Source organism: Schistocerca nitens, chromosome 9 (genome assembly GCF_023898315.1).
Source record: "Schistocerca nitens isolate TAMUIC-IGC-003100 chromosome 9, iqSchNite1.1, whole genome shotgun sequence".
Classification (NCBI taxonomy): Eukaryota; Metazoa; Arthropoda; class Insecta; order Orthoptera; family Acrididae; genus Schistocerca; species Schistocerca nitens.
Window position 1 is genome coordinate 250,276,615 of NC_064622.1, and position 72,089 is coordinate 250,348,703.

Consider the following 72,089-nt stretch of genomic DNA (forward strand, 5'->3'; position numbering starts at 1 on the left):
TGTTAGAGCTATAACATCGTTTTCTGACCATTTAATTGCTCAAACAACTCACATTAAACAATGAAGCTAGTTTTAGTATGATAAACAAAACGTTGCTGAATGACAGGTGAGCACATCCAATGTGAACAAAACATGAGCAACCATTTGCACCTGAGAGAATGTTCACCTGCTTTTCGAACCAATATGTGATGGCGGAATCTCTGTCTCACTACCAAGTAATTTAACTGGTATATTCCCATGCCTCTGGGCGTTTTGCAAGTCTACCTCCCCCTCTTACGATTTTAGAACAGGATATTCGCTATTACTATCTGATGTTTACTGTAGAACTCAGTCTTTCTCGTTTCTCATTTCTACTATCAAGCCCTTGAAAGAGGACACATTACTCTCTCACCTATTTTTCGTATACAGAAAATTAAAGATTTTGTTACAACCTGTCGCACCTTGAGCAAGACTCTAGAAAGTTAACGGCCTGAGCAGGCGTTGATGGAGCCTGGTAGGTCGCTAGAAGCATGAGGTATTTTTATGGTTCTTAGTTTGTAAAAACGGCTTGTTTGGAGTTGGAAGCAATTGGCAGAGAGCCCATCCCTCAGTAAATCTTGACGGACATGCCCACAGCCATACAGAGCAGACAGAGCAGCTCTTCCTCGAGACAGGTCTCCAGCAGAACAATGCCACGATACCTGCATTGCCGCCAGCTTAATGCTGGGCTGGGGGCGATGGACTGAAGGGGTGTGTCTACACAGTGGAGTTGTAAATCGAGGATTGTGTGCAGAGCCACATCTAATAAAAATTCACAAGTTTTTGTGTTCGCTGATACTGCAAATAGGCCTGTACCCCACCTCCATCTGCAGCCTCAGTTCTATAAGAAACTTTGGCGTCTGAGAAACGTTTGGAGACCTTTATTAAACCTCATAATGAGGACTAACAAGCTCCAAGTCATAGGCGATTTAGATAAAGATCTTTAGGATTGTACCTGTTGACTTGTTAGCATGGGAAGTGACATGACTTTGAAGAAAATCATCTTCCCCTCTGCGAAAACTTAAAAAAGCCAGTAATTGGTGGTTTCTTTTTTTTCCAAAAACGCAGGTTTCTTAAATCTTACGCTGGTTCGACATGAGTTTGTGCTGTCGTATAGGGGGGTAGATTTAGCGCCTCTAGAGACCTGTGATTGGCTCAAGAGCGGCTGAAGGCGGTGTCGTTCGTGCACTTTGTGGGAAAATGGATTTTTTTTTTCTGAGGAGGTGCGAAACACTCAGGTCCTGGACTTTGGTCTAGTAAGGAGACATCTGGTCGAGGCTCTGGCGTGTGTGTGGTTGGTGCTTGAGACCTGTCCTGAGTCTGACTTCACTTGCGAGTAGTTTGGATTGGGGAGCCTGTGGTGAAGTACTTACTTTACCAACAGCGTGACTTCAAACGTCTCGGACTACTCGTTTGCTGAGGACATACTTATTCGTTTTTGGTTTACCAGTCTTGATGTTTGGTATCCTTGTGCACTCTGTCGTAGAAGTGAGCCAAATTGGTCCTTGGTATGACCAGCGAATGGGTGTATCACACACTGAAATCTACTGTGATTTCAGGACTCTGGTAGAGAGTAAACTGTGATCCATCTGCCTGATCGCTAGACTCTGAGATTTTTGCATTTCTTTCGTGGATGCAATCGATTCGCAGGTGCCACCTCACGTCACGCCTGTGCCAAACACATCTCGCCAGCAGCAAGTTACATCGCTGCACGAGCCAAACAGGGTAACGTACTGCCGCTGCGGCCTTGTCAGAGTGTACAGATGTCAATCGTCACTTGCTCTCAGCTGCATCTATACAGAGAAACTTCTGCAGATTTGAGCAATCAAAGTCTGCTCAGAGTCAGATCAGTTCAGATTGCGTTATCCACATTTTTAGGGCCAGAGTACTTGTCTCACTCCTGCCACCCATCCTTGTCCATTTTGGTCTTAAACCACCTGATAGTTGTTTACAGTATTCAATCAATAACTTGTTTAGCATAATTTATGTCTATTATTTTTTGAAAAATAAATGTTGTTAGAGCTCTAGTAAATTTTGCTTCCTTCGCAATCATTAATACAGGCCCACAGGTTTAACTTTCACCCTTATTCTCTCATAATACCGTCTTCAGTTCCTTCATTTTCCATAGCGTTCCGTATTACTCTAAGCTTCATTACATACCGGTATTAAATCATTAGGCTAGGGTTATATTTGGAACATATATCCTCCGTCAACACCAGTATGAAGTGTGACCTCCACGGGCAGGAATATACTTTCGTATCCGTTGTGCGAGGGCAGCAACAAGCAGTTGAGACAAGAAGGGTGTAGATAGAATGTTTTGAAATGAATTGCTTCATGAACAGAAAATTGATTGGTGGATCGGATAATTACTAAGGAGGTATTGAATCGAATTGTGAAAATAAATGTATTACACAACTTAAGTAAAAGATGAGTGTAGTTCACAGGATACGTACCAGAGCATCAAGGAATCGTCAGTAATCGAAATAAATATGGTGTGTGTGTGTGTGTGTGTGTGTATGTGTTTGTGGGGAAGGGGGGATGGGGGGATGGGAAATGGCGATGAACACTGGCGACATTCGGATTGATTTGTGTCGGGGCCGGTTAAAAATTGTAAATAGTGACGAAGGCTTGAATACAGCAGGTTCAACAGGATATAGGCTGCAGTAGTTATGTGAGGAATGTAAATAGTGAAAAGTTTAAAGTCTTCGGCATGAGTACTAAAAGGAACTAATTTCGGTTACATGATAAATCACACAAACAGAAAGGAAGTATCACAAGCTGCGACACTGTCGCGAAAAAAACAGTGACTCGAATATAGCATAAATTTCCTTTACTTTACGTAACACTAAGCAGAAAGTTGAGCAATGAAGAGACCACAGTAGGAGTAGATGAAAGGTGGCACAGGTTTGAAAAAGCCATTAAGGATGCTGCAGAGGAAATAATAGGCATAAGAAGGAACAGAAGAACACAGGAGTGGTTTGATGAAGATTGCAGGTCAGCAATAGAGGAAAAGAACAGGGCAAGAACAAAAGTGCTACAGAGAGAAACCAGAAATAATGTGGAACAATATAGAGAATTAAGGAGAAGGGCTAACAGACTGTGCAAGAGAAAGAAAAGAGAGTGGAATAAGAAGAAATTTCAAGAACTAGAAGAACTAAAGGAACAAAATGAAGAATAGATTCCAACCAAAAACAACGGCCTGTTCCAGTAAAGATGGGAAAATGATAAGGGAGGAAGAACAGATAGTGGGAAGATGGGCAGAGTATTTCAAAGGTACACTAAGCACCAGCCTAGAAGATGAAGAGACAGCTGCACAGGCGGGAAGAGTGGAGCTGGAAGTAGACAATGAAACCAATGAGGCAAGAACGCCAACACTACAAGAGGTCTCCCAGGCTGTGCACAAGTCAAAAAACAATCGAGCCCCTGGGGAAGACAGCATAAATGCTGAATTAATAAAAACTGGTGGTGAGGCTGTAATAAAGGAACTGTACACATTAATATCAGATATATGGGAAACAGAAACTATGCCGGATAATTGGAAAATTGGAATAATAGTCCCCATTTATAAGAAAGGGGACAGAACAGCATGCGAAAACTATGGAGGTGTAACACTCCTAAGTACAGCTTATAAGATCTTCACAAGTATATTAAACGAAACGATACAGAAGTGTGCAGAAGGCATACTAGGGGAATATCAGTGTGGCTTTCGACCAGGCAGAGGAACAACGGATCAAATATTTGTGATAAGGCAAATGATGGAAAAGTTCTATGAATATGATATAGATCTGCATTTCTTATTCATCGATTTCAAACAAGCCTTTGACAGCATAAATCGGCAAGAACTATACAGAGTACTGAAAGAAGTTGGTATATGTGCTAAATTAATAAGACTAATCAGAATGACAATGACAGAGACAAGAGCAAAAGTAAAGGTCCTTAGCAGAACAAGTGATAGCTTTGACTTTAATAAAGGTGTGAAACAAGGGGATAGTCTCTCCACTGTCCTATTCAACATAGCCCTGCATAGTGCAGTAAATAAAATCAACAAAAGAGGCACCATATTTATGAAAACTAGCCAGATATGTGCATACGCTGATGACATTGCTATAGTAGGAAGAAATACCAATACACTCCTAGAAACATACCGGGCAATGGAAACAGAAGCCTTAAAAATTGGCCTCATAGTAAACGAAAACAAAACAAAATATATGGTAATGTCACAATCTGAGGCCAGAAGAACCCCTAAAAACCTAAACATCAATGGGAAATGCTTCAATGGAGTGTCCTCTTTTAACTACTTGGGAGCCCTAATAACAAATGATAACAGTATTGGAAAGGCTATAAGGGAAAGAATACAAGCAGGAAACAGAGCTTACTTTGCAAATGCGCAGCTTTTCAAAAATAGCCTTGTTACTAGAAAAACTAAACTGCTAATATAAAATTCCCTAGTTCGCCCAGTTATCACATACGGCTCATAGGTATGGACGTTGACAGAACACGATAAAAATGCTCTAAGAAGCATCGAGCGGAAAATACTACGCAAAATCTATGGGCCAATAAGGGAGGAAGAAGGCTGGAGAATACGCTACAATTCCGAATTACAAGAGTTAATACAAGGCGGGGACATAGTAAAATTTGTGAAATCTCAGCGAATACGATGGCTAGGACACTTGGAGAGAATGGCAGAGGATAGAATTCCAAAGAAAATGATGAAAGGTATGATCCATTCAGTTAGGCGAAAAGGGAGACCTAGAAGAAGATGGATCGATGAGGTAATAATGGATATCAGCAATATGGGAGTCCGGGGGTGGAAAAGAGCAGCAAATAACCGAGAAGTGTGGAGGAAGATTGTTGAAGAAGCCAAGGCTCACCAAGGGCTGTAGAGCTACTGAAGAAGAAGAAGAAGAAGTTATGTGAGGAATGTAAATAGTGAAAAGTTTAAAGTCTTCGGCATGAGTACTAAAAGGAACTAATTTCGGTTACATGATAAATCACACAAACAGAAAGGAAGTATCACAAGCTGCGACACTGTCGCGAAAAAAACAGTGACTCGAATATAGCATAAATTTCCTTTACTTTACGTCTACGGTCACAAATTTTTAGTCATCAGATACCGGTTATCTGCATTATAAAAACATGTGCTAAGATACTGGACCCGTAGTGGAATTGTCACTATGACCACTATGGCTCCAGTATGTATATATATTAATGGAACTGTCACTAGGGCCACTATGGCTCCAGTATGTATATATATTAATGGAACTGTCACTAGGGCCACTATGGCTCCAGTATATTACGATATGCTTTTATAAAATAGATCTGAAGATGGCCATTATAGACCGAAACCGGTAGTCTGATGAAAAAAAAATTGTGACCATAGAGGTAAAGTACAGGAAATTTAGAAAGGAGGTCTCTCGTTAGTTGTTTTACTCATTGCTGAGTGTCGTGACGTCATTTCCTCATTCATTCTTTCGTAGTTGAAACTTCAGACAGATGTCTCCCTCCACAGCTATCTTCGGCCTTTCTTAATATGATGTGAAGAGACAGGTTCGTAATCTTCTTCGCTTGATCCATCTGCTACTCTCCCACGTGGACTACTGCCCTCAGTTTTTCCCTGGACGATGGTCTTCTCTAAATTATCGCCTTTCCTTATTAATATGTGCCTAAGGAACTGAAGATATCTTTGGTTGACACGAGAAGATAACCTTCTTGTGATTTTAAGTTCTTCTACTGTTGAAACATTTGTTCCTTTTTGCGCCCAAGGTACACGTAGCATTCTCCGCCAACACCACATCTCGAAGGCACCAATGCGGCTCTTAAAGCAAGTAAAGGAAATAAATTCAGCTAAATACTTAGGGTTTATAGGTACGAATAACTTTAATTGGAACCATCGAATAGATAATGTTGTGTGGAGAACTAACCAAAGACTACGTTTTATTGGCACTACACTTGTCCGTCCTCTCTGGTGTACTGCTGCGTGCTGTGGGATCCTCCTCAGATAGGATTGACAGAGGGCTTCGAAGAGTTTCAAAGAAGGGCAGCTCGTTTTGTACGATGGCTAAACAGGGGAGAGAGTGCCACGGTAGGGAAAAATGATCATTATAATGAAATAAGAAATATCTGAACTCGCACAGGAAGATTTAACTGTTCGTTATTCCCGCGCCCTGTTAGAGAGTGGAACGGTAGAGAAATAGCTTGAAGGTGGTTCAATGAATCCTCTGCCAGGCATTCATTTGTGAATTGCAGAATAGGTCATGTCGATGTAGATGTAGATGAAGATGCCTACACAGGATGGATTAGCATGGAGAGCTGAATCAAACTAGTCGCCGGAATGGAGACCACAACAGTAACAACAATCAACACTTGTTCAGAGTGCAGAACTTACCTTATTGACATATATTTGATGAAACTGCAGTAATCGTAAACTGCATCCTATATCTATGCTAAACGCCAAAGACGGTACATTATGGAAAACACCTTGGTCAATACAATAGAAATAAAGAAAATAGAAAAGCGCTGGAAGTACTATTTTCAGAAAAATACTTTATCACCAATGAACTGTCACATAAAATTCTCCTTCTAAAATAATGACATCATGACAAATGAAGAAACCTGCTTTTGGTAAGTCCTAATTGTTCTTATTTAGATGGTCCTACAGGATATGTAGTCCACCTCCGCATTTGAGTCGTCAAAGAGGATGGCTGCGTTGCGAAGGGTCTGGGTTCGATTACCGATACCGACGAAGGATTTTTCTTTGGAAGGAGGGCCTGGTACGAGGTACACTCAGCCTCATGGTACCAACTGAGGAGCTACATGTATGATAAGTAGGGCTCCACGGTCTGGCAAGTCGGCAAAACGGCCGGGAGAGCGGTGTGTTAACCACATTCCCCTTCATACCGCATCTGCATGACGCCGCAAGGCAAAGGATGAGTCGGCACTCGGTAGACATCTCTTTGGCCTTCAAGGCCTGGACGAGGATCTCGTTAAGGATATGTGAGACTCCTTAAGTGCGTGGACCGCAGTCTGAAACATTAAATCGACTTTTATACAATGGCTGAACAGAAATCGAAGGATTACTTTGCCTCAGTATTTTCATGCATTTTTGATCTTGAGAAGGCAGAAAGGCCAGAATGGAAGGTCCAGTTTATGACGTCATTAGACACTCAGCACAAGCTCGGTTTCGGAAACGACGGATTCGGTAGATGTGATGTTCCGTATATTTCGGCAGTATAAAAAGAGGTACTCTATACGCCAAATAAACAATAGTATGAAAATTATATAAATTAAACCGTAATAAAAGAAAATAAATCACTCACCAGCGGATTTAAAACGCTGCAAAATCCTCACAATCATCATCTAAGGAAAGAAGCAGTTCAAGTACATCCTCACTTTCGTTGATGAGCCGGCTGGGGTGGCCGTGCGGTTCTAGGCGCTACAGTCTGGAACCGCGTGACCGCTACGGTCGCAGGTTCGAATCCTGCCTCGGGCATGGATGTGTGTGATGTCCTTAGGTTAGTTAGGTTTAAATAGTTCTAAATTCTAGGGGACTGATGACCTTAGAAGTTAAGTCCCATAGTCCTCAGAGCCATTTTTCGTTGTTGAGAAGCCCGCCATAAGGGTCCCATTCTGCAGCTTGTGAATCGATTTCCGCTTCGTCAGCAGTATCCAATAAGAAATCGTCCTCATTGCCATCCATAGCACTGGAAATCCCACACTTCGTGAAGGATTTGAACACTGTTTCCGAAAATTTTTCGCCGCTCATCATCCAACTGTTCACGCATATGGTCTTTGTATGCTTTATTCAGAGAGACGTCTAAAGGTTGTAGCACTGAAGTCAAACCACTCTGTATGACAGCAAGCTTTGTATTGTTTCGTACTGTGTGATTTTTGGTATTCTCAGTTATGTGACTGCGAAACATATCCCACACCAACAAACTTGGTGGATTTCGAAGAGTTGCCTCGGTCACACACTTTTCATCTACATTATACTTAGTTCTCGTCCATTCACCACTTTTTGTGAAAATGCACAAAAATGCCTGGTGGAAATTTTATTCTAGGAATGGTTTTCCGCTTGAAAATGACCATAGCTTATAACATTGTTCCATCTGCAACGCATGTTAATACTACTGTAAACGTAGTCTTTTCGTAGCCTGTTCTTCTGACTTGAACAGTTTTTACGCCTTTTGTTTACACAGTTTCATTGCTTATCATATCGAAGTCCATTGGTGTTCCATCCATATTTGCAACATGAAATAATGAAAAGTGGTATATTTGCCTCATGCGAATAAAACACTTGAGAGAACTCGTTACTTTGAGGTCAAGACCTTTTGTAACTTCTGAGCAATTTTTGTTTTCTGCGGTATTACCAGAGTTTTTCTGCTCATCTAACGACTACACCAAACTACTGTTACTTTAAATTCTTTGGCGTGCTCTGGCTTGGCTCGTGCCCACTTCGCTGCTTAAGTCCTAATCATATTTCTTGTTACAACACAACAATTCTGACTCTGTTCTTATACTCATTCTTCAACGCTATTTACTAAATCTGGCAAGAAAGCTATTCCCCTCTTCATAAAACACTTTTTCATCGGCATTTTTAGTAGCATCTTCATTCTTTCGCCAATCTATTCTCTGTTATATCAAAACCCCTTGTTGAAACTCGGTTGTCCGCTTCTTCAGCCTGTTTTTTGACCTTTAATTTGAATTTTTGTTCATATTTGCGTCTTTTTGCTGGTTTCATCATTAGGTACATACGTTACAAATTTTGCGCCGATTACACGTACAGTACTAACTGTTTGAACACGCAACATAATAGTGAAAAGTGGTATTTTTGCCTCATGCCTCATATTAGTTTGTTATTCGGCACGAGCTTCTACGGGCGACATTATAACATTGCTGAAGATTGCTTTTGCTTTTTAAGACGTGAGCAACCGTACCAGTTATTTAATGGCACAGAGCGGGTATGTCCGCAAAACTAAACAGCCTATCTACATCTACATTTATACTCCGCAAGCCACCCAACGGTGTGTGGCGGAGGGCACTTTACGTGCCACTGTCATTACCTCCCTTTCCTGTTCCAGTCGCGTATGGTTCGCGGGAAGAACGACTGTCTGAAAGCCTCCGTGCGCGCTCTAATCTCTCTAATTTTACATTCGTGATCCCCTCGGGAGGTACAAGTAAGGGGAAGCAATATATTCGATACCTCATCCAGAAACGCACCCTCTCGAAACCTGGCGAGCAAGCTACAGCGCGATGCAGAGCGCCTCTCTTGCAGAGTCTGCCACTTGAGTTTATTAAACATCTCCGTAACGCTATCACGGTTACCAAATAACCCTGTGATGAAACGCGCCGCTCTTCTTTGGATCTTCTCTATCTCCTCCGTCAACCCGATCTGGTACGGATCCCACACTGATGAGCAATACTCAAGTATTGGTCGAACGAGTGTTTTGTAAGCCACCTCCTTTGTTGATGGACTACATTTTCTAAGCACTCTCCCAATGAATCTCAACCTGGTACCCGCCTTACCAACAATTAATTTTATATGATCATTCCACTTCAAATCGTTCCGCACGCATACTCCCAGATATTTTACAGAAGTAACTGCTACCAGTGTTTGTTCCGCTATCATATAATCATACAATAAAGGATCCTTCTTTCTATGTATTCGCAATACATTACATTTGTCTATGTTAAGGGACAGTTGCCACTCCCTGCACCAAGTGCCTATCCGCTGCAGATCTTCCTGCATTTCGCTACAATTTTCTAATGCTGTAACTTCTCTGTATACTACAGCATCATCCGCGAAAAGCAGCATGGAACTTCCGACACTATCTACTAGGTCATTTATATATATTGTGAAAAGCAATGGTCCCATAACACTCCCCTGTGGCACGCCAGAGGTTACTTTAACGTCTGTAGACGTCTCTCCATTGATAACAACATGCTGTGTTCTGTTTGCTAAGAACTCTTCAATCCAGCCACACAGTTGGTCTGATATTCCGTAGGCTCTTACTTTGTTTATCAGGCGACAGTGCGGAACTGTATCGAACGCCTTCCGGAAGTCAAGAAAAATAGCATCTACCTGGGAGCCTGTATCTAATATTTTCTGGGTCTCATGAACAAATAACGCGAGTTGGGTCTCACACGATCGCTGTTTCCGGAATCCATGTTGATTCCTACATAGCAGATTCTGGGTTTCCAAAAACGACATGATACTCGAGCAAAAAACATGTTCTAAAATTCTACTATACGACGCTTATATAAATACTCAAGGTCATTACCCGAATCTGTGCACGTATTATTAACAAGGTGATCACTGTTCTAAACTAAATTTGCACGCCGTTGATGGGGAACGTCTTATGGTACGGGCATATGGTAAAACTATACATCTCTGATGAAAATTTATACTTCGTCTTATCTGAAGGTCGTCTTATCCACCGAAATATATGGTAGTTGTACTGAAAGACAAATGATAACAATTTCAGAAGAAATGGAGCATTTATTCAAGAGAAAAAGCTTCACAGATTGAACAAATCGATAACGCCTTGGTCCAACTTTTCCCCTTATGCAAGCGATTATACTGCTTGGCATAGAAGGACACAGTTGGTGGATGTCCTCCTGAGGAATATTGAGCCAAATTCTGTCCAATTAGCGCGTTAGATCGTCAAAATCTGGAGCTGGTTTGAGGGCCTGCCCATAGTACCCCCAAACTTTCTCAACTGGGGATAGATCCGGCACACTGCTGGCCAAGGTCGGGTGATAAGCACAAAGACAAGCACTACGAAGTCTCGACACGTGTGAGCGGCCAGTATCTTGCTGAAATGCAAGGCCAGGATCACTTCTACATCTACATACAGGGCATGAAGAGCAAAATTGGTTCAAATGGCTCTGAGCGCTATCGGACTTAATTGCTGAGGTCATCAGTCCACTAGAACTTAGAACTACTTAAACCTAACTAACCTAAGGACATCACACACATCCATGCCCGAGGCAGGATTCGAACCTGCGACCGTAGCGGTCGCGCGGCTCCAGACTGTAGCGCCTAGAACCGCTCGGCCACTCCGGTCGGCCACGAAGAGCAACAAAACTGGGCGTAGAACATCGTCGACGTACAGCTGTGCTGTAGGGGTGATGCCGATTACGATCAATGTGATGATAATGTTTAGTATGTGGAGCGCTCAACTGCGTGGTCATCAGCGACGGTACAAAGTCTCAGTTTTTACACAGTCCGATTTTTAACGCAGACCAATCTAGCCACTGTCACACATGATGATGATGATGACGAAATGATGAGGACAACACAAACACCCAGTTCCCGGGCAGAGAAAATCCCCAATCGGGCTGGGAATCGAACCCGTGACTCCGTGATCTAGAGGCAGCAACGCTAGGCACTAGACCACGAGCTGCGGACGACAATCAATGTGGTCCTGCTATGAAAATGTATGGCAGCCCAGGTTTTCACACTACTGGCCATTAAAATTGCTACACCACGAAGGTGCCGTGATACAGATGCGAAGTTTAACCGACAGGAAGAAGATGCTGTGATATGCAAATGATTAGCTTTTCAGAGCATTCACACAAGGTTGGCGCTGGTGGCGACACCTACAACGTGCTGACATGAGGAAAGTTTCCAACCGATTTCTCATACACAAACAGCAGTTGACCGGCGTTGCCGAGTGAAACATTGTTGTGATGCCTCGTGTTAAGGAGGAGAAATGCGTACCGTTTCCGACTTTGATAAAGGTCGGATTGTAGCCTATAGCGATTGCGGTTTATCGTATCGCGACATTGCTGCTCGCGTTGGTCGAGATCCAATGACTGTTAGCAGAATCGGTGGGTTCAGGAGGGTAATACGGAAACGCCGTGCTGCATCCCAACGGCCTCGTATCACTACCAGTCAAGATGACAGGCATATTATCCGCATGGCTGTAACGGATCGTGCAGCCACGTCTCGATCCCTGAGTCAACACATGGGGACGTCTGCAAGACAACAACCATCTGCACGAACAGTTCGACGACGTTTGCAGCAGCATGGTCTATCAGCTCGGAGACCATGGCTGCGGTTACCCTTGACGCTGCATCACAGACAGGTGCTCCTGCGATGGTGTACTCAACGACGAGCCTGGGTGCACGAATGACAAAACGTCATTTTTTCGGATGAATCCAGGTTATGTTTACAGCATCATGATGGTCTCATCCGTGATTGGCGACATCGCGGTGAACGCACATTGGAAGCGTGTATTCGTCATTGCAATACTGGAGTATCACCCGGCTTGATGGTATGGGGTGCCATTGGTTACACGTCTCGGTTACCTCTTGTTCGCATTGACGGCACTTTGAACAGTGGACGTTACATTTCTGATGTGTTACGGCCCGTGGCTCTACCCTTCATTCGATCCCTGCGGAACCCTACATTTCAGCTGGATAATGCACGACCATATGTTGCAGGTCCAGTACGGGACTTTCTGGATACAGAAAATGTTCGACTGCTACCCTGGCCAGCACATTCTACAGATCTCTCACCAATTGAAAACGTCTGGTCAATGGTGGCCGAGCAACGGGTTCGTCACAATACGCCAGTCACTACCCTTGATGAACTGTGGTATAGTGTTGAAACTGCATGGGCAGATATACCTGTACACCCCATCCAAGCTCTGTTTGACTCAATGCCCAGGCGTATCAAGGCTGTTGTTACGCCCAAAGGTGATTGTTATGGGTACTGATTTCTCAGGATCTATGCACCCAAATTGCGTGAAAATGTAATCACATGTCAGTTCTAGTACAACATATTTGTCCAATGAATACCCGTTTATCATTTGCATTTCCTGTTGGTGTAGCAATTGTAATGGCCAGTAGTGTAGTCCTGGTTGTCGTGTGGTTTGGCGGGAGAGATTAGATAGGTACTCCATCGCTTTTATAGGCTGTCTCTAGACACGTTGTCGCTGGACATCGGGGCTCAGTTCGAAGCGAGACTCATCACTGAAGGCAATTCTACTTCAGCCAATGAGATCCCAGGCCGAAACGTCCCGTCACTAGAACACAAGTCTGATACCGCGTTGATATACTAATAGATCGGGAGAATTCATGGTGTGCCCTTGCGCACGTTCCAACAGTATAGCTCCTCTGCTGTTATTGTCACGCCTCGATGTCGACCACACTTATTGCGCTGGTTCCATACAAACGACTTGCGAATACTCGCCGCCTCACTACCGTGACGAAGTCAGCGGTGAAGAGACTAGTGACCGGCCGGTAACACCTATACACCATCTACAAAGCTGTAAAGCGACTAGTGTGCTCGTTTAAAGGGGGTAACTAACACGACTGCCTGATAAAAAAAACTGAAGCACTCAGAAGACATAAACGGATGTCAGTGTAATATCACACACGTACGCAGTTTTGGCCGGTATGTAAACGATTAGAGTTGCAGTTCTCTGTGCCAGGTGCAACGGCCATCAGAGTGCACTAGTTTCGTTCGTGTTTAGTGTTGTTAGCAGGTCTGGTGGGATATGTAAGGGAGGTGAATAACGTTGTATGTCGAGTGACCATTATGCCACGTACTAGTGTGAGACAGCGTTATGAACGAATGATAGTAAGAGCTGTCACTGGGTGTCTCTATTGGGCAGACTGGACGAATCGTGCAATATCCAGATTTGTGGGGCATTCTGATGCGAGAGTGTCGCAAATGCTGGACTACACGGGAAGGTGACAGCAGTCATACTCGTTGCCAAGATTCCGGGCAACCAGGTCTGTGCACCACCAGGAACAATCGCTGCATTGTGTACCAAACACACAGCTGTGGCAGCCAACCGAAAGCAATTACGACGGCGTGCCGAAAAGTCATGTCTCCGACTTCTTATGTGATAACTCTTAAGGCTTTTTAAAGACAACGCACATTATTAATATTCTACATCTTTATTCTTCATGTCTACACATTTACTTCTCAGCATAGTCACCCTGCGACGAACACTTCTCTCCTAGCGAGAGACCAGTTTGTTGATAACGCCACTGTAGAATGTTTGATTTTGTTGACGGAGCCACAACTTCAACTCTGCTTGCATCACTTCATCACTATTGATGTGAAGTTCTCGAAGGTGTTCTACAAGTTTTGAAAACGGGTGGAAACCGGATGGGCACTGTATGGACGATAATCGATGATAGTGAACCCAAGGCGTCAGATTGTTTCAGATGTCGCACAATACTGATGTCGATACAATCGTCGCAGTACACAGCTTTCATTCCCGTATGGATTTCAATGGAAGGCAGGTTATCTGGGGTTAAAAGCTCGATTACAGCACCCTGTTTCCCACACACGGACATAGTTACGTGACACAGCGCCATGTTACACCCTACAATTCGGAGCCATCTAGCGGCAGAGGGTTGAAACTTGGATCTGCGAAACTGGAAAGTCGTCATGTGCACGGCTTGTAATGCGCCAACCGATAACGGGAAAAGAATAAAAACTTGACATGCGCATGACATGTAAAACTCTTCTCTCCTCCCGAACAGGCCATGAAGGCCCAACTGTACTGACCGGCCGCCGTGTCATTCTCAGCCCATAGATGACACTGGATGCGGGTATGGTGGGCCATGTAGTCAGCACACCCCTCTCTCGGCCGTATGTCAGTTTCAGAGACCAGACCCGCTACTTCTCAATCAAGTAGCTGCTCAGTTTGCCTCACACCGCTTGCCAACAGCGCTCGGCAGACCGGACGGTCACCCATCCAAGTGCTAGCCCATCTCGACAGCGCTTAACTTCAGTGATCTGACGGGAACCGGTGTTACCTCTGCTGCAAGGCCGTTCGCATGACATGTAATGCGCCAACTGATGATGAGAAAAGAATAAAAAATTGGGAGGCATCACTTTTCATTATAGCCCCATGGTAGGCTCAATGCAACATTCCTTGTCATCCCGCACGACAGGTCAGAGATTTGCAGTATTGGGACTATGGAATTAGCGCCCCACGCATAGGGTGTCGTCAACACCATGGTGTGTTGCCGTGAGCGGGAAACATCGACCACTGATGAATAGTTTTGCACTGCGTTTTGCAATGATCCACTTTTCTTGCACTATCCTAGATGATTACCTTTGGTGAGAATGGCGGTGACCGTAGAAGTCCTATTCGTCCAATGTTTTCGAGGGACCTACCGTTGTTACTGCTGTGGTCACGGAGTGGTCAGCCATGAGGTATGACTCGAGCTTACAGCTGGTGCTAATTGAGGGAACTCTGATGGCAAAATGGTACGTCATGGGAATTTTGGTTCCTCCTTTATTACCTCTCTTGCGAGAGTAGAGTGGTCCCCTTTTTCAACAGGACAGTGCACATTGACAACTGGCACGAGTCTCTATGAAAAGGCTGCATGGCACTGAGGTCCTCCTGTTGGCAATAAGATCCCCAGATTTGTCCCTGATAAGAGGTGTATGGAACCATCTCGGATGTAAAATCCCTCCCTGTGCCACTATCTAGGATGTCAAGGCTCCGTTACGGAAGTGATGGGTCACGTTGCCTCAGGACAGGATGCAACGGATTTTTGACACCGTTGCCAGTCCAGTCAATGCATGCAACAGCGCCAGAGGCGGCGCACCGTCACGCTGATAAGTGACCTCATACGCCCAAGTTCTTTGTAAATTTGACTACATTTTGTAATCACTAAAATAACATCACATACCCTCTCAACTAGTGAATTTTTATTTCGTTCCCTACTTCCCTCCTGATGCTTCACTTTTTTTCTGAGCCATTGTACTCTATGAGCGGGTGAGCTTAGTAAGCTAATTGCGATGAGTTCCTCGAAGTACGGTCCGCAACCTACAGTCCATGAGTGGCTACGGCCGGCGCCGTTAGAGCCACGTGCAGGGCGGCAGACGATGGCTAGACGCACCTCTGAGCCGCGTGCCGCTCACATTGCGTCGTCGCCGAGAGGATGCTGCGGGTCCGGCGAAAGCCTCTTCGGATGACACGGCGCGTTCTTGCGCAACACCAGCCGTCGTCCTCGACTAACGGCCTCCTGTCAGTATTTATAAAAGACCTTCATCCTCGGTGACCTTTCGGTAGCACCTGAGGCTGTCGTACCAACATGGGTCCGGTGAATCCGCCGGACAGAGACTTTTCTGCTCACACTATCACTTGCTAACTCCGCTCGATAGTACTCCTACAAGGCGTACTGGTAAACAACAGCCTTTCTGGTAACGAAGAGTGTAGCAGCATTAAAAGACATTTTGATCTTGAATATCTGGCAGTCTGGGTCGCCATAAGTCACCACAACCAGATACAAAAACAGAAATAAGTAGGTAACCAAGGGATGAGAAGAATCGAACTCGCTCGACCGCATTGCAAACAAGTGAATAGGCCTTTACTTGTCATGGAGACTGTTGAAGTGGTGTCCTACACCGGTATGGCAAAAGTAACTGTTTGCGTCCATTTTTCATGGCTTTATGCAGTATGTGTTACATATCAAACTATTTTTATACAATCTGAAGATGCTTAGAAAGGATGAAACAAGTCACTGATATTGAATAATTTCGCAACCAAAACTGTTTTTATTCTGAAACGCTTAACCTTCTGACTTGTTTCATGCAGCTCGTCTTCTGTGCCAATCTTTTCAACTCACAGTACCACTTGCAACCTATGTCCTCAATTATTAGTTGGATGTATCCAATCTCTGTCTTTCTCTACTGTTTTTACCCTCTACAGTCCCTGTAATACCGTGAAAGTTAATCCATGATATCTTAACTGGTGTCCTAAAATCCTGTCTCTTCTTCTTGTCAGTGCTTTCCAAATACTTCTTTCCTCCCCGATTCTGAGGAAAACATCCTCATTCCTTACCTAATCAGTTCACCTAATTTTCAACATTCTGTTGAAGCACATCTAAAACACTTCGATTTTCTTTTGTTCCTGTTTTCCCCACAGCCCACATTTCACTACCATACAATGCTGTGCGATAACGGTACATTCTCAGAAATTTCTCCTCATGTTAAGGCCTATGTTTGATACTAGTAAACATCTCTTGGCCAGAAATGTTATTATTCCAGTGCTAGTTTGCTTTTGATTTCCTGCTCTCTCCTTCCGTCATTGGTTATTTTGGTGCCTAGGTAGCAGAATTCCTTAACTTCATCTACTTCGTGGCCATCGATCTTGATGTTAAGTTTCTCGCTGTGCTCATTTCTGCTACTTATCATTACTTTTGCCTTTATTCGATTTACTCTCGATCCATGTCCTGTGCTCATTAGACTATTTGTTCCATTCAGCAGATCATGTAATTCTTCTTCACTTACACTGAGGACAACGATCTTATTATTGATATCCTTTCATCTTGAATTTTAATTCCACTCATGCACTTTTCTTTCATTTTCGTCATTGCTTCTTCGATGTACAGATTGAACAATAGGGACAAAAGACTACATTCCTATTTTAATCGGAGCACTTTGTTCTTGGTCTTTCACTCTTATTAGTCTCTCTTGGCTCTTCTAAACGTGTGTATTACCTGTTCTCTCTATAGCTTACCGCTATTTTCAGAATTTTGAACATCTTGCATCATTTAACATTGTCGAACGCTTCTTTCAGATCGACAAATGAACGAGTGTTGATTTTTCTTTAGTCTTGCTTCCATTGCCAATCACAGCATCAGAACTGCCTCCTAATGTCTTTACCTTTCCTAAAGCCGAACTGATCGTCACCTAACACATCCTCAATTTTCTTTTCCATTCTTCTGTATATTATTCTTGTCCTCAACTTTGATGCATGAGCTGTTAAGATGATTGTGCGATAATTGTAGCACTTGTTAGCTCTTGCTGTCTTCGTAATTGCGTGGATGATGTTTAGCCGAAAACTCACTGTATCACCAGACTCATATATTCTACGCAGTCAAGCGCTTGAAATTGTGATTCACATCCTGAAACTCGGGTCGTATGTACGATTTCAAATAAAGGATTAATCAAGTACAACTGGAGCTGATTTACTCATCACGAGAAATTTTAATAACAGTTGTGGGTGTCCCGCAAAGACTATATTATGGTAGTGAAGAAACCCTTGGCCGTCTTGAAGGCCGTTGAGAAAGTGTCGTACACCGACGTGGCCAGTCCGAATCCTAATGTGGAAGGTATTCTCTTTCCCAGCATTTGGCAGGCTAGACGACAAGTGATGTACACGCACGGTTCTCTACTCTCCCTACAGTGTGTCATGGAATACGGGCACGTGAAACTGTTAACTGATGACCCGAAGTGGAGTTTAGGCCTCTTTAGATTGAATAAACGGGATGTCCCACAACTTGCACCGAGCGACCGTCTTATTCCTATTCCGTGGAATTTCCTGATTGTAGTCGGATAGCGTCGAATACTTGCCACGATATTTTGTCTGACAACCATTCAGACATCTTCAGGTGAATGTTTTGCATTGGTGATTGCTAGTTCACATCTCTAACTTTATACGAAAAGTTGGCGTTGAGATTCGTGCGTAAAGGCAGCCACTACATGAGCGACCTCTGTTGAGTTGCGCACCCTCTTCGACTATTTTTCAATTTACAGTGCGTAGGCGCGTGCATAATGGTGATCCTACCTGTTGCTCTCTGTTGGGATTGGCGCTCGCAGAGTTAAAATTCATATGCGAAACTTGATAAAATTAATTATTGCTAGACTTGTGATCGGTCATAAATTGTTTTATTTCGGAAGAAATTAAAAAAATAACTGAGTCCCACAAGGATCTCATCGAGGCCAAGAGTTCCGTGTCAGAATAACCCATGGAATGTTCTGTAGCGATACAATGCTCGGCTACGGCTGAGTTGCTGAGCTGCGAAAGGCGAGTGTGGTGTCCATGTTGATCGCACCTTTCACACACTGTGCACGTTGTCTGATCATGTAGACTTTGCCACACTGGAAAGGTATTCAATAGAGTCCAGCCTCCCCTATCCCAGATCGTGCTTTGCCGAACCGAGAAGAGTACAACTCTTTGTAAGTGGGCGGAAGATTACTCTGATGTGATGTTTCCTTAGGATTTTGCCTAATTTAGATGAATATTGCCGACTCCCGAACTCCACCGGACTCGAACCGCTCCTTCTCCTCTTGTGGGTGGTCACGTTTTTTCCTCCTCAAAGCTATACAGATCTGATGTGGAGAATATCCATTATCTTTGAGAATTAATTGTAGGTGTTCCGGCTCCTTTACAAGGCTGTCTCCATCAGGCACATGTGCCCAGTGCAACAACGCTCGAAGGACACCCATAATTAGTGATGGAACATTGGATATCTGTGGTAAGTTATATAGGACCAAACTGCTGAGGTCATCGGTCCCTAGGCTTACACTAACTTAAACTAACTTACGCTAAGGAAAGCACACACACCCATGCTCGAGGGAGGAATCGAACCGCCGACAGGGGGAGCCGCGCGAACCGTGTCAAGACGCCACAGACCGCGCGGCTACCCGACGTGGCAATTTGTGATGGGTGGTAGCAGCTAGACATCTGTCAATAAAAGTCTGTTTGCGTGGGCTTTCGGTAAATGGAATGTCATGGTTCCCTACTCCGTTTCCATTGTAAATTTGATATTCACCTGGACAGAAATCAGATGCTGCATAAGGCAGGACTCTTTCATCGTAAGCCCACCCATACCTCTGTTTGCAAGCGTCTAGATCCACCATGAATGGAATACTCTTTACCTTGGTAAAATTTCGAGAATCAGTGTCTTGTTCCTAGTTTGAACTCATGACTGGCTGCCAGTTCCTTCGTTTTTTGCGGAAAGCTGCTAGATAAATGGAAGTTCAAATCCTCGGTAAGTTGTACATATATTTGTTACTCTGCAAGCTCTGTGTTTTCCTTCACGATTCAAGTCGATTCCTATTAAATTGTTTGATTTTCGCAGTTCACGTGGACGGGAAGGCATCTACATATTATACAAGTGTAACAAAAAGGCGAGCTGGCCGGGGTGGCCGAGCGGTTCTAGGCGCTACAGTCTGGAACGGTGCTGCTGCTACGGTCGCAGGTTCGAATCCTGCGTCGGGCATAGATGTGTGTGATGTCCTTAGGTTAGTTAGGTTTAAGTAGTTGTAAGTTCTATGGGACTGATGACCTCAGAAATTAAGTCCCATAGTGCTCAGAGCCATTTGAAGCATTTTCAGTGACTTGTGTTCGTGTTGCTGCTCGTAGTGTCGCCGAGGCGATAAACTTTCCTTGACTTCTTATTACTATTTATTGCGTTCAACTTGTTACAATTTGTTAAGTTCAACCAGCGGTAATTTTTCTTGCCTGGTGGCTGCTAACGCCCCAGTTACCTGCCCTGGGGTAAGTGTATGTAGTGGCAGTGTGCGTTTCCTTGCCTTGCCACTGCTGTCCGGTAAGGCGTGTAGTTTTGACAGCTTTCTTGATTGGAGGCCGGTTGGTGATTCTTCTACTCTGGTGGTAGTGATTCCTTTCTTGTTCTGGGCACTCTAATCACAGTATTCTGGGGATATTGTGCAGACCGCCAGTTCTGGCTTTGGCGTATTGCTCCATCGTTGCATTTGGTTTATCGGACGTCAGGTAGCTTCAGCGAGATTATCATTAGTCATTCGTTAGAGTGCCACTAGTCTGAGTTCCCATCTTGTGAAGTGAATGAAACTCTTGGCTGCCTAACTCAGAGTCGTTTCCTGGAGCAACCTCTGTAGCCCCTTGGTTCTTGTAAGACAGGTGTGTCTAAAAGGAGGTCTGATGGCCAGTAGTTCAGTGTAACCGCTCCATCAGCCCACGCCTTCTACGGGCATAATCTGCCTCAGTACCCTGTAAGGAACTTATGTGCTGGTCCTTGTGTTTTATTATTGTATTATTTATTACAATACCTTGTAATGCCTACATTAAGAGCTATATATGTCTAGTTAATAGTTCCGGTCGCCTTTTGGAATAAATTTAGCAGTGTAGTCTTCAGTGGATGTTAAGCGTTGTGTTACAAAGTTTACCATCATCTTATTTCACCCGTTTGGTGATCAGTTGCTTGTTTTTTTAATTAACCTTTGCTACTATATATGCTGTTTTACAGCAGGTTTCTAAAATTGTTATATTATTGCTGATCCTGGCGTGTAAGGCCTTCAGCCGTTACTGTGTTCATTTGCCTTAAATTTCTAATTTGGTATTTGTATTTTAGCAGTAAGCCTTAAAACCTTATTTACTATCATTCCTGGCGTCTGATGCCTTCTGCTGTGTTTGTGGCAACTTACCTTTAATATTTCAATACCTGTAATTCGTAAGTTGCAGCGAGATTTAACAATTCTTAATTATTGCCATCCCTCGAATGTGAGGCATTCTGCCCAGATCACAGTGGCTTGCTTTAAGAACATTATCTGCTGCATCTGTATTTAATGGTGATTTGCTAAATTGTAACTCACTGAAAATACTATTATTTACACAGTTGTTTATTGCTTCATTAATAGCGTGTGGTATTTTTATATATTTTTGAGTCTGGAATTACTGGATTAAAATAAAGTGTCTGTAACTGTAAAAGGCAACCAGTTTACGGCAACCAGATTACGCCGGCCTCTGTGGCCGAGCGGTTCTAGGCGCTTCAGTCCGGATCCACGCTGCTGCTACGGTCGCAGGTTCGAATCCTGCCTCGGGCATGGATATGTGTGATGTCCTTAGGTTAGTTAGGTTTAAGTAGTTCTAAGTTCTAGGGGACTGATGACCTCAGATGTTAAGTCCCATTGTGCTTAGAACCATTTGAACCAGATTACGGCAACGTCCACAATTGTAACCGAATCCTGCCTTCCCCTGACTACCAGGTTTCGTTCAATTGGAACAACAAACCCTGGAGATGAACGTAAGAATTATAATTTACTGTACATTCAGCCAAACGTACCCAAGAGCTTATTTCGGACATTTCATGTAAGAAACGTTTCATGTTACGCTGGTACCTTCTGTTTCTGTGTGTGTGTGTGTGTGTGTGTGTGAAATCTTATGGGACTTAACTGCTAAGGTCATCAGTCCCTAAGCTTAAGCACTACTTAACCTAAATTATCCTAGGGACAAACACACACCCCCATGCCCGAGGGAGGACTCGAACCTCCGCCGGGACCAGCCGCAGTCCATGACTGCAGCGCCTTAGACCGCTCGGCTAATCCCGCGCGGCTCTGTTTCTGTGTGTATAACACGAGCACTAACATGGGAAATGAAGCATTTCTGGAACCAAGTCCTTACAACACATATTATACCTCTATGTGGGAGGGATGTTCTCTAAAAGTTTTGTCATTCCGTTTTGTTACACTTTATAAATACTAGAGGGTGAGTTTTTTCAGTTTGCAAAGGCGCTGTCGACAGCGGAATGACAGTCTATCGTACCCTTTAGGTATCGTTTGTTCTCCAGAATATTCGAGGCTGAGCGCGCCTTTTCCAGCAGGAGACACTGTCGCCTCTATGCGACGTGAGGGCAGTTGCTCAGATTTCCTGTGGAACGGTTGTATCCAGTTTACTCGCACCAAAAGTTTGTTTTTAGTGGTTCAAAAAATATTTGTTTGGAGGTTTTACAACGAATGGTAGGAGAACAGCAAATGATTAATCGGCTTACTCCTGGACGAAGCGCATAATTACACACGAAAACAACGGACAAATCGGTATCATCATTCTTGGACAGCAGCATAAGTTGGCGGGCTGTATTATTACCTGAACAGTTATTAAGGCTACCATGAGCTGTCGTTGCATGATTAATTTGGAAAAGCGATACAACGAGAAAATTAAATCTGAATTCGGAATTAAATTTAGCGGCTAATGAGAATAGTTGGGTCTAGCCATTGTTAGAAAGTACACTCTGAGACACACCACAAAGGAATCATCCAAATGGGACGGAAACTGATATATGGACAGACAAAGAAATGATTACTGTTTCAGAAAATTAGATGATTTATCGAAGGTAAAGAGCTTCAGAAATTGAGCAGGTCAATGACGCATTGGTCCACCTCCGGCCCTTATGCACGTAGTTATACGGCTTGGCATTGATTGATGGAGTTATGGATATATCGTTTCAATGGGTATATCGTTCCAGTTGTGTCAAATAGAAAAGTTAGGTCGTAAAACTCCCGAGCTGATTGGAAAGCGTTCTCCATATGCTCCAAACATTCTCAGCTGGGGAGAGATCCGGCTACCTTTCTGACCAAGGTAGGCTTTGGCAAACAAGAGGATAAAGAGTAGAAACTATCGCCATGGGCGGCCAGGCATTACATTCCCGTAATGTAAGCCCAGGATGAGTTGCCATGAAGAGCAACAATACGGCGCGTAGGGTATCGTCAAAGCACCGATTGGGATCCTGCTATGAAATGAAATGAACCCCCAGACCATCACTTCTGTCTGTCGGGTCGAAAGGCGGGCGACAGTCAGGTTGGTATCCGAATGATGTCTGGGGCGTCTCGAGACACGTCTTCGCTGATCACTGGGCTCAGTTCGAAGTGGGATTCTTCAGTGAAGGCAATTTTACTCCAGCCGAATGTGTCCGACACAACAGCAGACGTACTCGTTAGTGTACGCAGGTCAATGGTAGTCGGCGTAAGGGACGCCGTGAATACAGCCGCCTTTCTGTGAGCCACCTCAGCGAATCATCACTTGCATGTCGGACAGATGATAATGACGAATCCGTGGCTCAGAGTACCACCCTGGCGATTGCTCGGTCCTCACGTTCTGTCGTCTCTCCTGGTCGGTTCTAGGCGCTTCAGTCCGGAACCGCGCTACTGCTACGGTCGCAGGTTCGAATCCGGCCTCTGGCATGGAAATGTGTGATGTCCTTAGGTTAGTTAGGTTTAAGTAGTTCTGATGACCTCAGATGTTAAGTCCCATAGTGCTTAGAGCCATTTGAACCATTTTGATGGCACATTGGTACTTTGTTACATAATTGTCAGAGCAGTCAAGTACGAGTTGTGAAGTGTACGTTTTTCATGAACTCTTAAACTTTCAATTGCCTTTCGCCACTGGGGAAATCCATTTCGAACAAACGCATTACGCGAATCGCTATCGGCAAAAGTAGCAGTTGCTGACGGAAGCACTATACTGGAATCAAAAGCATTTTTACAGACACTGCAGAACACTTTGTTCTTTGCCGTAATAAATCCAAGGAAATGTGTTTTCCCATCCTTCATAGTACGAACTGCTTGCTGGTTTCTTGATACTTCATGCCAATGTACTACAGGACCCGGCAGAAGACACATTCTCGGGTTCCTTATTTTTTGGTTGAACTTACTTTTCACTATTTTCAGTGTGATGATGATGACAATCACTAATTTATCCATAGCGACTAGGAAACTGTTCGAATTAGAAAGTACCAACTTTACCCATGAAGAAACGCACCGCATTTTTTTCTTCATCAATTCTTTATTGAACATAATGAGAATTACACACACGAAAGAATGATGTTTTATCTACACGCTCTATTTTCCCATTTAATCTCCGTCCTGTTCTATGGCTTTCCTCCAGCGCGGAACAAGGGCGTGAATGTCCCGTCGGTACCAATCCTCGTCCTGGTGGTGGAGCCTGTGCTTCATTGTGTGAATCACCTCCTCATCGTCCTCAAAATGTTTTCGGAGAGTGGCATCCTTTAATGGCCGAAACAAGTGGGGCTAGGTAAGGTGTGTCAGGTGTGACAGCCATAGATGGTCTCTCCAACCACTGCAAATCGTGGAGCACAGCCGAACCGCCTTCTGATGACCTCACCCTCCGTGCCCAGCGACTGACTGTACTTCTGTCGACAGCAGATGCTCCATCGACTTTGAACAAGCGTTTATGAACATTCTGAATAGTTTCTTTTTCTGCAGTGAGAAATTAAATGATGGCACGTTGCTTGTAACGTACATCACCTACAGACGCCATTTTGAAACCATGCTGCAGCTATGCTGTCGGAAGTGACGGAAACTTGGCGCGCTTACTCAGGACCGTTTGAACCATTTGAACAATATTAGCTACAACATATCCTTGACTTCTGATATTTCTGCCCGTGAGATTTTTTTATGTTTTACTAGTTTTCAAAAATTATATCAATTGTTTCTTCAGTTGGTACATTTGTGAATAGGTTAGTTACATCGAAAGAGGCAAACCTGCCAAGTATCCTGCCCCAGTCTTCCTGCGTACTATGTAGTGAAAGCAGGCAGAAACTTCAAAATCCGTTGTCAAGAGCACATAAATGCATTCAGGCTCAACCACATCGAAAAGTCAGTTATTGCAAGTTGGAAACGAAACAAATAATCAACAGTCTAGAAAATAATTTGCTAGTACTATATAATGAAGCCAATGGTCAGACCCTAAATCTGTCAGAACAATTGGAGATATACCTCCATAAATTCAAAAAACCAGAATCTATGTTAAATGAACAAACAGATTTCACAAGCCACAGTTACTTCAGTAGTTTTAAAGACCTATTCTAAAGGGCTTCCCTCATATGCTAATTTTTTAAATAATTATATCTCTATGGCACTACGAATTAATTCATCTTTGATCAACCAAGTACAACAAGATCTGTGGAGTGTTTACAAACATGTGTATGCGCATGTGCCTCTTGAGTAAAGTGAAATGTATGAACAGACTGGAGAAAAAAATGTAAAATGTTGCTAAAAAGTTAAAAACGCTTTCCTTGGATTATGTGGTAAGTTTACACTGTCCATTTTCTTCACTATTGCGCACATATTTTCCGCGTTTGACTTACGAAATTCGTAACCTAACATCAAACCTTCTCATGGCAGGAATATGCATTTCACCTCATTCAAGAGAAAAATAAATCTTGTATTAAGTTACAGCTGATGATGGACCCATAGGGTCCTAAATGCATCGTGTGTTTAATAAAACACGAAAAATGTTTGGCTGAAGGCGTTTTTTAATTCAATTTCCAATTTCACTGAAATCCTGAACCACAACGCTGTTACGTTTTAAAAAAATAACTTTTGAAGCAGTCTGTAAGACTTCCTTGTATCTCATATTATTCTTTAGTATTGCTCAATACTGTTGAGCAGATATTTTAAAACACTCGTTGGTGAATGGAACTGGCATACTGGAGCATGTCACTTGTAAGGAAACATGAAAGCAAACCGAAAAGACGGGGTTCCATTCACAGTGTACTGCCACTGTTATTCTGGGGAGTGCCTTTGAGTTGGCCAGACATCGGAAACAGAGGTCAGAAATTTTAACTTCCAGCTCAGTGTTTTAGTAGCACATTACTTTTTGATAAAAGCAAGTGAAAAATATTTATTTTATTTTGTTTTCATCAAACTAAAAATTTGATGGGCCCAGCGCAGCCACAAGATTATGTATGTGGGTGCTCGAGCCCAGGTGCACCCACGTAGTCGACGCGCATGCGTCCATGCAAGACCACCAGCATTTACACCTTCAGTGGCCTTTTTCAGCCGCAGATGACACTTTTGGACACACCCATTACTGTAGCCACAGTGAACCTTCGACCAGCTTCGAGCTGTCCAGTAAATCGTCCACGATCATAAGGACTCAAACGATGTCTTGCAGATATGTTATAGTACCACATGAAATGTCGCACTGATCGGTTCCACAACAACCTTCATCAAACCCCGTACTGCATGAACTGTCGAATGCATGGAGAGCGTTCGTGCGCAGGCTTCGGTGCAATTAACTCAGCCGGCCAGTGTGGCCGAGCGGATATAGGCGCTTCAGTCTGGAACCGCGCGACCACTACGGTCGCAGGTTCGAATCCTGCCTCGGGCATGGATGTGTGTGATGTTCTTAGGTTAGTTAGGTTTAATTAGTTCTAAGTTCTAGAGGACTGATGACCTCAGATGTTGAGTCCCATAGTGTTCAGAGCCATTTGAACCAATTAACTCATCTCGCCTTTTACATTTCCTTTCACTATCATTAATCTGTTGTTCCGCAGCAATTACTGCCTGTTCCGTAGCAGTTGGCAGTTTTTCCTTAGCTAGTGTCAGTTGTTCCTTAGTACTTATTAAACAGTGTACAATCTCTTTCTTCTGCATATTCATGACTGGTGTCACTCCCGTATTCCAAGACGACAACAGGTGTATTCACAAGACTGCTGGTATACGTTCGTAGCTCGATGAACTTTCAGGCTCGCTATTACACCTCGGTTGGCGCGCTATATCATCCGATGTTACTTTCATACAAAATTTCTGTTACTGAAAAAGCGTGCGAAACGAGCAGTCAACATCCTCACAATTTAGTAGCTCTGTGGGGTCTAATCGTGAGTGACTGGCTTCAGATGGATATGGCACAGGTGAAGAAACTTGTGGACTCTGGTTCTCACCGAGTTCAGGCCATTATGAAATCTACAAGCGGTCTTACGTGATGCGTGGTCTCCTGGGGGCGACAAACCTTCTATCTGTTTATAATTGTGACTTTATGCATATTATGACTGACTCGATTATTTGCTGGGGATCTGCAGATGCAACAGGACAACAGACTGCCAACAAAACGTGTATTTCAGACATTCCAGGTCCTAGCTAGGCAAATTGATGTTGAAAATGGTTCCATGTGAATAGACATATCAAGGAATGACGTGGCGAAATATGTAATTTAAGCTACATGAGTAACAGGAAAATTCAGAATAGAACGGCAAGAAAGAGAACCGGGAAAAGTAGGTCTGCGTTTAATGTCTCGTGATACTGAGTTCTATAGACATGTGGCTCACGGTCAACCTTACAATAAAGAGAGCCGAAAATCGATAATTATTTTCAAATTCAGGATGTAAATTCTGCATTTCGCAAAACATATTGCGGACTTCGGGCATCAATGACCTCCCCTCCCTCCCATACCGCCTTTCCTGTTCTATTCGTAAATACGCGCTGGAAGAGATACTGTTGGCAGCGCTCCGAATAAGCTCGAATTTCTCTTGAAAACAGAAAACATCTTTGTGGTCATACTGCAAGATGAGTATGGAAGGAAGTAATGTGTTGCTATGTTCTTTTTGGGAGGTACGCTTTCTACGTGTACAACTACACCTACAACTAAACCTCGGTAGCAGAGCGTACTTCTGGCACCATTATCATTTCCCCTATCGCTGCTACCTTCACGAATGGTGCGTGGGAAGAATGACCGTCGATAAACTTACATATGACCGCTAATCTTCTGATTGTCTCGCCGTGGTAATTTCGTGAGACACGCGTAGGAGGAAGTAATATGTTTCCTGACTCTACTTCGAATCCAACAGTAATACGATGTACAACACCTCTCATGTAACGCCTGCCAGTAGAAATTGTCGCGCATCTCTGTCACTTTCCAGCAGCGACAAAACTGTCCCGTGACGAAACACGCCACTATTCCTAGTATTCCCTGTCTCCCTCATTAATCTTACGTAATGGTTCCAGACCTTCGCTGCGTGTAACTTACCCTGTAAATCCAGTTTCGAGACTGAATTAATAAAAATTAGAAAAAAGTTTACATAGTGATTTTAATGCTTCAGATGCTCTACATATTCTCCTCCCTTCCACTTTTCTCACTTGAGTGAAACATTCACACAACCGTAAGAAACTGTCAGCAAGTCCTTCTTTGGGATGTTGTTCAACTCGAGCGTCACATTGGGTTGAATATTGGCTACGTCGTCAAAGCTTTGATCCTCCATTTCAATATCTGAACTGAAATGACATGGGTTTTTATTGAAACAACAAACAAATGGAAAAACAAGCCTAAAAAGGCGCTGGACTGCAACACGTCAATGGCGCTGCAATAGGATCGTGTATAAAACGAGCTGGATGAGAGGGAGAATCAGCTGCGCTAACAATAGCGGCATTTTGAATTTAATAGAAAAGCCATTGATAGTGAAGCTTCACTGTGAGAATGGAAACCCGCTACTGCAGTTTTGTGATCCTGTCGCCGTAAAAGAAGTAGTAGAGCGGGTAAAGGTCCTATGACAAGTATTCTGTGAAGAAAATTATCACGAAGCTCGATAAATACATCTTTGAAAATACTTTTACGCAGGATGGCGCTCCACCAGATATTCCTACGCATGTGAAATATCTATTGCGCAGATAAATTGGTGAGGATCGCGTGTTGAGCCGCCAGTTCCACCATGCTTGGTATCTCAGGTGGTTGTGGAGTTACCTGAAACCACAAGTCTACTGCGATCGTCCGATATCAGTAGTGATGCTAAAAGACCACATCCGATGCCAATTTCGCACCAAACCTACTGCTGTGCTGCACATTACTGTTCACAACGTCGTCCCTCGATTACAGGTATTGTTGTTCAACGATGGCCGACATGATGAGTATTTGTTATGAAGAATATTGTCTTTTGCTAAAACTCGATTGTTATGCTAATTATTGCTTTTGTACCATATGAGAAGCTATCTGTTGCTCATTTTCTGTACTTTCTTTTGGTTTAAATAAACACGTTGTCTTTATAAGCATGTGTGTCGATTTTTGCCTCTGTACCTACTTTGAAGTATCGAATTCTCAAATTGTAACGGACTTTTGTGTCACCGTGTATATCACGCCGAGAAGTTGAGTCCATTTGTATCAGAATATGGAGCCAGAGTATTAAATACCGCACCAAATGCGTCGATGAAGGATAAGTGAAAGAACGTGTGCTGGTTTCCTCTTCGCTTACAACAATTATTATACAGTTCTTCGCGTAACGGACATCGCTGTTCGTCGAAAGTGCCCTTAATACTGCGTTACAGGAAGCCAAGTCGTCCGACTGATTACATTTGCAATATTGCTCATCAACCATCTAAAAGAAGTAGGAAGCCCGGCAGTTTGCTTCTATGTACCGGACTGCGTTCTGTACCCGAAACCCTCGCCTCTGGTGGTCAAAGCGTTTGCATTCTAAAGTCCATAGGGGCTACCTTGAATACTTCGCTGATAAAACCCATGTGAAGAGGACTATGGAATAAATGATTGGGCGTTTGCTGGGGTGCTCTCAGAACGAGTCCTTCTCCATACAGCGGACTCTGAATTGTGATTTTTGTATCTATGGGTCCAAGGTGCCACTGCGAATTTCTAGAAAGACGTCATGTCCCTGCCTATGCTGCTTCATTTTTAAAATAAACACTTTATTTAGGTATTAGATAATTTCGCTCCCTCGTGCATTATTGAACTACCTCTGTTACTTCCATCAAAGTAAAAACTTCTAAGTATATAGCATCATATGTTCCACACAACTGCGTGGAGGAAGCAGAATGAAATGGCGCCCTCAGTAACGATTTTAACAAAACTATAGAAGTTACGGTCATAACCTGCACATACATCATATTTGAAACATGAAATACATGTGTACAAAAGGACAAATGTAATCCTTTTGCGGGTTTTGTCACTGTGATAGAGTGCCTAACCCATTAAAATACGTTATACATTTAATATCAAACCACACATGGTTTGGTCAGCGTCTTGAATCAAATGGAGTGCATTTTAATGAATTAAACAACATTATTTTTTACAGGTGCATTTCATGTTTGAGATAGTGGTCCACCTACCTACCATAGTTGTGCGAAACCTTTGTTAAATATTCACCGATAATGTCGTTGTGTTGTGTACAACACTTGGCTTATTTTAACTGCCCATCGTTTCCGGTCACCTTCTCGGAATGTTGGCGCCAGCTATTCGTGGCGACAGCACTCTTGGCGCCTGCCCCTTGCCACAACTTTGTTGCGAGCGTGTAATCAATTTACTCTCTACGTCCCTGTTGCGCTGAATGCAACGCGCGGCCGTTGGAGCGCTAAGGACGCCATCACATGCTGTTTCTTCTACATAGATGTATGGATATATTGCGCATATGCTTACGAGTTTTTACTGTAATGAAAGTAACAGAGGTAGCTTGGTAACGACCAAGGGGGACGAAATTAGCTAGTATGTAAATCATGAACTGAAGGGTTTATTTCAACAGCTTGCGTACGAAACTGCCTGCCCGCAACACTGTACTAAAACTCCTTAAGTGATTGAAAACCTATGTTGAACTATTATCTGAACCACCACCATGTGGCGAGAAATGTTTGTAATAGCGGAGCTATCCATTCAGTCTCGCGAAATAACTCATTGGTGGCCTCATAACTACATTTACCAGTGTGTTTTGTATTGTGTATTGAACCAGGGACCTAGAAACGACGGAGAGGCTTCATCCCGCCATAGCCTCAGTGGTTCACAACCCCACAACAGGCCACCCACGCCACCGCTGCCTCACACTGAAACCAAGGTTATTGTGCGGTTCGGCCTCCAGTGGACACCCCATCTCCCCTCCTCCCCTCCGCCTCTCCTCCCCACCCTGCCCCCTCCCAGGGAACGCCTCATAGCAGACAAGTGAAACCCCAAATGTTTGTGTGGCAGAGTAATTATGGTGTACGCAAGCGTGGAAACAGTGTTTGCGTTGCAATCGCCTACATAGTGTAACTGAGGCGGAATCAGGGAAACCAGCTCGCATTCGCAGGGGCAATGGGAAACCGCTGGCACACCGGAACTGAACACTAATCGACTGGGATGGTTCGCACCGGGGACCGGCACGTCTTACCGCTCGGGAGGCAGCGCGTTAGACCACGCGGCTAGCCGGGCGGGCTTGCATTGACCAGTACTCCTCCTTCAGGATATCACATCGATTTTCCTGCACACTTTGCCGTTGCCGGACGAGTACCACTGGCAGAAGTGGATAAAGGTGGGGACACAGCGTCATTTCTAACGAATTTGCAATGCAGCTGCATAGAAAACGATTAATTCTTTAAGAGTCACGTTTTACAGCTATCGAAGCACACGTGTCTTGCTGCAGCAGATAAAAATGCCAAAAAATCATCGCTGCAAGTCAGAAAGCAGTCCGAAAGGAAAAAGTAACCGTAACAGGATTCGCAGGTTTTGTGGGATGTGAACAGTAAGAATTCTCCTTAATAAATTGCAACACCAAGAACAATGGGAGATGACGAAGTTTTACTTACTGTTGGTAGAACATTGTATAGTAAGAAGAATGTGTGACCGAAGTTGAAGGTGGTTTAGAATATGCAAAGCATGAAACTTAAGCAGTTGTGGCACGCCGACAAACGCGAGCAGAAACTCGATAACTCGACGCGTGTACACAGAATGTAACTAGCGTTACTCCTTTGTGGTTTGTGCTGAAAAACTGATTTGCATATCCAAGTATATGTCAATTTGATTTTTATTGCATTCTGTCTCCATGGTTTTCCAGTTTAAATGGACAGCAGTGTAGTAGGCAATGTTCTCACGAGGAGATCCGTGTCAAGCAATATTTGAATCATTGATACGGTGCACTGGTGCCAGAGGAAAAGGACAAAGCCGAAAGAAAAAGAAACGGCAGTAATTGATTAGAGGCAACTGCTTTCACTCGCTACCTTACTCCACCACCCAAGTTCCACATATTGTAATAGTAGGTAATAGTAGTTTCGTATTTGCATACATACCGTAGTAACTTGTGTTGCTTATTCTAACTGTCGGCTACCTAAATGCAACTTGATTCCTCGTCTCTTCGCTAAGTTAAGTGGTCTGGTCCTGCTTTTACAGACCTCTCACCTTCTTAGTAGACCTCAGTTTCGTACTGAAAATCCTCCCATAAACTGAGAACTACTTAAACCTAACTAACCTAAGGACATCACACACATCCATGCCCGAGGCAGGATTTGATTCTGCGACCGTAGCAGCAGCGTGGTTTCGGACTGAAGCGCTTAGAACCGCTCGGCCACATCGGCCGGCTGCCATCACTGTGGCTACGGCTTTCACTGACATATGTAAGTAAGACTGAATCGATTTCTCGGAAACACAAAACCCACCCGCTTGAGAAAACAAGCGACCACATGCATTGAACGTATTTTTCGGTGTAATTTTAAATAAACGAGGCATACTTTCTTAGGTATCTTGAAAGTTAGATGGGTCACAGAGCGAAGTTGGTCACCGTTGAATGAATTACAAAATACTTATCCATGTGTGAGATTTAGGGTAATTGTTGGCTGATGTACTGGAAAAGAACACATTGTGAGGAGTTACAGGAGAGCGATTAACTGTGTCTGTCAAAAAGAAGAGTTTTTGGGGTTTCCAAACAATGTCTGCTCCAGATCGAAGTTGCAGCACATCTTGGACGTAGTCGTCGAACCGAGAATAGAAGTAATTTTCATTTTGGCAAGAAACGGACCTTGTCATTGCCTCAACAGTTTTTTGGTATACAACCTTGAAAAACTTAACGAACGGCATGAAACAGTGGCTTTATTTTTCGGCTAACGTTACTTGATGACGAGGCAAATGTGTCTCTCGTAATGCTGACAAAGCAAAACTAATATTATCGTTCGTCACTTACGTAAGCACCATTAGCGCTTATGACCCACTCCTCAGAACAGTCATCCTCATACTACGAATAAAACGTTATTGTTTTTAATAGTTTACCTACTGTAGCGTCGCAAAGTCATTTGCAACACTTTTTTCCCACGGCATTCGACCAAATTATTTTAATAAATACAACAACCAGATACTATGTTACGTGTTGTTATTCAAGCGAACATGTGTTTCGGGCTTTCACCCGTTTTCAGTTAGCGTAATAAGGACCGATGGCTCTTGTAGTCTGGTCCCTTCGATCCCAGAAACCAACCAACCAATTAGCGTGATACCTATTTGAGACTTGAGTCACTACATAGTTACAACATCGACAGCAAATTGGATGCTGCAGTTGCCATGTGTAAAATAACAATTTTGTTTACGTACTACACTTCGCGAGTTATATGCAGGGTGTACATTTTAAGTTGACAAACCAGAATAAATCGAAAAATAAGCTTCACACAAAAAATGTGTAGAATCAAAAGTTCACTATTTTCTAGGGGGACATGTGCTGGTGCTCAAATTAGGCCACTGGGGGTGGGGCGGGAGGCAACTTTAAAATTTCAAATGGGTACTCCCATTTTTATTGCAGAATCAGATTCTACATAAAAAGTATGTACATTTTGTCTTAAACATTTCTTTTGATTCTTGGTGGTTGGCGCTATAATTCAAGAAAATCCATGTTCTCATTTTTGCGTGGAAAATGATTACGGATACATAAAAAATACTTATTTACTTCATAAATTTTGATTCGCTAAAACTAAAAGTCTCTCTGGCTTCCCAAAGGGTGGGGTTTGACAGAGAGGAATTAGAGTTTTACAAATATTGACCCAAATATTATTTTTTTCCGCAGATTCGGATAAGTTTTGTTTGTTTCGTGGTCATGAGGCCACACAGCTTTTAATTATCAAAAAAATCATCTGACTAGCTAACTAACTAACCAAACATCCTACTTACTAACGAGTGAACTCATTAACTCACAGAGTAAACAAAGTAAAAGACTAAGGAAGAGACTAATCCACTCGCTAACTAAAGTGAACGTATTCCCCTTTAATATTTGGTGGTCCTGAAAAGGGACGATTGGTTTCGTTTTATTCTTGATTATCTTTTGGTTTTAGCGAATAAAAATTTACGAAGTAAAGAAGTATTTTTTATTTATCCGCAACCATTTTCCACGCAAAAATGAGAACATGGATTTTCTTGAATTACAGCGCCAAGTACCAAGAATCAAAACAAATGTTTTGGACAAAATGTACGTACATTTTTAATTTAGAATGTGACTCTGCAATAAAAAATGCGGGTTCCCATTTGAAATTATAAGTTGCCTCCTGCCTCACCCCCAGGGAGCTGGGGTGGCTGGCAATTTTAGCACCAGCAGATGTCCCCCTCGAAAATAATCAACTTTGGATCCTACACATTTTTTCGAGTTGTTCTGGTTTGTCAACTTAAAATTTACACACAACAAGCAGAGTTGAAAGTATGTACTCGTAAACAGCAGTATATCGCAATTATAAACTCGCGAATGGTGGTAGGTAAACAAAGTTGGTATTTTGCACAGGGCAACTGGAGGATCCAATTTGCTGTCGATGTTGGAGACTGAAATAACTGTTATGCTAACTGAAGTTGGGCGAAGGCCCGGAACGCGTGTTAGACTAACTAAAAATACGTAGAAAAGTGGCTGGTTGCTGTATCTACTAAAATAATAAAACAGCCAGTAAAATGAATAAAGCTTTGTCTTCCACCAAATGTATGTACTATGGCTTTTAACAAGATTTTTTTTACATTTTTAAGTAGGCGTTGTTTTTCTTTTGCAAGTACAAGAAACTCTGTTCTCTTTCTTTTTCGTGTAACTTGTGATCACCGAGAGAATACGTGACACCTCCGAAGACCGAGCCGTGCCGAGATGCTGTTCATCAGCCGCAAATACGCCGAAGCCCGTCACCCGTTGGAGGATCGCGCACGTATAGTCCTCAGAAGTTCCGCTCGTCAATGTAACTCGTGAACTAGTATCTCTAATAAAGAAGTTATATGTTATACAAAATAAGCTTATTTTCCGTTTCCAATCGTGCTTTTTTCATTTTTTTTTTTTTTTTTTGGATTTTCAAAAGGACAGGTTTCGGGAAATGTCATCCATCTTCAGACCATATATTGCAGTCACAGAGAAACCTGTTTTAACGAAACTGTCAGTTCACGGTCACGTACTAAGGTAGTGCTTAGTATATGACAGTGAAAGAATTCAAATATATTTTTCAACATTCTTTCGCGTCCCATACTCAAAGTGTGCCGTACTTCTCCGTAATCGTGTAGCACGCCGAACCATATATGGTAACTGGCTCAATAATATATATATATATATATATATATATATATATATATATATATATATATATATATATATATATATATATCTGAAGGTTCGTTTTTAATGGGATTTTGTGCACCAAAAAAGGGAGTTCAGTTTTGATATTGCTATCCTTCCTGAGCTGCATCTGTTTCTGAAGTCGTCCACACATGTTCCGCCTTCATTAATTATTCTTTCTAGCTATTTATAATTTTCATAGTCATCGAAGTTTACACTGTCTCATATGCACATAGAAAGGGAGAGAAACGAGTGTGAGCACCAGAAATTCGTTGAAGACACGCAAAATAGTTTATTATGGAGGCCGAGATGCCGGATTCGGCAGGAGCCGTAGGACCCCTTGCAAAATAAATATAGAGTGAACTGATAGTTCACGTATGAGAGGTTACTCTAGACCACGAGATACGATCTGAAGATAGGCGATATTGCCCGAGACTGGTCATTCTTTATTTAAAAAAAAAAAAAAAAGCGATCGATATATAGAAAATAAGTCTTGGAGAAATATGTCCAGTTTTGATAAAATATGTGTCTCTTGTTGGGTTGTATACGGAGTGTAAGGGTTATAAGTGCAGATATTCTTAAATAGTACCTTAATATGTACACACATCAGTGTGATGGTTGTTTCTTTTTCTTTCTCGGTATCAAGCAGTCTTACCACAATAAGGTCACACACTTTACGACCTGATGTTTTCTGCATGGTCGTACTGCGCCATTAAGTGGATTATGCCTGACAGTATAGACTGCCCGATTTGCGTCCACGTTTCCACACTTTAACATCTGGCTTGCTGCACAGGCGAAAATAATGGCTTGCTCTTGCCACACGTACTTGGAGGTACCAACCAACCTAAAAAGTATGACTTGCATTAGCTATAATTATTAGTCAGTATTTACGTCATCTAGACGTAAATACTGACGTGATGTTGTTCAGTATACCGTTTTCAGTCACCAGTAGAAATATCTGCACTTTTACCCGTTACGCTATGTATAAGAATTTTGTTCAGTTGCCGAGCGGATGTCGGTCAGTATGAATAAAAATTATGAGGCCAGCGATATTTATTTCTGTGCATTTAAATATTACCTGTGATTAATGGACACATTTATCAATGTCACGACGAATATTTTCAAGTGAGGTAATGATAGTATTACGGAGTATTTATGGAAGTGTTTACATGCATACAATCTTTGCTATTCTGAGACTTTTATTAAAATGCTTGGCAGCATATGTTGAAGAACTTGATCAGTATCGGTACCCCTGAATTTAGCCTACCAGCTTTTCTCTCTCGTGTTGATTAAAGAATTTGCACCAACATTTATAAAATTTGTTTAGAAGAGAGTTTAAATAGAATGAAAGAGTATACTGAATGAAATTATTGAACTTCTTTGCCGATTTTTATATGGGTTACAAAAGACGCTCAATCCACAGTTCATACATATTATGAAAATGTACGTATGTATGTATATATGCATGCGTGTGCGTCTGTGTATGCGCCACATCGCCTCCTAAACCACTGGACCGATTTCAACCAGTCTTGGTACACATATCACTTTTTGTAGGGCAACAATCGCTGTGGTGGTAAGAACCACCAACCTCCTGTAGTTCAGAAGGTATGACGTCATGATCTTTAAGATGCGTGAAAAACAACCGTATCATCCACGACATACAAATTTATTCGTATTAAATTTCACAGAGTCTCTTCTTTGCTACTAACTCTGCTGGCAACACTTTCCTGCAGATAGTATCTACATATCCCGCTGAATGTACCCACACAAAAATCTCATTACACGACACAGAGTTTACTAGATATGACGTCATGCATACTGATTTGCGTGAAAAACTGTCGCACCTTGTGTGAATATTAATATTAGGTTGGTGCATAAGTAGCGTTTTTGTTTTGCATGTTGGTATTCCGGCTTCTTTAGGTTTATTTATGGGTTGTCATTTTCTATTTGTAGTTCAGTATTGCTATTTGAGTTTACGTATTGTCACTTTGCCATGTCGAGGTAGTGAGAGGGACTGTGGACGCTATAAAATGGAGTACCAAGTGGAGAAATTGCAACATTTTCGATGTTTTTTCTGTTTCAGTTCAATAGAGAGGTGACAACTGTGGAGGCAGCCAGAAACATTTCCGCCATTTATGAAGATAACGCCGTTTCACAGAGCACGGCAAGCAAATAGTTTTCTCGTTTTAAGAAGGATCATTTTGACATTATTCACTATCCACGTTCAGGATGACCTTCGAAATTTGATGAAGACCGTTTAAAGGCATTACTCGACAATGATTCACATCATTGTAATCGAGAACTAACAAATGTGATGTGCTGTGATCGCTTCACCATAGTGTGACTCTTGCATGCAATGGGGAAGGTTCAAAGGTCGAGTGTGTGGATACCGAGTTGTCTACGCAAAAACCAAAATATCGCCGGGTGGCCATATACGAGTACGCACCTGTGCTTGCTCGTCATCAACTGGTTCGCGAACAACACCGACCATGTATCCTGTATCGCTACTGGTGACGAGAAGCTGTGTCTTTCTGCTAATACAGGGAAAATAAAGGAGTATTTCACTCTAAAGAAAGGATCAACTCACCGCACAAAGATCTGCGCACCCCCACAGAAGGTAATGTTACGCATCTTGCTTCCCCGAGCTTTAACGATCACTGTTGACATTTACTGTCAACAACTGAGACGTCTTGCAGGCGCAATCTAAGAACAACGACCAGGAAGACTGCGTGAAGTTACGCTGCTCTGACAACCGCCAGTAGCATTCTGATGGGGCCGGCCGCGGTGGTCTAGCGGTTCTGGCGCTGCAGTCCGGAACGGCGGGACTGCTACGGTCGCAGGTTCGAATCCTGCCTCGGGCATGGGTGTGTGTGATGTCCTTAGGTTAGTTAGGTTTAAGTAGTTCTAAGTTCTAGGGGACTTATGACATAAGATGTTGAGTCCCATAGTGCTCAGAGCCATTTGAACCATTTGAACCATTCTGATGGACTGACAAGAAACAATATACAGGCGTTGGGTTGGCAAGGCATTCCACAACCACCTTATTCACTTGATCTTGCGCCCTCAGGTTTTCACCTTTCCCTCTCTATATCGAACAACCTTCAAGGAACTTCCTTTCCGGATGAAAATGCTGTCCAAACATGGTTCGACATGTCCTGTTCTTTAATACCACGTGATTCCTACAGTCGCGGAAATGAACAGATTGGCAGGAATATCTTATCGACGACTGAATTCTCTGTTACATGTGTCTGTTGTGTATATTAAACTTACGTTACGAACGTTTGCACCAACCAATACATTTATTCTTTACAGCTAAGACACTGCTACAGTCCAGTCAACTTAAGGAATTCCGTAACACCTGGCAGCAGCGCTTGTGACAGTTTTCAATTTAGAAGCTCAAACGGCTGAACGCGAAAACTGTAACTGTCCATAGAGCTATGGAGTGGCGTTGGCGTAGACACGTTAACAAAATCGCGTTGCAGATTCGCGAAGCACCTTGCGCCGAGTGTAGAGAGATACTATGTTTCTTAATTAGGATACTGTACTCATACATTTGTATATTATGCATATTTCTTTGTACGACTGTTTCATAACTTCAAAGCAACTGTCACGAATATATGGAAATGGAATTTTTTAGATATTACACTACAAACATATTCTGTTTTTGTTTCCGTTTCTACTAGAAAATTGGCAAAATGAATATTCAAGCAATGTTGGGCGTCAGGTACTAATAAAATAATACCACAGTATGCAAGGAATTGTGTCATTTCATGTGCAGTGAAAACTGAAATTCTAAAATTATTTTGTTTTCCGTCAGTTGTGATGGAATAAAATAAACTGCTGACCATTAAAACTGCAACGCAAGAAGAAACGTCAAGTTATCACGTAGTGTACTACGTTCTAAATATATGAATGCATATGACTGGCTGGCATTTCAAGACATTCTCACAAAGTGGGAGTAACCCTACCTACGTTTTGTGTATTGGAAGGATTAAGATGCGGGTTTCTCATTTAAACCAGCATCTGAATGTGACTCTTCAAGCTCTCTCGGCGGATATGTTGTAAATAGTCTTCACGGGTTGCCGCCGGATGACGATGTGCAAATGCCACAATATTTACTCGGAGCAACTGTCCGACATCTTCAGGTGGCTGAAACTTGCTGGTGGCTAGGTACGACTGCTGCGACGAAATGTTGTGGAATTTGTACGTCATCCGGAGACAAACCCGTGAAGACTATTTACAGCTTTTGAATGTTTGCTGCTAGTGAGAAATTGTGTCCGATCCTGCGTAAGAAGGAAAAACACCTACCAGCATGTGCAACCGAGCGAGATGGCGAATTGATTAGCACACTGGACTAATATTCGAGAGAATGACACTTCAAATCCGCCTCCTGCCATCCAGATTTAGGGTTTCAGTGATTTTCCTAAATCGCTCCAGCTAACTGCTGCGAGTGGTTCGTTTGAATGGGCGCGGCCCATTTCCTTCCGCATCATGCATACATTCCGATCTTGTGCACCATCTTTAATGCCATCGATGTAGACGGGACGATAGACCCTAATCTCTCTTTTAGGAAGTGTCGAAATTCGTCAGCGCCAGAATAGTGGACTATTGAAAAACAGATTTATTGTTCCGCGACATTTCTACTCGTGTTGGTCTGAATCTGACAAGAGTCAAGCGAATGCAGAGCCTTGCGTTGTGGAGGACCATACTCAGCTTCATGCAACACCTTCAAAGTTTTGTTTCAGCTTTTCTTTGTGCACGTATTACTTTCATTCTGTCGGCGTGCACGTACTACTTTCATTCTTTCAGAGTGGGATTTTTCCTATCTCCAGACAAACATTTCAGTCTTCTTGGGTTTTTCTCCAGTCAATGTGAATTTTCTACCAAAATTTTTTTCTGTACGGAATACCAAGTTGTGTAATTCCAGCTTTTATTGTTACAAATTTGGCAACTTTACTAGAATTTCACAAATTATTCTGTTAATTTTATTGGTTCTAGTCTTTTAATACACCTGTAGAATTTTACCCCACGCTTTACGTATCCTGATAAATGTTGGTATACTTTTTCGTTTCTGCATTTGTTCTTGGTTTGTATATAACTTCTTAAGTATAATTTGAGTCAACAGTTTCCCTGATTATTTTCCATTTGCTTTTCTTCAGTACTTCTCCTTCTGCTTAAAGTGATTTCTTTCAGCCCAATACAGATTCTGCTGTGATAATCATGTTGTTGCCATTTTACGGCAATGAATTTCATGCTTAGTGGTCTCTACGCCAGTTTCCTGGACTGTTTCGACTAAATATTTTAACTGACATCATCGACAATTATAACTGAGAAACTCTCTCAATTTTTCCATGTTTTCGAGATTTGAGTTTTGAGAGTACCATACTTTTGCTTATACGCATTTGGAAGAAATGATATTTCGTTAGCTACTCTTGTGCTGTTTCATTAAGAATTTCTTTTTGTTTTTTTGCTGTTTAAGTGCCTTGACACAGAATTATGAGCCCATCCTGATACTGGTTCTTTCTGGTTTGATTGACATGTGAATTCGATGCTCTGATTTTAGTTTTCACTACGCATGGATTATTTTTTCTAAGACGCAGCTGTAATGTAATACATACACCGTCCACCTGTCAAAAGTCTGAATAACTAACTTTTAGCGTGTGGGACGTGCAGAAAGAGAGAGAGAGAGGTTCTGGAAGCTACGGACAGGGATGTGGAGCCATGCCGACTCCAGTGTGGTGACCAGCTGCGCTAGATTTCTCGGTTGAGGCTTCATGGCGCGAACAGATCGATAGATGTTGTCCCATAGATTCTCGATTGGGTTTAAATACTGGCAATCTGGTCGCCAGGGGATTACGGTAACCTCAGCCTGGTGCTCTTCAGACCATACACGAACACTGTGAGCTGTGTGAGAAGTTGCATTGTCCGGGTAGTAGATGTCATGATGTCGAGGAAAAACAAACCGCACGTAGGGTCCCCAGACTATAAAGCTCCCTCCTCCAGCCTGGATCCTTCTGACAACTGGTGCAGGGTGTTTGCTTTCAGACGTTTCTCACCGTACCCACTAACAACCATCCGTCCGATGGAGCATAAAACGCGATACATCTGAAAAAGCCACCTGTCGCTACTCAGTGGACGTCCAGATGCGGCATTCTCGTGAAAATTCCAACCGTCGTCGCCGATGAGTAGCAGTTATCAAGGGAGCATGAATCAGACGCCTGTTGCGAAGGCACATACGCAGCTACATTCGCTGAACACTCGTTGAGGAGACACTGTTGGTGGCTCCTTCGTTCATTTGGGTGGTCAGTTGCTCAATAGTTTCACGTCTATTCGGCCGCATACATCTCCGCAGCTCTCGCTGATCGCTGTTATCTATGCCACCAGCCTCTGGTGCACACAGTTGCATCGGCGCCGGTTTTGGATAGCGCCATGTTGCCACGCGCGGTGTACCTCAACCACGGTGGCAAGCGAATAGTTTACAAACTTAAACATTTCGGAAATGCTTCGACGCTTGGTCTGAAAATTAATGAGTATGCTCTTTTGGAGTCAGACTAATTGACCCGTTTCCACGTTACGACAACGACTGCAGTGCTAGCCACGACCCCTTGAAAACCATTATATTTTCTCCACTGCTAGTGCTGCCACCTGTAGTCTCTGTGTGGTGGTTGCACGTTGATGTCGAACGTAGGCGGTGGTCACATTAATGTGACTCGACAGTGCTGAGTCCATCACCTTGTCTCACTCTCGTTTTAGTTTCAAAATCTTCCGTTATTTCTCCACTATAGTGTGCCTTACATTTGCACTATTTAGTGTGTCACTTGCAGTGGTTTTGATGTCCAGACCTTATTTCTTCAGGATTATACTGAGTCATAACCTCTTGTTTATAATCACAGAGGTACAAACTACATTCTTATTTTTAATTTTTTAGTGTCTGAGAATTTATTTCATTACTAAAATTCGTTCCGCACATGACCTATTTGTTGTGAATCTTTGACATTCGTCAGTATCATATCGAGCTATTATTGTGCTTGACCAAGATTCATTGAGATAGAATAATGTAACAGAAATGACGGAATTTCTCCTGTAATTACTAACATCACTTTTAACTCCCTTCTGAATCAGTGCTGCTTATGAGTTAACTACAATTATCCCAGTTCGCAAAATGTTTTGTATGATCAGTGTTGTTTCATTAAGGTTTTTGCGCCAGCTGACTGCAGTCTTGCAACAATTCTATCTTCACGAGATGCTTTGTTCCCTTTATAGCCTTTCAATTTGACTAGACGTTTGTAACCTCCCAACAGAATAATGCGTATAATATTCACATTTAGTGTAACCTCCAAGTTTTAATATGACCTTCCATTAAAGACTGACTGCATATAGAGATTAATAAGTTTTGACGTCAGCAGCGCTGCGTCATGGCCATGTGAAATTATCCTGAATAAACTGAAAAATTTTTACCTCACAATGATGTCGCCGGATTACGCTATCTATATATCTGCTCCTATAAGAAATTTTTGGCACAGCCCAGTGTAATGCTGGCCACTAGATTTTCATTTGCAGGAAAACAACTGATTTTATTTTGCTTAATCAACATGAGTAGGCTCAGGAAAAATTCGTAAAATCTTTAAACTTTAATCTCACAAGGGAACCTCCCCATCGCACCCCCCTCAGATTTAGTTATAAGTTGGCACAGTGGATAGGCCTTGAAAAACTGAACGCAGATCAATCGAGATAACAGGAAGAAGTTGTGTGGAACTATGAAAAAAAGAAGCAAAATATACAAACTGAGTAGTCCATGCACAAGATAGGCAACATCAAGGATAATGTGAGCTTACGAGCGCTGTGGTCCCGTGGTTAGCGTGAGCAGCTGCTGAACAAGAGGTCCTTGATTCAAATCTTCCCTCGAGTGAAAAGTTTAATATTTTTATTTTCAGACAATTATTATCTATCCGTCCGATGCGATCACTTTTTTTGGAGTGAGTATCACATCCACAAGAAAACCTAAATCGGGCAAGGTAGAAGAATCTTTTTACCCATTCGCCAAGTGTACAAGTTAGATGGGTCGATAATATATTCATGTCATGTGACGCACATGCCGTCACCATTGTCGTATAGAATATATCAGACGTGTTTTCCTGTGGAGGAATCGGTTGACCTATGACCTTGCGATCAAATGTTTTCGGTTCCCATTGGAGAGGCACGTCCTTTCGTCTACTAATCGCACGGTTTTTCGGTGCGTTCGCAAAACACAAACACTAAACTTATTACAGTGAACAGAGACGTCAATGAACGAACGGACAGATCATAGCTTTGCGAAAATAAAGAAAGTAAAATTTTCTCTCTAGGGAAGACTTGAACCAAGTAAGTACCTATAATTTCACAGCTGCTCACGCTAACCACAGGACCACGGCGCTCCTGAGCATACCCTGTCCTTGATGTTGCCTATCTTGCACATGGACTACTCAGTTTGTATATTTTGCTTTTTTTTCGTGGTTCCACACAACTTCTTCCTGTTTCCTCGATTGATCTGTGTTCAGTTTCTCAAGGCCTATTCACTGTGCCAACTTATAACTAAATCTGAGGGGGGTGCGATGGGGAGGTTTCCTTGTCAGATAAATGACTGGCAAAAGTTTTCTTCAGAACAAAAGTTATTATTGAAACATTTCTGCAAGGAATTACATGGGATTTTAAAATCACAATTTGGGTTAAATCAGTTGTGGCAATTAACATATGCGCGCGGCAACAAAGAACAATAATATATTTTTGTTTTTACCTTATACCACATGGCTCAGGCATCACCATCGTCTTGCACGAACGGCCCAAGTCAACCCCCTATCCGAACTCCAGGACTCAAGTGCTCTGTGCGAGCTACAAAACACGACAGCTCTCTGCGAGCTACTAAACTGGACTTACTGCCAACACTGCTCTGACCTGCGATTCTATTGTAGCATAGATATTCCATATCGCAGGCAGTGCGTGAGCAATCCATCGAAATTACATCTTCTCAAGTGCGCTAGCGAATGGTAATGAACCCGTAATGAACCCCTTACAAGTTTGCTTTTCGTTTGGTGCTTGTGAATGTGGATAGTTTTAGGGTAATTTGTGGTGGAAATATTTCTAAGGAATCAGGGCAATTTAGAAGTTTCTTTAAATATTTGTTAAGTTCTCTGCAGTTTTTCTTCGTTACTAAGTGCTAATTGATACTGCATAAAGTCAACCGCCGGCACGCCAGTGGGAAACGAAAGAGAAGAGACGGCTCTGAGAAGTCAGCCAATCGCACGCTGACCGATCTTTCTCCAGGACGACAACGCTATAGCATCGGCGCCTAGATGAAGAGGACATAAGCGCCTCGTCCGACTGGTCGCGGCCCAGTCCAGGAGTTGAAGATCAGCTTCGAAATTAGGCACTTGTATAGCAACGACTTAGGGTCGTTTAAACTGAAGAACTTGTTTATTTGCATGTCGTCCGTTACTTACAGCACATCTATATAATGGCGAAGTTAAGTATGGTAATCTGTTCATTTTATAATAAAACTCATTAATTCGATCTGTTTGAATTGTTTGTATACCGATTCGAGAAAGCAGGTTTCCTAGACGTCCCATAATTGACGACTAGACAGGATTTTATACTAATCGTCCATTCTCCTTCTGGAATCATAGATTTGGGGGTAATAGGCGTTTAGCTCCATTTCAAATGCTTCATGAAAAGACAGACTGAAACTGTCCATTAAATACTTCAAAGCACAAACTTTTACGAAATGACGTAATAGAATAACATGTGAATAAAACAGAACTTAGGAAAAATCGCAACATTCATAACAGAAATGCAGAACAGTATAATAAATGTTCTATCACAAACACATAATGAGTGTGCACAACCCAATTCCTTGTTTCGGCGCTGGTTCAGTCGCTCTGGGCTAATGTCAATGTTTTTATTTTTGATGAGCGTTGGTGCATCCCGCCAGTGCCTCAACGTTTTGCACTAATAATGATAGAGGGCACAGTAATAAACGGGCAGCTAAAAAAGACAGAGACCCAGCATTATGTTACACATTATGCAGGTGCATCCGCCTGAAATAATCTCTGGCGATCGTATTCGACTTAAAAACAATTTTCGTGAATTGAATAGATCCGTCGGAAAAACATCTGGCTTCAACGCCTTATTACATGATGATGCTGTAGTATACAGTGAAGTTGCAGCATTAGAAAATTGCAGCGAAATGCAGGAAGATCTGCAGCGAATAGGCACTTGGTGCAGGGAGTGGCAATAGACACTTAACATATACAAATGTAATGTATTGCGAATACATTTGAAGAAGGATACTTTATTGTATGATTATATGATAGCGGAACAAACAATGGTAGCAGTTACTTCTGTAAAATATCTGGGAGCATGCGTGCGGAACGATTTGAAGTGGACTGATCATATAAAATTAATTGTTGGTAAGGCGGGTGCCAGGTTGAGATTCATTGGGAGAGTCCTTACAAAATGTAGTCCATCAACAAAGGAGGTGGCTTACAAAACACTCGTTTGACCTATACTTGAGTACTGCTCATCAGTGTGGGATCCCTAGCAGGTCGGGTTGACAGAGGAGATAGAGAAGATCCAAAGAAGAGCAGCGCGTTTCGTCACAGGGTTATTTGGTAAACGTGATAGCGTTACGGAGATGTTTAGCAAACTCAAGAGGCAGACTCTGCAAGAGAGACGCTCTGCATCGCGGTGTAGCTTGCTGTCCAGGTTTCGAGAGGGTGCGTTTCTGGATGAGGTATCGAATATATTGCTTCCCCCTACTTATACCTCCCTAGGAGATCACGAATGTAAAATTAGAGAGATTCGAGCGCGCACGGAGGCTTTCCGGCAGTCGTTCTTCCCGCGAACCATATGCGACTGGAACAGGAAAGGGAGGTAATGACAGTGAAACGGAAAGTGCCCTCCGCCACACACCTTTGGGTGGCTTGCGGAGTATAAATGTAGATGTAGATGTACAGTCATGCTCAAAAGTATCCGAACGACCTGAATTGCATTTCGCCTGATCCGCATGCAACCAAATAACGCAGCTGTCTAGCAGGTCCTCTAATCGCCCTTGCTACAGTCGTTTGACTATTGAATATGGTTCCAACAAGTCACCACTAGAAAACAATGTTCTGTATCGCAATAACTCAAGATGGAAAATAATACCACGATACTACACAATCATGGAACACCTTATCACAGATAAGACTGTCCTTAAGGCTTGTAAGCTCACACTTATTGCAATAAATGACATACCTGAAATGTTACCACTCTCATTATTACGTCAGGTAGGTAATGCACGTAGAACGTTGGTCGTATTCATGATTTCCTCTTCAAAGTAACATACCGTATTTCTTATTTAATACCAAATGACATTAAAAATTTAAGTTATTCACGAGCAGCTAGTTGATAATATGTATGAGCTTCAAATGACACGACGAACCGTCTCGTTCTGCATATGGATACAACCCAGGTCATGCAGACTAAGATTTCGTGACTGACGGAAACTAACAGTCATTCCTGACTAGGCATACAGAGAGTGATATACCTCGATTTTAGACAGTATCAGTTAGCAAATATCAACTTTAAATTATATGACGTAAACGTTTTTGACGGACGCAAATTCCTACCCAGCGTCTATTGTCCCTGTTAGCGAACTACGAGAGATGTTAAATATTGCTTCTTCACAAGTATCATACTTGAAACGCCGTCAGGTAAAGCTTTGCGTCGGACAGGGATTCGAACCCAGAACCTAATCGGATTGTTATCGAAGCACAATCAACTGTGACATATCGGACTTTCTCGGCAGTAGCTAGATGTTTTAACTGAAATGACGAGACGAAACATTAATTTTTTCCTTCCCAGGACTCCAACCCGACACCTATCGCTGTTATATTCTAGAGAAAACGAGCGTTAAACATGGGTTTTTTACACCAGCAGCGACACGTGAACATGTTTGAACTAGAAATAATATGACGAAGAGTTCAGTGCTGACTGGGAATCGAAGCCCACACATATAGTTGTGGATTGAACACAAAGAGGCGTCAGCTACCGAATTTTTCTCCTCCAGCAGCTCGGAATAACATACTTGAACTTACAGTGATCTCGCAAATAGTTCTGTGTCTCACTGGGAGTCAAAAACGTCAGATATCATTAGTGCTGACAACGAATGAAAATGCAGTAAAAATCAAAATTATTATCCACCAGCAGATAGGTGTTCTCATACTAGAGCTTGTCAATACATAATGAAAACTTTAGTGCCGGACCAGGATTCGAACCCATTCACGCGCAATATGTGGAGATGTTGAGGAATCTGTAGTTTTGAACAAACAACAAATTGTAGTCGAGCTGTATTGTCACGAAGGGATCAAATTCCGCGTTAAGGGCGGTCTGAGTTGCATTCCCATTTCAGAACCAATTTTATCGACATACAGAAGCTCAAATAAAAGATGGAATATGTGTCCTGTGACCCTACAACGCGTTTGTTTCGTCACTAGAAATAAATAACTTGTATGTGAAAGGTTACTGGTGATAGAGCTTCTACATGTCGCCTGTCCTGACTTAATTGTGGTTCAACCTAACGTCTACTTGGTATAGAAGGACTATCATGTTTAATGTGAATTTCAGACCACAATGCCATTATAGCTTCTTCACTTGGTGTAGCCAGAAGCGAATATAATCTGTCACTCCGTACGGAAAATCATCCGCAGAGGTTGGACTCGAACTTAGACCGTCCGTATATGAACCTACCATCAATCCAACAGACCACCAAATACTTTTCTCTGTGACTCATCTTTCTATCATAACACCGTTGCAGCACACTCGATGAGAATTCTGACACACAGGTTCCCTGTAGTGGTTTGCAGCATGTTCAGTACATTCATTTACTTGGTTGACCGAACCGCCATGAACTATCTGCCTCGGCTACCCAGTGCATACATTTGACTCTATTTTGTAATCACCGAAATAAAATAACGTAACTACCATCCACACAGAACTGCCAACAATTTAGGATGCAGAAATGTAAATAGGAGTAGTTCCTTTCCACTTGAGTTACTGTATTGCACTATCTGTTTTTTGAAAACGTCGTGCAGTGCAAACGAAAAGCTGTAACTGTCTGTCTCTCAGAAGTCTAGATCCGGCCATATGCATTATCTCACAGCACTGTGGAATGGGGAATTTCTGGAGGAACTGTTGTTAACTGCAGAACGTACTGTAGCTACGCGACAGCTAGTAGCGTAACGGTAAGCGTCGCCCAGTGTATCTAAGACGTCGCGAGTTCTATTACATTCGCTGCTACATTTTTTTTTTAAACTCAATTCTGCTGTCTGCTGAAGTTATCAATTTAATGGAACATTGAACATAATTCCCTTCACTTCTGAACCCAAAATAGTCGCATGTGGAAAAAGTGCTAACTTCTGCGACGTTTTGTTCTTTTCAGGTTTAATAGACGGCCAGGCAGCAGATCCATCTCGAATCTTTTGTGTTAGGTATGGGGAGAGCGCATCGTGCCAAAATAGTCAGAGAAGTATTTTCTACATTAGCTGTTGTCTGGTAGTGGCATTTTATTCTTCTTGAAACCTTGTTTAACAGCTTTAACTCAGAACAAGTTTTCTACGTGCATGTACTCAATAAACTGCATGTGCATTGTCAGACTGTTACAGATAACATAAGTGAATGCGCATATATCGTTGACGATTAATTTCTCTCTCATATTTAATATTGCTTTAACAACACTTAAAGAAGACTTACGAAAATTGTGCACTGTATTATAAGAAATGAAATAAAACTACCCACGATAACCTTACGACGAAAGACTGTTTTAATAAAACTGAGTAGCTGTACACAAGCGTGCCTCTATCGGCCTCTTTGTTTCATAAATAAAGTTATGTATTCCTAGAAACCCAAAATTTTCTTGTCAGCAGCGGAAAGAGGCGTTACCCGCTGTGCAGCATTGTAAGGTTTTCACCGTTGCACTATGAGCTGAAAGTATTTTCTTACGATTTGCTTATCAATTCATTTCTTTCATACTTTTCAACCTGGCATGTGAGTCTTAAGTGAAGAACAATATTGAATTTCGTATCGTAGATGGTCGATTCGAATTTCTTCAGAGACGCATGTATTGTGAAGCAGCTTGGCAGTCAGAAGCCGCGATCTATGACCATTAACACAACTTACTGAGTCGAGCTACCAAGAGGATTTGATGTGTAAAGGTTTTCTTCTCATTTCGTTACAGAATTTTTTCTCGAGATTCGCAGCTCCATAAAATAAACCACAAAAAAAAACTTGCATACGCTGGCCCCTACCATGATTAGAAGTGACGACTTTTTGAACCGTTACAACACTAGACACAGGCGGTACCGCAGGGCTACGGACACACTGCTGCCAGCACCGCATCTCATCATGGTATTAGTCGCTCAGCCTCATTGCGCATCGTGAAAGATAGTAAAAGTTGTCAGTATGTCAAGAATAGCATTTCTTTAGCCAAAAAATTGAAGTTTCTGTCTCAGTGTCTTAGTTTACGTGAGGATTGTATAGCACGAATCATTCAAATGGAAAGGGAATATCAAGTGAATTTAGCGAGTCAATTCAGTACCATACGCGGAAGTGATTGCACTGTCACAGTGTTGCCAAATGTTTGTGACGATGTTGCCAATTCTCAACAGTGCTAGGAACAGCTCTGTAGCGTTATAGGAGGAGAATCCCGTGCTCGTGTCATAGGAGGATATGGAGAGGAGGCGCGAGGTTTGGTTAATATGCAGCGTTTCCTCCTACCAGTTGTGTCAGACATTCAAGTGTGTAATCTTCCATCACGATTACAGTTTGCCACAAAATATATACGAATAAAACACTTACCTTGTCACTTCGTGACAAAAGATTATTTCAGTACAGTAAAAAGTCTTTGGAAATCAACTTTCCCCACCTATCACGAAAAGTAAGATAACAAACACTTTGCACCTCGAAATCGATTTCATCTATGTGCAGTCTTGTGACCATACAAGTAGAATTTCATGAATTGCACGAGAATGTATCAAAATGTTGGTGGGAATGGAAGTTGTAAGAAACACAGTAACTAATTATTCTTTACCATGTAATAATCAATTCATTTGAAAATTCAGCCATTAAGACAGAAACTAAAGTGCAGATGCGGGCACTGTGCAGATCTGCGCTTGTTCGTCTTCAGATCTATACAAATAATGTATACTAACCAGCGTATTCATTGCTTTCGTAATTTTTCCCTCTTGTTTAGTCTTGTAATAATGAACTGGATCCACACCCATGAGTCAGATTGTTTCTTCGTATCCTTCCATCTACTATCTTTGTGTGTTATTGTTCGGTGTTCAAAAAGCAAAATATTATGCCTGCTCCCACGAGATATTAAAACGAGGTCGCAAGAAGCCTAAGGAATTATAATCAAAATAAAGTGAGACTCCAGTTTGTCTGTCGTCATGGTGTTAAGTCGACAGAAATAGTTGGGTTTTATTGCCTGCATCACCGGCATCCCGTTGTCGTCTTCTGTTATTGAGATTTTCATATTACCCTGAACACAAGACGCCGAGATAAATGTGTATATTCTCCGTGACGAAACATCCCACATTCCATTCACCCTGATCCATTCGTTATGTGCATCGGCAGCAATGAGTGATAGGAAAGTTGTTGTGAGGTGCCGAATAACAATAACAATGGTAGTAATAACAAATCAATTATCAGGGATCTTTACTGCATTACAGACGATTAACAAAATAACCAAGAAAGGCTGAGTGTTCCATTGGCGAACTGCGTAGGTGTTCTTACAACTATGTTACTGAATTCTGTTCTGGTTGTTTGCAGAGAGAACAGAAAGAACCCTGTAGCCATAGATATCGCTAGTACAACGAGATATTACCTATCAACTATCCTTGCTTTACATGAGACGACCATGCCGTCACTGAGCTGATATTTGAAATACATTTCTGTTTTCTCTCTCTGTCTCTCTCTTTCTTTTTATTTTTATTTTTTGAGGAAAGCAACGAAAAGCGCGAATAATAAGCAAGTAGGCATATAACCAGTTTACAGTTATTTTCATCAGGATACATGATGCAAAAATACAACTTTTAAGTGTATTATTGCGTAATTCCAGTTATTGAAAGCATATTCGTGAGCTTGCTCGCATTCAGTGAGGTGAAACCTGTCACGGAAGCAAGCAAAGCACAAATACTTCTTTCACCATACGGAACACACAAACGAAATCTCGCTGCACTGACGTTTTGTCCGATATAATGCACGGAAAACGTATCTGATTCATGTTGCTAAATACAGCTCTATCAGATATCAATTTGGATGCGTACCAAGTGTATAAAAGTATATCTTGAAATACGCAGAAAGGCACATAGAGGTATTCGACTGAAGCATGGCCATGACCAAGATTGTAACTGGGGTCGACAGCATCGTCGTCTACCACCACGACAACTGATATAAAAGCTACAGCATGAAAACATAAAAATGTTAATAACCGAAGATCATTAATTTTGGAGCCCACAGAAAGTAAAGCAGTCATCAGTCGGAAGAGTGGTTTGAACACCACAGTGCTTTAATACGCACGGTCTTGTTGGAGGTGGTATGCTGTTGCTTTTCTTCGATCTTTGAGTTGACTTACCTAGCCAGTTAACAGGGGAACCTACAGTTTAACGTGGCTTTCGGACCACAGTGCAGCTCGGCATTTTTCTCATCAACAAACACTGCCCCAGAGGAAATAAGTGTAAAATGGCACATAAAAATCTTGGGACTGACGAGGGATCGAACCTGAGACCTTGGTACCCTTAGTTTTGCTCTTCATCACCTTCCCACCATACAGCCAACACTGTCGATTGTGATTAGCATTAAAATTAAGGATCTCTCGTTTGTGCTTGAGTTGGCTCTTGCGTCTCCCTTTGGAGACCTTACCTTTGGGATTACCCTCGTATATGTGTGTGTAAACGCCTTCCAATGCCCAGTCAAGGAAGACAAGGATACACAGTCTAGCTTCAATATTATAAATACGCCTCAGTTTGTGGATGAACTCAGACTTAGGTTGATAATAATTTTGAATATTTAGCAGTGATGTACCCATTGGTTTTAAACTCGTTTACAACCAATGCTTCCCGCAGCTACAGGAACACTAATTGTGATACGTTACGCTGCTAGCTGTCACGTAGCTACAGTACGTTCAGCAGTTAACAACAGTTCCTCCAGAAATTCCCCATTCCACAGTGCTGTGAGATAATGCATGTGGCCGGATCTAGACTTCTGAGAGACAGACAGTTACAGCTTTTCGTTTGTACTGCACGACGTTATCAAAAAACAGATAGTGCAATACAGTAACTCAAGTGGAAAGGAACTACTCCTATTTACATTTCTGCATCCTAAACTGTTGGCAGTTCAGTGTAGGTGGCAGTTACGTTATTTTATTTCGGTGATTACAAAATAGAGTCAAATGTATGCACTAGGTAGCCGAGGCAGATAGTTCATGGCGATTCGGTCAAACAAGTAAATGAATGTACTGAACAGGCTGCAAACCACTACTGGGAACCTGTGTGTCAGAATTCTCATCGAGTGTGCTGCAACGGTGTTATGATAGAAAAATGAGTCACAGAGAAAAGTATTTGGTGGTCTGTTGGATTGATGGTAGGTTCATATACGGACGGTCTAAGTTCGAGTCCAACCTCTGCGGATGATTTTTCGTACGGAGTGACAGATTATATTCGCTTCTGGCTACACCAAGTGAAGAAGCTATAATGGCATTGTGGTCTGAAATTCACATTAAACATGATAGTCCTTCTATACCAAGTAGACGTTAGGTTGAACCACAATTAAGTCAGGACTGGCGACATGTAGAAGCTCTATCACCAGTAACCTTTCACATACAAGTTATTTATTTCTAGTGACGAAACAAACGCGATGTAGGGTCACAGGATACTTATTCCATCTTTTATTTGAGCTTCTGTATGTCGATAAAATTGGTTCTGAACTGGGAATGCAACTCAGACCGCCCTTAACGCGGAATTTGATCCCTTCGTGACAATATAGCTCGACTACAATTTGTTGTTTGTTCAAAACTACAGATTCCTCAACATCTCCACATATTGCGCGTGAATGGGTTCGAATCCTGGTCCGGCACTAAAGTTTTCATTATGTATTATCAAGTCTAGCATGAGAACATCTATCTGCTGGTGGATAAAAATTTTGGTTTTTAATGCGTTTTCATTCGTTGTCAACACTAACGATATCTGACGTTTTTGACTCCCAGTGAGTCACAGAACTATTTGAGAGATCACTGTAAGTTAAAGGATGTTATTCCGAGCTGCTGGAGGAGAAAAATTCGGTAGCTGACGTCTCTTTGTGTATAGACAACAACAATATTTGTGGGGTTCGATGCCCAGTCAGCACTGAACTCTGCGTCATATTATTTCTAGTTCAAACATGCTCACATGTCGCTGCTGGTGTAACAAACCCATATTTAACGCTCGTTTTCTCTAGAATATAACTGCGTTAGGTGCCGGGTTGGTGTCCTGGGAAGGAAAAAAGCAATGTTTCGTCTTGTCATTTCAGTTAAAACATCTAGCTACTGTCGAGAAAATCCGATATGTCACAGTTGATTGTGTTTCGATAACAATCCGATTAGGTTCTGGGTTCGAATCCCTGTCCGACGCAAAGCTTTACCTCACGGCGTTTCAAGTAAGATACTTGTGAAGAAGCAATATTTAAATTTTAACATCTCTTGTAGTTCGTTAACAGGGACAATAGATTCTGGGTAGGAATTCGCGTCCGTTATAAACGTTTACGTTATGTAATGATACTGTCTAAAATCGTGGTATGTCACTCTGTGTATGCCTAGTCGGGAATGACTGTTATTCTTCTTCAGTTTGCATGACCTGGGTTTGAATCCATAAGCAGAATGAGGCGGTTAGTCGTGTCACTTGAATTTCATACATATTCTCAACTAGCTGCTCGTGAATAGCGTCTTACCTGTTATAAGGTGTTCCCTAATATTTGTAGTATCCTGGTATTACTTTACATCTAGAGTTATTGCGATATAGAGCAGTGTTTTCTAGTGGTGAGTTGTAGGAACCATTTTCAATAGTCAAATGACTGTACCAAGAAGCGATTAGAGGAACTGCTAGGCAGCTGCGTTCTGCGGGTTGCATGCGAATCAGGCGTAATGCAATTCAGGTCGTTCGGATACTTTTGAGCACCACTGTACATTAGGAGCTGAGTTTTCAGATCAATGCTAAGCAGGGCACAACTGAGGCCAACACTTCTAACAGATTTTATTCTACCCACTGGGTTTCAAACTCGGAGCATGTAAGATGAATATCACTGAAACCGTAGAACACAATTCATAGCATTGTGGAAAACAGCACTGCTAGACAGAGCGCCAAAATTCTCACCGTTCATTCCACTTCAGACAGACAGGGTCACAGCACATTCTTGGTGTTAAAATGGCACGCTTACCTCGTGCCACAAGTAACAGACCAAAGCAATGCCTGCCAAATCACTCTCCTACTGCCCGATAAACACTCCAGTCAGCCGCGTCTCGAAGCACACCGCTGTTTAGTCCAGCCGTAGCGGAGAACGGCCACTCACTTCATTATCACAGCGTCGCCTCTCGGCCCTCACACCAACCGGACACTAACATCAAATCGTCGCCATCCTTGGCGACAGGAGGTCTGGGAAGATAAAATGGATGAACTCTTACTTCGAACCAATAACGAATGGCACGTAGTCAAGAACATACGACACCTTCGGCCACCTAAACGAGCCATCAAAGGACCAGATGGCCTCCTCTATGACGATCTCGTCCAGGCGGAGCTGTATGCTACGACTTACCAAGAACAGATGTCTACACCGGCGACCCCAGTGAACGACGTCCGCCTGCAAGAAGGTGCTCGAGAGGGTGCTGTTGAAGAGGCCCCAGACACGCTTACAGCGCATGATGTTGAACGACCCGAACAATTAGGTTTTAAGGACAACTTATCTGCCGAACTTCGTCTTCTGCGGATCACCGAACTGATACAAGAAGGATGCAACTAGCAGCATTTCACAATTGGTGTATTCCTTGACATCGAAAAAACATACGAAAAGGTGTGGCGGTCCAACCTTATCGTCAAACTACACCGCACTACCCCTATTGCGGATTGTTACATTGGACTCCTAGACAAAAACCTGCGAGATGAAACTGATCTCCGCGGGAATTCCGCAGGGCTCTATCGTTTCGCCTCTGCTTTTCAACTTATGTATAAATGACATCCCAACAGTCCCCCTTGTTACGGCGAGATTTTATGCTGATGATACGGCCTTTATGACGACTGGACGACACTTGGACCACCTAATTGCTAGGACGCAACGGCAACTTGATGTAATGGAACGCTGGGCGCTGCAAAATAAGATAACGATCAACACGACGAAGACGGCAGGCGTTATGTTCACACGGAGGAAACCGGTTCTGAACGACAGACTCCAAATAGCTGATCAATTTATCCCATGGTCGTCGTTGTCTACCTTGACAAAAAACTGCTCTTTACGCAGCATATTGACGACAAGAAGACGGCAGCCCAGAAGATGGCCAGCTCATTGATTCCGTTCCTTAAGAGTAAGGATCTCAACCCTATGACTAAACTCCAGTTGTACAAGGCAACGGTGGAACCCACAATGTTGTATGGCTCCACCTTGTGGGGAACTACGTACGTCTCGAACTACAACAAACACTAAGCGCTGCATAACATTTGGTACCGATGGATCACAGGAGCTCCATGGTGGACAAGAAACGTTGATATCCACACCGCACTCCACGAGGTCACTATACAAGAGAAAGCTCTACGAGTTTTTGACAAAATGGATGCCCTCAGGAACGAAGTTCGACCATTAGAATCGTTAGGAACGGTAAACCCTGTAAGATGGCATAAGTATCGAGTACCGAAGTCAATAACGTTTCACCCCCCCATAGGCGATCTGTCATATCACGAGGAAGCAGTCACACATAACAGCCTAGACACATCTCATCCTCCACAGGAGATAGACATCACCAAAGACAGCAGACTAAAGGACCCATTGAGTACCCAAGCCTAACTGAATGTGTAATAAATAGTTTTCCTTTTATCTTTACATCCCATCCTAAAAGAATAAGTCATCAAGAATGATCTCTTCAGCGCCCACACACACACAGACATACACACACAAATCGCCATCCTTGCTGCGCGCTGCTTAACATCCATTTTTCTCCACGCCATACGCCCTCTAGGCTAAAGTCATAATCAATATATCTGCGCCAGACTGCGATCACACTCTTGAACCTTCCCTTTATTTCCGTCGTTGATTCTTCAATGTATAAATTGAGCAGTATGGGCGAAAGGCAGCACGCGAGCATTTGGTTCTTCGTCCTCCAGTCTTATTGTTGAATCTTGGTTGTCGTACATATTGGACTTTACCTGTCATTCCCCATTCTTACTCCTACTTTTCACAGAATTTCGAGCTTCTCGTACTATCATTGTGAAATGCTTTTTACTTGTCGACAAGTCTAGTGAGCTTGTCCTGTTTTTCTTCGGTCTTGTTTCCATTATCAGTCAGGACTGCCTCTCTGGTGCCTTGACCTTTCCTCAAGCCAAACTGATCAACGTGTTACAGATCCTCAATATTCTTTTCCGTTCATCTGTATATTACTCTTGTCAGCAATTTGGATATATGGGCTGAGCTGATTGTGCAATAGTTTTCTCACTTATCTGCCATTGCTATTTTCGGAATTGTGCGAATGAGGTTTTTCTGAAAGTCTGATGGATGTCGCCTGTCTCATAGATTCTACTCACTTTCTTGAATAGTCGCTCGCCTGCTTCTTCCCTCAGTGGTTTTAGAAATTCCGATGTAATGCTGTCAATCCCTTTCCTCTTATTTAATCTTAAGTCTCCCACAGATCTTTTACATTATGACTCTAATACTGGATACACATTGTTTTCTACATCGACTCTACTATTTTATTCTATCATTCAGACAATTCCTCCTTTTTAATAGAGATTCAGAAGACGAAAGTAAGTAGCACAAATGAGAACAGCGACAAACTAAACAACAGGACTAATCGTCACGAAGTAGATTAAGTTAAGAAATTCTGCTACAACCTAGGCAGCAAAATAAACCATAGCGGACGGAGCGAGCACGACATCAAAAGCAGACTAGCACTGGCAAAAAGGGCATTCCTGGCCAAGGAAAGTCTACTAGTATCAAACATAGGCCTTATTTGAGGAAGAAATTTCTGAGAATGTATGTTTGGAGCAAAGAATTGTATGGCAGTGAAACATGGACTAGGGAAAATCGGAGCAGAAGGGAATGGAGGCATTGGTGCTACATACGAATGTTGAAAATTATGGGTACTGATAAGGTAAGGAATGGGGAGATTCTGCACAGAGGAAAGGAATATGTGGACAGCAATGACAAGAAGGGACAAAATAATAAGACATCTGTTAAGAGATCAGGGAATGACTTCCATGGTACTAGAGGGAACTAACTGTAGAGGGCAAAAACTGTAGAGGAAGATAGAGATGGGAATATAAGCAGCAAGTAATTGAGGATGTAGGTTGCAAGTGCTACTCTGAGATGAAGAGTTTGTGACAGGAGAGAATTTCGTGGCGGGCCGCGTCAAACCAGTGAGAAGACTGCTGACTCAAAAATAAATAAATAAAGAAATAAATAAAAATAAAAAATAAACGTAAAAATAAAAAATATAGTGTTCTACAGCGTTTTCTTTCTAATTAAATACACACTGCTCTCCATTCCCAATGCACTCTTTATATTACCGTCCTTCACACAACCACCACCCAACAAACATTGAAACTGACCTTCACATCCTAAAAACTAGCAGCAGCCTATACCAAAAATTAACTATAGAAGAAAACTACCACATCCAAAAATCAATAGCCCAAGGAAAGAAAGTACTCAATGAATACACATCACTGTGCAACAAACTCTCTTCGCCACAATAGAAGAACTATACAAGTAAAACACACACACACACACACACACACACACACACACACACACAAATCCTCTATCTTTCCTTTCTTTCTTTATTTCTTTCTTTCAGTCTCTCTCTCTCTCTCTCTCTCTATCTCTCTCTCTCTCTCTCTCTCTCACACACACACACATACACTCTCTCTCTGCCCCAGTACTCACCACACACAGGCAAACCCACATAAACCACACACAACTAACACCAAATACAATTCAAACTCGCGCGCCTCAGCCAGCAGAACACGCTACGAAACAAATGAACGCCACACAGCAACAACAACACGTAATGGCAGCGAAAACTCCGCCTATGTTTTGAGTAATCGAAAAACTGCATTACCACACGAACACAGGCAAAGAAGTAAGCCCATTTACTTCGCAAACAAAACAGGAAAACGTACCACAACTTCAAAACTGTAAGTTACAGAAAGAAAACGTGATACAGTCTTATTTCCGTTCGTAAATACATAACAAATAGAAAATAAATTACGTTTTGGTGTTTGCAGATGACATGTTGTTTATTGTGTAGCTACCAAAACAAAAGGACAATAATATAATGTTAGGTCTGTTACTTTTCGCCAATTAAGTTATAAATGCAACTTTTACATAATGTTGTAAACGACGAAAATGTTAATATGTTAACAACAAATTTACAGTTAAAAATAAAAATAGAACCCACTGATGATGGCACAAAAGTGCTGATACATGTGTGGGTGAAACAAAAAAAAAAAAAAAGGTGTCTTGCCTAAGGCGGAACTTCTCATCCCATTTTCTTAGCAAGCACGGAGACAATAAGAAGAACTGCACCACAAGATGATTATTACCGTCCTTCCTTTTAATTTCATCGAAGATTGTTTTGAATTTTCTATATGCCGAGTCAGTCCTTCTGATGATCGTGTCTTTCTCGGATCCTTCACATTTCTCAGAAATGTTCAAATGTGTGTGAAATCTTATGGGACTTAACTGCTAAGGTCATCAGCCCCTAAACTTACGCACTTTTTTTTTTGGTCATCAGTCTACTGACGGGTTTGATGCGGCCCGCCACGAATTCCTCTCCTGTGCCAACCTCTTCATCTGAGAATAGCACTTGCAACCTACGTCCTCAATTATTTGTTTGACGTATTCCAATCTCTGTCTTCCTCTACAGTTTTTGCCCTCTACAGCTCCCTCTAGTACCATGGAAGTCATTCCCTCATGTCTTAGCAGATGTCCTATCATCCTGTCCCTTCTCCTTATCAGTGTTTTCCACATATTCCTTTTCTCTCCGATTCTGCGTAGAACCTCCTCATTCCTTACCTTATCAGTCCACCTAATTGTCAACACTCGTCTATAGCACCACATCTCAAATGCTTCGATTCTCTTCTGTTCCGGTTTTCCCACGGTCCATGTTTCACTACCATACAATGCTGTACTCCAGACGTACATCCTCAGAAATTTCTTCCTCAAATTAAGGCCGGTATTTGATATTAGTAGACTTCTCTTGGCCAGAAATGCCTTTTTTGCCATAGCGAGTCCTCCTTGCTCCGTCCGTCATTGGTTATTTTACAGCCTAGGTAGCAGAATTCCTTAACTTCATTGACTTCGTGACCATCAATCCTGATGTTAAGTTTCTCGCTGTTCTCATTTCTACTACTTCTCATTACCTTCGTCTTTCTCCGATTTACTCTCAAACCATACTGTGTACTCATTAGACTGTTCATTCCGTTCAGCAGATCATTTAATTCTTCTTCACTTTCACTCAGGATAGCAATGTCATCAGCGAATCGTATCACTGATATCCTTTCAATTTGTATTTTAATTCCACTCCTGAACCTTTCTTTTATTTCCATCATTGCTTCCTCGATGTACAGATTGAAGAGTAGGGGCGAAAGGCTACAGCCTTGTCTTACACCCTTCTTAATAGGAGCACATCGTTCTTGATCGTCCACTCTTATTACTCCTTCTTGGTTGTTGTACATATTGTATATGACCCGTCTCTCTCTATATCTTGCCCCTACTTTTTTCAGAATCTCGAACAGCTTGCACCATTTTATATTGTCGAACGCTTTTTCCAGGTCGACAAATCCTATGAAAGTGTCTTGATTTTTCTTTAGTCTAGCTTCCATTATTTGCCGTAACGTCAGAATTGCCTCTCTCGTCCCTTTACTTTTCCTAAAGCCAAACTGATCGTCACCTAGCGCATTCTCAATTTTCTTTTCCATTCTTCTGTATATTATTCTTGTAAGCAGCTTCGATGCATGAGCTGTTAAGCTGATTGAGCGATAATTCTCGCACTTGTCAGCTCTTGCCGTCTTGGGAATTGTGTGGTGATGCTTTTCCGAAAGTCAGATGGTATGTCGCCAGACTCATATATTCTACACACCAACGTGAATAGTCGTTTTGTTGCCACTTCCCCCAAAGATTTTAGAAATTCTGATGGAATGTTATCTATCCCTTCTGCCTTATTTGACCGTAAGTCCTCCAAAGCTCTTTTAAATTCCGATTCTAATACTGGATCCCCTATCTCTTCTAAATCGACTCCTGTTTCTTCTTCTATCACATCAGACAAATCTTCACCCTCATAGAGACTTTCAATGTATTCTTTCCACCTATCTGCTCTCTCCTCTGCATTTTACAGTGGAATTCCTGTTGCACTCTTAATGTTACCACCGTTGCTTTTAATGTCACCAAAGGTTGTTTTGACTGTCCTGTATGCTGAGTCTGTCCTTCCGACAATCATATCTTTTTCGATGTCTTCACATTTTTCCTGCAGCCATTCCGTCTTAGCTTCCCTGCACTTCCTATTTATTTCATTCCTCAACGACTTGTATTTCTGTATTCCTGATTTTCCCAGAACATGTTTGTACTTCCTCCTTTCATCAATCAACTGAAGTATTTCTTCTGTTACCCATGGTTTCTTCGCAGCTACCTTCTTTGTACCTATGTTTTCCTTCCCAACTTCTGTGATGGCCCGTTTTAGAGATGTCCATTCCTCTTCAACTGTACTGCCTACTGCGCTATTCCTTATTGCTGTATCTATAGCGTTAGAGAACTTCAAACGTATCTCGTCATTCCTTAGTACTTCCGTATCCCACTTCTTTGCGTATTGATTCTTCCTGACTAATGTCTTGAACTTCAGCCAACTCTTCATCACTACTGTATTGTGATCTGAGTCTATATCTGCTCCGGGGTACGCCTTACAATTCAGTATCTGATTTCGGAATCTCTGTCTGACCATGATGTAATCTAATTGAAATCTTCCCGTATCTCCCGGCCTTTTCCAAGTATACCTCCTCCTCTTGTGATTCTTGAACAGGGTATTCGCTATTACTAGCTGAAACTTGTGACAGAACTCAATTAGTCTTTCTCCTCTTTCATTCCTCGTTCCAAGCCCATATTCTCCTGTAACCTTTTCTTCTGCTCCTTCCCCTACAACTGCATTCCAGTCGCCCATGACTATTAGATTTTCGTCCCCCTTTACATACTGCATTACCCTTTCAATATCCTCATACATTTTCTCTATCTGTTCATCTTCAGCTTGCGACGTCGGCATGTATACCTGAGCTATCGTTGTCGGTGTTGGTCTGCTGTCGATTCTGATTAGAAAACCCGGTCACTGAACTGTTCACAGTAACACACCCTCTGTCCTACCTTCCTATTCATTACGAATCCTACACCTGTTATACCATTTTCTGCTGCTGTTGATATTACCCGATACTCATCTGACCAGAAATCCTTGTCTTCCTTCCACTTCACTTCACTGACCCCTACTATATCTAGATTGAGCCTTTGCATTTCCTTTTCAGATTTTCTAGTTTCCCTACCACGTTCAAGCTTCTGACATTCCACGCCCCGACTCGTAGAACGTTATCCTTTCATTGATTATTCAATCTTTTTCTCATGGTAACCTCCCCCTTGGCAGCCCCCTCCCGGAGATCCGAATGGGGGACTATTCCGGAATCTTTTGCCAATGGAGAGATCATCATGACACTTCTTCAAATACAGGCCACATGTCCTGTGGATACACGTTACGCGTCTTTAATGCAGTGGTTTCCATTGCCTTCTGCTCTTCATGTCGTTGATCATTGCTGATTCTTCCGCCTTTAGGGGCAATTTCCCACCCCTAGGACAAGAGAGTGCCCTGAACCTCTATCCGCTCCTCCGCTCTCTTTGACAAGGCCGTTGGCAGAAGGAGGCTGACTTCTTATGCCGGAAGTCTTCGGCCGCCAATGCTGATTATTTATCAAAATTTAGGCAGTGGCGGGGATCGAACCCGGGACCGAAGACGTTTTGATTATGAATCAAAGATGCAACCCCTACACCACCCCTACACCACCCACTTACGCCCTACTTAACCTAAATTATCCTAAGGACAAACACACAGAGCCATGCCCGAAGGAGGACTCGAACCTCCGCCGGGACCAGCCGCGCAGGCCATGACTGCAGCGCCTGAGACCGCTCGGCTAATCCCGCGCGGCTCACATTTCTCCTGCAGCCATTTCACCTTGACTTCCTTGTGCTACCTATTTATTTATTTCCTAACTGATTTATATTTCTGTAGTCCTCCCTTTCCGTCAACGTTCTTGAACTTCATTCTTTCGTCGATCCGTTGAAGTATTCCTTTTGTTACCCATAGTTTCTTCTCAGTAACCGTCCTAGCACCTATGTTTGTCTTTCCAGCATCTGTGAGTACTCTTTTTAGCGAGATTCACGCCTCGTCAAATGAACTGCCTGCTGTAGTTTTCCTTTTCGCAGTATCACAGCTTTAGCGAACTTCTAACAACACGTCTCGCCATTCCCACTCCAGTGACACTAATTTATCCCGTAAGATTTTCTTAAATTATAGTGAACCCTTCATAATTATTAAATTGTGATCTGAGTCTGTATCTGCTCCAAGGTATGCATTACAATCCAATATCTGATTTTTGGAATCTCTGTCTGTCCATTGCGTAATCCAACGGGAATCTTCTGGTGTTTTCGGGTCTTTTATAAGTATAGCTCCTCCTGTTACGATTATTGAAAAGAATATTCGCTATTACTCGATGAATTTTATTGCAGAACTCAATTACTCTTTTTCCTCATCTAGTTTTACGATATGCATAGCTGAATGGATTCAAAGATAGAGAGAGCGTAGAGTAATATATTTATAATGGTGAAGTTGATCATTCGAATCTAACCAGTGGCACCTGTTTCTATTTTAATTGAAATACCGTGTTTATTAGCAAATGAAAATGTTAATTAAGAAACACTGAATAATAATTTTTAATAGAAATACTAACTTTTTATTTTCGATTACGTCATACAAGAGAAATTAAAATTTGATACAGATATGCGAAATGAGTCTTTGTTAAATGAAAATTATAGGTCCCTATGTCAGTAATAGTGTTCTACTTAATGTTTCGCATTTTTGTACCAGATTTTAAATTATTGTCAAAACCAGCATTTTCCTGTGAATAGTAATTTCCTTGTTTATCAACTGTTTCAACAGGGTGAAGGCAAGTCTCCCTAGAAATTACATAGTGAAGTTCTGCCCGAAATGAACAAATGGGGTATCAAATTGAACAGCGTGAAGGCCTAATTTTTCATAAAAGTATTTAATTGCTTGAAATTAATCAGAGTAATTAAGACAAAAATAATCATTAATTTTTTCGAAAACTGAAATATGTCACGTGCAACTGCTACGTAAATGAAGTGTCGAAACGTCTATCTCTACAAGATCTAGCTTCTTTACACGTAAAAATTTACATTGGTGTAATATTTAATAGTCAACAGAAATTCTGAAATAGTAACTAAAGAAGAGCTGTCAAATGTTTTCTGAAATTATGCGTCTAAAACTAAGAAATGAAATGTATTACAGAAATATTAGAAGCGTCTTGGAATGATGCTCGAAATCATGTATAGAAAATTATGTGTCGATTCAAAGTTTAAGGTCCAGTGTATAAATTGGAGGCTCAGGATTTTAAAATGTAGTAGAGGCTGTTGGTATGATAAATTATATAGACGGTGGGATCTGTACATAATTTCGAGCATCATTGAAAGATTTGTCCAATGATTCTCCAATCTGTTTTCTTTCTTACTTTTAGACATGTGATCTGACAAAACATTTGACCGCTTTTTTCAGTTGTTTTAAAAGTATAATACAACGTTTGTTGAGTAACATTTCCCTATGCTAACGAGTACCAAATTAATAAAAATATAAAAAAAGCCAATAGCGAGGTGTTAACTAAAAAAAGAAAAAACGAGAACTTTCGTTTCAGCCATTTGCAGTTGGCCGCACTGCAGAAAAGTGAGTTTCAGTTCTAAATATTGGCGATGTACAGTAATGACCCGTGATCAGTCTGCTTTCGGCTGCGGTGGGGCGAGGACGTCCGCTGCGCCCCGTCGTGCGCGACCGTGAGCGCATGCTTGTGTTTACCTTCTCGCGGCGCGAGTTATATTTGTTCCAAGTTCAGTGCGACTATGGCACACACATGGCGCCACGATACGATCAAAATTACTTTCCAACCAGATCACGAGCGTCCTCGAGCCTATGAAATAGAACAGTTCATACGCGATGATCTACGTTTAGATCCGGCGACTGTCGTCGGAATACATTTTTCTATAACGGCGAGCGTGGTTTATGTTAAAATGACCAGTGCAGAGGTCTGCGCGACTGTGGTGTCTAACTACTCGAACTCACTCAGATTCAAACATTCTGACGGGCATATCGGTGCAGTGACGGTGGATCATGCAGGCATGGGCCTAAGGACTGTACGGGTTTTTGAGCTCCCCTTCGAGGTCCCAGAGGAAGTTGTCAAGGACGCCTTCCGACCATATGGCAATGTCATCAGTCACGTTGCAGAAAAGTGCCAAACTTTATCGACGTATATGGTCTACAATGGTGTGCGCCAAATTAAACTTGAGCTCAAGAAACATGTGCCGCCCTATTTGAACATCGGTGGCTGTCGTGCAATCATAATGTACGACGGTCAACCGCGTACCTGTTCCGGATGTGGGCAGGAAGGCCATGTTCAATGGAGCTGCTTACAACGTAGAATTACGCCGACACTAGTGGGAGACTCCATTTCCCCGACGGCGTCGACAATCCTGTCCCTCACGTACGCTCAGACGACGATGCGCACCATAGTTGAGGACGACACGGGATACCGGGCACATCCATCGATGTCAGAAGAACCAAGGGAGGAAGTGGAAGGACCCCAGATGCCAACCCATATGTCGCCTCCTCCGTAGCAACAACAGCAGCAACAGTCCCATGGAATGCAGGCGCAACATAACAATCAGAACGAGATGGACGTAGACGCGAACATTGTCCCGACCGCGGCTTTCCTAACGGAAGGTGATACGTCGCTGGATTGCCTCCCACATTCGGATACGGATGTCCACGTTCGAAAGCAACGTTCGCCTCGACGACGCAAGCGACGTCGGCGGACCCCTTCTGACGATTACCTCCTACACACGGCCGGTCAAGAAGGTGACATCTCGTCAGACGGCATGGATGCTGCGCCTGCTGAGGATCTAAGTGGTGTAGACGGTTCACTTGCCCATACTACGAGTGCCCAGTTACTTCTTGCACCACAGATGCAGCAGATCGCGTCGATGGATGGCGCTCCGTCTACCTCTAGCAAAGACGACGTGCGTGAGCGAGATTTAGGTGCCGATCAGCTACACAGCATCGTGTTGCACCCACTGTGGTCGGACGATGTTGAGGAACTACCTGGAGAGGGCACGGGTGACAGGGGAGGGGGGTGGCATTGGGGATGCCACTCCTAGCGTGAAAGACTCATAATTTGTAACGGGTTCGGTGGGTCCGGCATCTCTTGCGGTTATCTTCGATTGCCATGGCGTCTTCCCTAGGAGAGGAGGCTAGGCAGCACACCTTACGCCTTGCCGCAATCAATATCAACGCGATAAGGGCACCACACAAACTGACAATGCTACAACGCATGCTCGATGCGGCGGACATCGACGTGGTCCTCTTGCAGGAAGTATATGTCGCTAGTTTCCCTGACTTCTACGGATATACCGCCCACATCTCCCACGCCTCTTCTACCGATTGTGGTGTGGCTGTCCTACGGGACGGCTTGGCGGCTACAGACGTACTGCACTTACCAAGTGCAAGAGCCATGGCAGTAACTGTCAATGGTGTACGACTCATCAATGTATATGCCCCTTCAGGTTCAGGGAGACGGAGAGATCGGGCCCGCTTTTTCTCGGAAGATATTACGCCTCTATTTATGAGCCGCATAGACGATATGGTGATCGGAGGAGATTTTAACTGTACATTATCTCCGTCTGATCAGCAGCCACATCACGTCCCATGTGCGGAATTGGAAATGCTAGTGCGTGATCTCCACCTGATAGACACGTGGCGCCACATCCACGGCCCAGCTCCTGGTTACACCCATTATACAAGTCATTCATCAAGTCGGTTAGACATGATTTATGTCACAAGCACCCTTTCGACGGCGACGAGAGGAGCAGAGCTCTGGCCCACTGCATTCACCGACCACTGTAACGTCTAGTAAGAAACAAAAACAACATATTATGTAGTAATTAGAAAATTAGGTGTATCATATTGTGTCATTGTATAAAATTATGTATTTTTTTATTATTTATTTTTGAGAACGTCTGCGTCGGCGAGTAATAAAACCGACACAGAAGATAAATGTTAAACAGAGATTAAAAAAGGAACTAGTATATAATACGTGATGAATATGAATGTCTTTGTCTTCTTAATTTGGAAGTTGTGCGAGTAAGATCTCCTGTGTTGTCGTAGAGACCGCTAATGTAGCATTCTTTTGTCGAGACTAAGCAATGTACGCCATTACGTGTGAATTCACAAAGGTCTGTAATCACTGAGATATTTAAAAGTTTTAATAGAGTTGTTTAAATGAAAACTTGTATTATTAATTGTTAAAGCTTGCTTGCCTATTATCCCATCCTGTTGAGACATTTTTCAGTTATATAAATATTATCTGTGGTGCTGAGCTGCGTGGAGAACGAAGAGCCGCTGCCGCGGCGTATTTAAACGACTTACAATATAGTCGAGCATACCGCAAGGAAGCGGTAAAATAATAGTAAAATAATATTATTTCTTTTAGCTCCCAGACTGGCAGTGCAGATCAGCAGATTTTATGATGTGTTGCAGGTTGACGCGGGCTGCTGATAGGATATCGTACCAAGTACAAATAAGTTAATGTACCTTCAGAATCTGATAGGAATCTTGCTGTGCTCCGTTCTGGTCTGGCAAACTTTATAGTGACAACGTATTTTTTTTTTATGAGAGTCTCATGTTCTTGGGCTAGTCGTGGTATGAAATAGTATTTTACCGAGAAATAAAATCCACTGCAAACTTGTGTTTTTGAACGATCATACGAACTGTAACATCAGTGTTCATAACAAAGTAATTTCAATTTTCAATAACTATGAAGTAGGGAAGATATATTGATTCTTAGCACGAGTTACAGTTACAAAAAAAACGTTCCTTTAATTATAGGCCAGATACAGAACAATAAGACTTCAATATATATATATATATATATATATATATATATATTATTTTGCTAAAAGGTAATGATGATAAAGAAATTCAAAGCACAGCAACGCAAAAAGTATTTCACGTAACTCTTTTCATATATGCGTTGGTACGCTAATAATAATAATAATAACAATAAATAAACAAAAGAGCAACAATTTACAATTCACGAGTTACGTGAAACCACACAGCCTATATTTGCACCATTGCCCTCCACCCTGCACGTGTGTGGCGCAGTAGGCCCCCCTGGAAACTGAACGTCGCCCATCTGGACGAGCCGGCATGTAAAGGTGCTATCGTAGAGTCGTGGAACGCGTCCTTACAGCGTCGTGGTCGTTACCGATCGACCCTCAGTTGGTGAATTGAATGTGCGAAGCCTGCTCTTAGGTGCACCTTCATGGCTTACGGCCGGGAAGCGGCGGCATGGAGGAGGAGCACGGAAAACTTTTATTACACCGTCCTACGGGAATGTCTTGCTATGGAGCCCTCACCAGACAGGCAGATCATAGTCAATCGCGCGAAAGCGCAGCTCGTCTCCTTAGCACGCCGTCATTTACAAGGCGCTGTTATACGGTCGCGTGCTCCAGACATGATACAATCAGAAAGGCCATCTATGCACCACGTGCTCCTAGAACGCAGGAGGCGCCGTAGGGCACTGGTAACCGACATGATAACGGACGACGGTCGACGCGTGGTAGAACAAGCAGGTATAGCAGAAGCCTTCTGTGGGCATTACACTCAATTTTATTCAGCAGTGCTCCCTGATATGGCGACGGTAGACACCGTTTCAGCACATGTCCACGGTACAGTTCCACCAGACATGGTACCGACTTTACTGGGAGAAGTGACAGAAGAGGAAGTGCTCGACGCCATTGGTAAAGGTGCTCCCCATAAATCACCAGGAATCGATGGATTACCATTAGAGTTCTATCGAGCCTTTAAACAACTGTTGGTACCGTGTTTGATTAAAATTTGCCAGGAATTGATGTCCCCGGATATAACATTGCCTGCACCGTTCTTGGAAGGTCTGATTGTCCCCATCCATGAGCCGAAGGGACGGAATCATGTCCGCGATTATCGCCCCTTAACGTTATTGAACAGCGAGTTCGAGATCTTTTCGAGGCTGCTATCAGAACGTATTCGCGGCACACTATTGCACGTCCTGTCCGGCGATCAGACGTCCTTGGGGGGACCCAACAACATCAGAACTGCGTTATGTCGTTACAGAGATCTCATCTCCCTTGCACGGGTGAGACGTTTGCCGGCAGCCCTGGCGTCTATCGACTTTAGCCAGGCTTTTTGACCGTGTGGGCCACACTTTCCTCACGGCCGTTCTACAGCGCATGGAATACCCTGACCTACAGTGTTGACACGCCTTCTACATGGTGCTACTTCTCGAGTTCTTGTTAATGGAAGACTGACGGCACCCCGCCGATCAGTACGACAGGGATGTCCATTATCAACATTTTTATTTGCATTGGCCTTAGAACCTTTGTTGTGTGGTCTCCGAGACAGGCTCACTGGGATACAGTTCGACGGCTCCATCTATCGTTACACCGCATATACGGATGATTTGATGATCGTCATTCGTGTAGATGACGACAAGGCCGCGGCTTTGGACTGGATTGCAACCTACGGTACAGCTTCTGGTAGCCAAATCAACGTTGAAAAGTCCGTCGCCTTGAGCATTGGGATTGGGCTACCGCAGGAACACATTGCCCCCTTACGATTCAGTGATACTGAACGCTGCTTGGGCTTAGATTTCATGAACGACATGCGACGCGCGACGACGCTCAATTATCGACGCCTTCTAAACCAAATTAGGGCCGGAATTGCAAATCAGCGCTTGCGATCCCTCAACATCGTACAGCGGGCGTATTATGCCAATGTATACCTTGCGTCCCGCATACCGCATGTAGCCCAAACGCTACCCATTCTGAAACCCTTGGCTCGTAGCATTATGGCAGCGCTGGGATACTTCGTCACCGCTGGTATGTTACTGAAGATCAGATACGTATCTCTTACCCTCCCCAAGGAAAAAGGTGGTCTCGGCCTAGTTAACGTCCATGATAGGGCCATTGCCCTCTATGTTAGCTCACATTTATGTCTGCTGCGCCGTTGTCCTACGAGCCTCACGAGTCTGCTTCTGACGGCGCTACGACCTGCTTCACTAAGAGCGCCAGTGCCATTACAGGACATTCCAGCGCCCCTCTTTTATATAGGACGCTTCTATTTAGAACAAAGCTATTGCAGTGTAGCGCTTACGACACCGCGAATGGCCACAACTCGACGCCTATATCACGACAAGCTGCAACGCCGCCCCCAAAATGTGGACGAACTAAAATATCCTGACGTACGGTGGCGCGTGGTGTGGAAGACTGTACACGATGCCATGCTTGATTTCGATGTTGTTTCCCAATGGTACGTAGTCGTTAATGGGAAGCTGGTGACGCAAGAACGTCTCTACAATATCCATATGGCAGAATCTCATAATTGTGTGGGTTGCAATACAGTAGATTCTGACGAGCACCGCTTCAGCTGTGGAGAGGCGGAACCGGTTTGGCACCTTGTGCGGCAGATGCTGGCTTATCTCTTGCGAGTTAGGCCGGAGCGTATATCTGCAAGCACGTTATTGTTTCCGGATGAGACATTTTACCCTACGACTCGAACCAACTCTGTCACCTGGATACGTGGACATGCTGTCCATTACCTCTGTCGTGACGGACACAAGAACTTACTTGACTTCTGGCACTATTTGCAAGAAAGACATGCTATTTCCGGGCATACCAGATATCGACAATGCTTCGCAAACTACCTCTGGAGTGCCTTTCACAGTCCGCCGTGTAGCTGGAATGTTCCAAGCAGTGGTAGATGAGGTCAGAACGAACTGCAAACGATCATATATTGAACAATCGTTATCAGTGGGCGCAGTCGCTGGGAAGCCTAACTACGAAGTGGTGGCTTTATTTTCATGTTATTTATGTTTACTATCTTCGATGGTGTCTTCATTCTGTTTTAGTTTTCCAGGCTTGATTAACTATGACTGTTCGCACATTGATATCTATATAAATAAAAAATGAAAAAAAACAACAAAAAATAATTAAAAAGTACCTTCCGCACCCTACTAGAAATACCCTTCCCCCATTCCTTTCATCGTGTTTTTTGTGGGTCGAAGCTGATTTTCGATGGAGGGTGGTTACATATAGTTAGGAAGGCAACGCCTGAAGAGGTAAGAGTTCATTTTTGTTTGGCAGGGACACAAGTGGCGGTGCCCCGTAGGGATGGCTATGATTTTGTTTTATTTCTTTTGTTAGGAAAGACAGTTTAAAAAAAGGGGTGTAGGGGTAGAAAAAAGGGTAGCGTCTTTGATAAAAAACGAGGTGAAAAAAAAGGGTAGCTTCTTTGATAAAAAACGGAGTGGGGAACAAAATAAAAAAAGGGGTAGCGTCTTTGATTCATAATCAAAACGTCTTCGGTCCCGGGTTCGATCCCCGCCACTACCTAAATTTTGATAAATAATCAGCATTGGCGGCCTTGTCAAAGAGAGCGGAGGAGCGGATAGAGGTTCAGGACACTCTATTGTCCTAGGGGTGGGAAATTGCCCCTAAAGGCGGAAGAATCAGCAATGATCAACGACATGAGGATGCAGAAGGCAATGGAAACCACTGCATTAAAGACAAGTAACGTGTATCCACAGGACATGTGGCCTGTAATTGAAGAAGTGTCATGATCTCTCCATTGGCAAAAGATTCCGGAATAGAATGAGATTTTCACTCTGCAGCGGAGTGTGCGCTGATATGAAACTTTCCTGGCAGATTAAAACTGTGTGCCCGACCGAGACTCGAACTCGGGACCCGAGTTCGAGTCTCGGTCGGGCACACAGTTTTAATCTGCCAGGAAAGTTTCATATCAGCGCACACTCCGCTGCAGAGTGAAAATCTCATTCTGGAAACATCCCCCAGGCTGTGGCTAAGCCATGTCTCCG